This window comes from Camelus bactrianus, chromosome 4 (assembly GCF_048773025.1).
Source record: "Camelus bactrianus isolate YW-2024 breed Bactrian camel chromosome 4, ASM4877302v1, whole genome shotgun sequence".
NCBI classification, from domain to species: domain Eukaryota; kingdom Metazoa; phylum Chordata; class Mammalia; order Artiodactyla; family Camelidae; genus Camelus; species Camelus bactrianus.
In genome coordinates, this window is record NC_133542.1 from 58,241,654 (window position 1) to 58,313,742 (window position 72,089).

The following is a 72,089-nucleotide window of genomic DNA, read 5'->3' on the forward strand; positions in this document are numbered from 1 at the left end:
AGTAAAAACAGTAAAGGAAGAAATGGAGAAAATAAAAGTTGGTGATCTACATGAAATCAGAATGAATGAATGCTCTCTACTAAGGAGTAGTAAACGTTCATAGAATTTACATGTGCCTGCAAGTGTTCTAAATAATTTATGTATGTTAACTTTAGTCCTCACAGCACAGGTCATAAAGTTAGTAAATGGTAGAACTGGAATTCAAACCCAGCCAGTTTGACATTCACAGTGTACGTGCTTAACCAGTAGTCTACACTGTCTCCTCAAACAAAGCATTCTTCAGATAGAAGAGATCAACAAAGGCTGTTGAGATAACCTAGCTCTTTTGAGTTGATCTCTGCAAGATCCTCAACTCAAAAGAGCTAGGTTATCTCAACAGCCTTTGTTCCTTAGTAAAAGTTAAACTCACACTTTAATGATATTGTTGTTAATACTATGAAATAATACAATGAGAAACAGATTTTTTTAAATTAAGAAACAGATTTTATTGGCATTTTCCTGTTCTTTTTAATTCTTCTACTTGTTGTTTATTGCCTTAGATGAATTGTTTTGAAATGACAGTGTATTTCATGAAACTCCTCTTAACTGAAGTAAAAGATATGGTAAAAAGAAAGAATAAGATGTTTAAATCTCCAGTGCATCTTAGTGTAAAATACATGATCTATTCTTAATAAACTTTCCTACGTGTCAGATGTCAAAATTGACTTTTACAGAACGTTGGTTACCAAACTAAATGCTAAGCCAAAATCTACTTTTCAGTCTGAACTTTGAGGATTGATGGTTTACTACACATCATTTAAATTAACTTAATATCGTACTTGTTTATGTAAAGAACGTTGGCTTTGGAGTCTGACAGACCCAGGTCTGAACTCCAGCTCCCTCACCTAAAAGATGTGTCACCTCACTAGTTCACTTTATCTTCTTGGCTTCCAGTTATGCATTTCATGACATTTGTGAAAATCAAGTTATTTGCCTGGCACATAACTTACGTTCTTAAGTTTAGTAAATACAGTCGGACCTCTGTATCTACAGGTTCCAAATCCGTGGATTCAACCAACCACGGAGAGAAAATGTTTGAAAAAATTTTTGCACTAAGTCCCGAAAAGCAAAACTTGAATTTGCTCTTTGTGCTGGCAACTATTTACATAGCATTTGCGTTGTATGAGGTATTATATGTAATCTAGAGATGATTTAAAGTATGCAGGTTTATATGCTTATATAATGTACACCTATGGTGTTTAGGTTATATGCAGATACTTTGCCATTTTACATAAGGGACTTGAGCATTCATGGATTTTGGTATCTGAGGGGGTCCTGCAAATAATCACGCATAGATACCAAGGGAGGACTGTAATTCAGTCTCAGTCTCTGTCTCTGTCTCATTCTCCAATAATCCTACCAAGTTTATTTACACACATACACAGAGCCTAGGTGAAGGTTTTCACATTATAAACTTTAATAAATAAATGTAATTGAGTCATGAGTATCTATCTAAAAAGAAAGCAATTTCAAAAACATTTTGAAAAAGAAAAGAATTGACATTTACATGGGACACATTTGGAAATCTTTGGAATTTAGCTTCCTTTGGGAATGAACAGTTAGTGCTTCAATCTAGCACACTATGGATTAAAACAAAACCAAATATGAAATTTGAAAAGGAATGAGTATGAGGTAACACATTTTCATGAGTCATTTGGGTATGAGTTAGCAAAACAGCTGAGCATGAAATGAACTCTAGTAAACTCCAGGCACTCCTCTGGACCACACCCACGCATACAAATGCACTATACCAGTGGTTTATCAAGATCAGGCCCTGAACTAACAATTTGCCTGGAACCTTTGTACACTTGAAGACTATTCATAGTGATATAGTATCTTAGGATCTGAAGGCCTTTGCAAAGTTGCCATTTCATGGGTAACAAAACCACTGTAGGTCAAGCACTGGCGCTGACAAATAAAGAAGGCATTTTCCTACTAATTTCAAACATGCTTAGAGGGGGAAAAAGGACAAGTGTTAAATTGCTTCTTTTGGCATTAGCACCACAAATTTTGGATCAACTGATTCTAATTTTGTTTTTGAAACTTCAAATTTGCCCAGTTTCTGGAGGATCCTTTTCTTTTCTTTCTTTCTTTCTTTCTTCCTTCCTTCCTTTCTTCCATCCGTCCTTCCTTCCTTCCTTCCTTTTTTTAGTTTAAGAAAAGTTTTTATAGGCCTGAAAATTTACAATATACCTACCATTTAAAAAGACAACAATAACACACAGTAACACATTAATGTAGGGAACTGAATTGTGATCTTTAAAATATTTATATGAAAGATTCTTCATGATAATGGCAAAGTTGGAAAATACAGCTGACCCTTGAACAACTCTGGGTTTAAGGGCACTGACAGCCTCAGAGTAAAAAATCTGCATATAACTTTACAGGCAGCCCTCTGTATCTGAGGTTTCACATCCTTGGATTCAACCAACCTTGGATCATGTAGTTACTATAGTCAGTATTTACTGGGAAAAAAAATCTGCATATGAGTGGATCCTTGCAGTTCAAACTCCTGTTGCTGAAGGATCAACTATATGTCCAATATTGACATAAAAATTACACTGTTGACTCTGCCAAGTAGAGTACGGGTTTTGGAGCTGGTCTTCAGATTGTGATTAGGTAAACTAATATGTAGTTACTCCAACTCTGTGGTCTAATTTTGTAATATTAAAGAGGGGTATGGGTAGTTAATGTGTATTTTTTCCACAAAGAAAATATATATATATAAAGTATTTGCAAACAAAGGATAAAGTTGAGCAATTTTTCTAGTGACTTTTTCCAAAGTAGATTAGGTTAAGTAAACAAATTCACTTGTTCAACAAATATTTGAGTGCCAAGAAGGTAGAAAGCCCTGGGATTTGATGACAAACTAGTTTATCTCACTAATTCATATACTTATAATATTTACAATACTTTTTTTTTTAAGTGGAGCACTCACTAATTTTTTTTTTTAAAAAGACTATTTTTAGAGCAGTTTTAGGTTCACAGCAAAACTGAGCCAAAGTACAGAGTGTTTCCACATATCTGCCCAGCACATGCATAGCTTCCCCCACTATCAACACCATGCACCGACCCATATTTGTTACAGCTGATGAACCGACACTGACATAACACAATCACCCAAAGTCCATAGTTAATATTAGGGTTCACTCTTGATGTGCATTATATAGTTTTTGACAAATGTATAATACATGTGTCCACCTTTATAGTATCATACAGAATAGCTTCACTGCCCTAAAAATCTTCTGTGATCTCCTGATTCATCCTCCCCTTCCTCTCCTCCAGCAATCACTGATCTTTTTACTGTCTCCATAGTTTGGCTCTTCGAGAATGTCATATAGTTGGAATCATACAGGATATAGCCTTTTCAGATTGGCTACATGTATGCATTTAAACTTCTACTTAGTAGTATGCATTTAAACTTCCTCCATGTCTTTTCATGAGTTGATAACTCATTTCTTCTTAGCACTGAATAACAGTCCATTGCCTGAATGTACCAGACAATGGATTTATCCATTCATCTACAGAAGGACATCTTGGTTGCGCCCAAGTTTTGGCATTTGTGAATAAAGCTGCTACAAACAACCATGGGCAGGTTTTTGTATGGATATATTTACAATTTATTTGGCTAAATGCCAGGAGGTGCAATTGCTGGAGATTGTATGGTAAGAATATATTTAGTTTTTTAAGAGACTGCCAAATTATCTCCCAAAGTGACTGTAACAGTCATAATTAAAAAAAACATAAATGATGAAAATTTTCTATAGGGTCTTTCATCATTTATTAACTCATTTATAAATAGAAAAGTGGTTATTTTCCTTCATAGAAATAGTAATGCTCATTTTAGAAAATCAACAATGTAAAAAGGCAGGTTTTAAAAAATCAACACATTTCATTCCTCAAAGATCATAATCATCTGGTGTAATTTCTTTTAATCTTTTTTTCCGTACATAGCTTTTCAGTGTCACATTTTAAACTTGATTTTTTCTAGAAATCTCATCAAAGATGACGTTTTTCTTAGACACAACCCAAATCAAGAATCCTTATTATTGAAAATGTTACAACTTTTAAAAATGTAACACGAACTTTTAAATATAGGCATTTGGGGCACAATATAACAGAGTATCAACTTGCTAAAGTTTAATTGTTTTGTTTCTCTGAGGTAACCAATGTACCTGTGCTCTCCCAGTCTCTGCTCTTATCTTTTATGGGACGTGGTACTAGAAACAATAAAATTTCATTTCAGTTTCAGTTGGAATCAGCTACAGTTAAATTATTTTGGTTTGGATTTGGTTCAAATACTTGGTTTTAATTATTTGGTTTGAACCAGACATGTTGAATTCTTTTCTTGTTAAGGTTTTATAACTAAACTATCTAGGACCATTAAATGACAGTCAAATTTGGGTTTTATTTACCTCTAAAAACTTTAATCCTTAAAATATATGAATTCAAATACAATCCAGTAATAATAATATAAAATATTACTGGATTGCTACTGGAAAAAGTCAGAAGTCTTGAACTTGGTGGAATTTGTTTTCTAAAAGAGAGGAGGGCCTGTTAGACAAACAACCAAAACAATGTTAGCTGCCAAAGGTGAAAGCAGTGGACAGGGTCTCTGCTAGCCTCCTATGCTGCTGGGCTACATGGAAGAAATTTATACTTTTACCGTATCTATAGAATGTTAGGATTATACATTCTAAAGCTGCTGCTTTAAAATCATAAACCAAGTTTGGACAGACCACGTTTAACTAGGCTTAAGTCCAACATCGCTGATCTTTAATCTACTGATTATACTTGATTAGAGGAATTCTGTTAACTCTTAAGAATATGTGCATTCACCTTTTTTTGGCCTCATTTTCCATGTCATTGATCAGACTGTATAAAATCTTTTGTTGTAAGGTTCCCAAAAACATTTTGGAGAAATAGAGAATATGGCAAAATGCTTTAACTGACCAATTGAGGTAGTTCATCAAATCTAAGACTGCATTAATTGTAAGATGCACCATTATTTTATATACAACTAAGAAGAAAAAAAAAAAAAAACCTACCAATTGGTTGTAAGATGCCACTGACTGTGAAGTGCATTTCCATTTCAAAAACGTTAAAATGTGTTTAAATGTTTTTTTAAAGTATGTCCGTAACATTCAATTAAGTAAAACCACGCTGTACACTGAAGACAGCAATACGTGAGGTAAAGTATGTCCGAACGGATTAACTACAGTAGTGATATTTTGAATTTTCCACTTGTAGTGTTATTTCCATGCTAGTATACTATCCTCCTATAATTTTATCAAACAGTAACTTTCAACAATGAAAATTTGGTTTCTAAGCCCGGTTCTTTCTCACTGACTTACCCAGATAAAATTAAATGTACAGAGAATCCAGGATTGGTTCTCAAAGGACATTAAACTCTTTTCTAGTTGTAGTTTATCATTTAACTGTAGATTGAGGTAGCTCATTTGATTAATATTAACTGTAATAAATAGCACTAATAAAATCGAAAACTTCTTTTCAAAACTTCTGTTCAAAATTGAATTCAATTCTGAAATCTCCCAAGGGAGGTCATGGATTATTTAAAAGGAAATCACTTGAAATAATAAACATTGTCTAAACATAAAACAATGGAGAAACTATATAAACTCATCTAGACTAAAGAAACAAACAGAAACATTTAGTACTAGATTAAAACATCTCCCTGGACCGATTTAGAGACTAAGAAACTTTACTGCCACTTCTTTCCATTTTAGAGCAGTGCTATCTACCTGTGTAATTTTAAATTTTCTAGTAGCTAGTCAAATTTAAAAAGTAAAACAACAGTGAAATAATTTTAATAATTTAACTCAATATATCAAAATATCTTCTCAACACAACATAAAATTAATGAGTTGGTCTTAGATACCAGGTGCATGATTTACGCTCACAGTACATCTCAATTCCTACTAGTCACATTTCGAGGGCTCAGTAGTCACATATGGCGACTGTATTGGGCAGGAGTCTTAAGAGGACTTCAGTACTGGCTGATTTTTTACATTCTGAGTTTGAGAATTTCTTTTACGTTACACGCTGTCTCTGAGGTGCTTAGAGATCTATGAGGCACAGGCAGATTATTTTACTCTCGGTCCGCTGTGATCCAAGACTTCACCGTATTAAAAGCAGCGAGGGAGGAAGGCAATGGGACACCGTTGCGCCCAGGAACGTGGCCTGGAGGAGGGCCTGAGCCGCTGCGAGCAATGCCCGGCACAGAGGCTGCGGACATAGCGTTGGAAGTTGGACTGCGAGACAACTAGCGGGCTGCCTGGAACCCCGGGTCTTTTTCTGGGCGCACTGGAACACCAGCCGGACAGGAAATCAGCCTCCGAGCCACACACAGGTTACCGTGCCGCGGATGGAGGCCGGCCCAGGGCTACAGTGCTGGCCGCCCAGGGCGCCTCCACCGGACGCGGAGAGGTGGGCGGCGGCCGGAGCCCGCAGCTAGAGGAAAGCCCGGCCTGCGTCCGGGAGGAGAAGCCTCCCAGGGGCGCGCTCACGACAGTGACGCTGCCGGAGCGAGGGCGGCAGGGTGGGCGGAGAGGAGCGGCGCGCACCGCCCCTCGGAGGGGCAGGGCCGCGGTTCCGGAGGGCGGGGCGGGGCGCGCCAGGGAGTCGGGGCTGAAGCCGCCGGTTTCGATCAGTGCGCGGAGCTGCGGCGGCCGAGCAGGGCGCGGAGCTGCGCGGCCCAGAGCCCCGCGGTGAAGCGACTGGAGGGCGGCGGGGCAGCGGCGGCGCGGGCGCAGGCGCCTAGGGTCCAGCCGGCGGCCGCGAGGGGGTGGAGAGGCGAGCCGGAGCGCGGGGCCACCGCCGTCCTGACCACGGAGCCCGGCCACCGCAGCGCCTGCAGTCGCGAGCGCGCCTGGACCAGCGAGCGGGCGAGTGCGCGCCGGCGGGGGCGCGCAGGTCCTGCCCGCCCCTTCCGTCCCCACCCCCCTCCGCCCCTTCCTCTCCCCACCTTCCTCTCCCCTCCTGCGCCCCCGCGCCGGGCGCCCACCCTGTCCTCCTCCTGCGGGAGCGCTGTCCGCGGCGGCGGCCGGAGCGGGCCGGGCCGGGCCGGGGGATGGCGCTGCTGGACCTGGCCCTGGAGGGAATGGCCGTCTTCGGGTTCGTCCTCTTCTTGGTGCTGTGGCTGATGCATTTCATGGCCATCATCTACACGTGAGTGAGGGGCAGCTGGAGGATTCCGTGGCGGGGCCTCGGGGCCAGGCGAGGGTTGGAGGGATTTCTGTTTGGAGCTGATGAGGCTCGGATGGGGGTGGAGAAGGCTATTCTCAGACTCTTTCTCCCATCCCCTCTCCCCTTGGACCAGCTAGGGCGGGGGGTTCCCTGAGAGAGGAAAGTGGCGAGTGAAGGGTTTGCTGGGCTGCAGCCCACAGCTTGGGGGAAAGGAGATCCTGCTCTTCTTAGGTGTCTGGCGGAAGATTGCTTGCTTGGCTTGGTTGTGTTGGGGATTCGTGTGATTTTTCATCTGGGCCAAGATGTGTGGTGTATTGTTTTTTTTTTTTTTTTTCCCTCGACCTGGGCCACATTTCTATTATAGTGATGATCATTACCACTCTTCTGGGAGCTGCACACAGCCACCTGGAGACCTCCCTGTGGATTTTTTTCTTCCTGGAAGAACTCTGTGCCCTTAGATAGGTGTGAAGCACCTGTCCACCTTGAAAAATGTCCACCAAACCTCTGAACTGCCTTTATAGCCTTGAGTCATGTCCGCTTGTACATTTCAGTGTGGTTTTCTTTCCTTCTCCCTCCACCCCATTTCCTTATTTATTGTCTTGTTCAGATTCGTATCTTCCCCCTGCCACCCCCTTTCACCTTTTCATTAGATGCCGCTCACTGGGGACACAGTGGTGAGCACGACAGAATTCCTGTCCTCATAGAGCTTGCATTCCAGAAAGGAGAGGCAGATAATAAAAATCCGAATAAGGTTATTTCAGATAGTGGTAAAAAAAAAAAACTATAAATAAAAGAAAGTAGGATAATGGGATGAATAATGACATAGAGTGTGTAGCTAGTTTTGCTATTTCAATTGTTTAAATGTCTTTAAAATGAAAAAAAGTCTTCGTAAAGAAATGAAAGAATTGGCGTAGAGCATTGTACTCGTGGATTCACTGTATTTTTAGCCTGGAAAAAAGATGATGGTGCATAGTAATCTTTACCACCAACCAGAATAGGGTGTATATTAGTAGAGGAGAGGGGAGGACTTTAAGAAAATAGTTACTTATAGTTTTTTTCCCTTTTCACTACAGAAAAAGTGTGCTTTTCTTTTTGGAAATGCTGCATTAATTATTAGTATAGTGGGGGCATTTCCTGATATTGGAGACAGATGCTACATTGTACAAGGCATACTGATATTTCTTTAAAGAGGAAAGAAAAATGCTTCTTGGATACTGTTAATCTTAGGTTTTGGGAGTTTGTGAGCTGTAGTCACTGAACACATCCTGGAGTTCATTTAAAATATATATATGAGTTCTTAAAGAGACAGTTTTGTCACTTTTTCCAATCATAAAAATAAAGCATGCTTAGGGAATTTAGACATTACAGAGGAATAAAGAAGGAAGTTAAACCCACACGCCAGAACTCCATTACCTTGTCAACGTTTTGTGACTGTCCTTCTAATTATGTTTCTGTAGGGGGAGGGAGAAGAAGGGAGGTAAGGCACTGTTCTAGGTGCTGGAAAGATTGAAGAACAAGACATCCCGCGCCCCTGCTCACATGGAACTTCCATGTAAAATGTCATGAGTATTTTTTTCATGTCAATATATGTGTGATCTCTGCATCATTTTTAATAGATGCATGACATTTCTGTTTATGAGGTACTAATATGTATTCATTAGTAATTGTTTTCAATTTGTCAAGATTACAAACAACACTGATGAATGCATACACTTTAATCTTTGGGAGATGATTTCCTTAGTTAACGTTCTGAGAGAGGATTCATTGGACCTGAAGTGGTGCACATTTTAAACGTTGATACATATTGCTCTATAGGAAGCTTGTATCTGTTCATAGTCCTGGTAACATTGTATGGTGGTCCCTATTTCCCCTTACTAAGTATCAGGCTTTTTGCTACTTTCTGTTTTTTATTTTCATTCCTTTAATTACTAGTTCCATCGAATGTTTTTCGTGTATTTATATACTAGTTACATTTAACTATAAACTGCACATTCATAAACTTTTGCCTATGCCACAATCCATTGCTATGTTAATCTTTTTAATAGAAAGATTGTTCTTCTGTGATATGCTACAGTGTTTTTCCCAACTTGTTTTTGTGTCTTTCAGCTTTGTGTATATATTTAACATAGAGAAAAGTGTATGTACCTGTGTGTTTTAGATAGATAGTCAAATCTTTTTTTTTTTTTTTTCCTGACTCTGGTGAAATTTTTGTATCTTTCCTATTCCTCCCAACTATTATATAGTTAGTATCTCTCTCTCTCTGTCTCTCTCTTTTTTTTTTTTTTTGTATTTTAAGTTTTCATAGATTTCTTTTTTTTTTTCACACTTTACACTTATAAAATGCCCTAGTACCCACTGTTCTAATGAATGAAGTTTTATTATCCTTATTACCATATTATTGGTGAGGCCAGCTCCTCCTTATTCTTTTGCACACTTTTTTGGCTTTTTATACATTTTTGCTTAAAGATAAACTTTAGAACTTTTTTTTTCAGACTCTAAGTTATCTTGTATTTAAATTGGAATTTTTAAATTCACAACTCAATTTGGAGAAAGTAGACTTATTCAACATAGGACCGTGATACATATCCCCTTCCCTCTATTATATATACAAGGTCATAAAGTCATGCTTCTTTAATTAAAATTAACAGTAGTGATAGAGCTTAATATTTCAAATAAGCTTCCAGGAGTGTTTATACCCTTAGACTTGTAACAACTCCAGAATTGTTTTAAGTTATTTATTTTGTGCTTAATGATAAACTGCGAATTTTTCTTAAAATACTTTCATGTTTTTGAGAATGGTATAAACATTTAGCTTAATTAAGATACTGTAGTGGGTGAGGGGTATAGCTTAGTGGTAGAGCCCATGCTTGGCATGCATGAGATCCTGGGTTCAATCCCCAGTGCCTCCAGTAGGGGGAATGAATGAATGAATGAATGAATAAAGGAAGGAAGGAAGAAATATTTTTTGAAAGTTACTGTAGAGATTCTTTGTGTTTCTTTTCCAGTGCCCCACGAAGCTACCTTTTTTTTACTGACAGTAGCAGGATCCAGAAAAGTTATGTGAAAATAGAATAAAGTACAATTAGTTTGTAACAGATTAGAATGACTATCTAATTAGAGGAATCTTGTGAATATCTTTCTGAAGTGGATAACTAAACATAAAGTAAATAATATATATAAATTAAGTCTTACCCTTTTTAAATTAAGTTTCTTTTATCTCATCCCACCTTCAAAATTATTTATGTATTTGATTTGATTCCTTTCTTAATGAAGCAGAGATACTTCCCAATTTAATATGGGTTGTTTTCAAGCAGAGCAATAAAGTTTTTTTTCCTCTCCTTCTCCCTGCTGTATTTAGTAAGATTACAAATTTTATCATCTCAACATTTTGGCAAGCAAGGTTAAAGAACATTGGCAGTGATATTTCAGTTAAAATATTGTGCTGAGCATTCTGTGTTTTATTGAAGAATCAATTTCCTGAATACATTCTATGGCGTCTCAAATCCTTTTTGAAATAAGTTAAAGTATAAATTAATTAAGATAAGCAGATATCGATACTCTCAAACCTTGTGCTTGCAACTAGTAGAAATAGAGCCTGTTTTCAAAAACTTACATAGCTTCATATCTGGCTGTCAGATTAAGGAGCATAATCTGTGGGCTCCTAATTTTTAAAAATATTTAAGTAATGTGAATGTTGTAGTGAAATTGCTGAGAAAAGCTATGAAACTTTTCAGATACCAGTTAGTGATTTTTTTTAAAAAAATTAAATACAATGTGTAATGGTATCTAATTAATTTGGATTCAGTGTGCTGTTGTATTGTATCTTATTAAAATGAGATCAAGAGCTAAGTATTAGCCTGTATTTTTTTAAATGGAGCTGACTGTGATTAATACAGAGAACCATTGCTGTTCAGTGAAATTTTTTGTTCCGATTTCACAAATTTACAATGCAGTTTAAAAAACTGAGATAATTTATAAACTAGAAAACCCTTATTTTTTCTTCTCACTGGTATCTCTCCTTCCTGCTTTGCTCCTTTCCAGATTTCGTATTGATGGATGCGTAGTCACTTGCTAACACATTTTAGATGGCAGGCATTAGTGAGGTTCTGCTTATAGTGTTAAAGGTAACATTCAGACTGAGCATTTGAAATCCAAGGCTCTTATTTTGAAGATTTTTTTTTTTAATTTCCTAAAAAAGCCCTAATGATTATAGCCTCTGTAAGGCAGAGTTGGTTAAGTGATCTTTATGGTTTTTTTTTTTTTTTTTCTTTCCTTTTTTGAGAGCTAGTGTGGTTTGATAGCTTGAGGGCTGCAGTGAAATCATATGAAAGTCTGGAATCAATTGTTTTTTTTTCCCTTTTTAGTCCTTAGGAGTCTTATTGCAAGATAATAAGAGCATCTAAACAACACATCTTGCTTTTTTCTCCTCCATCTCTGTTCTTTTCCTTCTCTCACTTCCCCATCCCAGCTCCTTCTTGGATTTATCATTTTCCCCCCTCTATGCATAGGGTCCTAATGTTTAGTGTTAGGCCTTATCTTTTCTGTTAATTGGGTGGAGGCCAGGGTACGGTGGAAACACTTCTTGTATCCATAAATATTAACTGCCCTCTAGTAAAGCAGAGGTCCTTTTCCAAGATTTTTTCTCAAGTTAATTCTGCTTTTCATAATTTTTCTAGTGTAGCAGTTTTATACCTGCTGCACAGCAGCTTTTGCATGGAATTTAAATATTCGTTGTATCAAGATACTGCTAAACTGCCCACTGGAAAGTGATTGTGTTTTTATGATAAATTTTAGCATTTCAAATATTATTTTTATTAATATGATTTTTTTGTTTTTGCCTTAAATTAATTAATCCATTGGTGTCCTGAGCCCTGGTGGAATCTAATTCTGGGTTTAGTCCTGAGGGTGTACTTGGACTTTGGACAGATTTTGATCAGTCAGGGTCATTGCTGCCAGGGCCACTTTTGGTGCATGAATGAGGCAACTGAGCCCCTTTAACTTGAGCCTGAGGAAGATACATAATTGGACTATGTTGTGATAGTTTTAAAAAGCAAAGTGGAAACTATAAATCAGTTTTAATATCCGTGATGGTCCTCCTGATTCACCATCCCCCTTTTCCTACACCGTTAGTTCAGTGCATGTTATCTCGACCCTAGACTATTGAACTATCTCTGCTCTGGTATCCCTGCCTGCAGCTTTGGTCCTTGTCTACTTTATTTGTCTTTTTTTTTTTTTTTTTAATAGACTTTATTCTTTTAGAGCAGTTTCATGTTCACAACAGAATTGAGCAGAAAATACAGAGTTCCCACGTAGCCCTCCCCACCCACACATATATACTCCCCTACCCTCAACATCCCTCATCAGTGTGGCGTATTTGGTACAATCGATGAACCAACATGGACGCATTATTTATTATCAACCGAAGTCCATAGTTTACATTAGGGTTCACTTTTGATGTTGTACATTCTGTGGGTTTTGATAAATGCATAATGACATATAGCCACCACTGTAGTATCATACAGAATAATTTCATTGCCCTAAAAATCCCTTGTGCTCCATCTCTTCATTCCTCCCTCCCTCCCTCTCCCCAAACCCGTGGAAACCACGATCTTTTTATCGTTTCTGTAGCTGTGCCTTTTCCAGAATGTCATTTGGTTGGAATCATACAGTTTGTAGCCTTTTCAGATTGGTTTCTTTTATTTACTAATACGTCCTTTAAGTTTCTTACATGTCTTTCATGGCTTAATAGATCTTTTTTTTTTTTTTTAACTGCACATATTTTTTAAAATTTACATATATGTACTGTTCATTGTTTCTAAGAGCATGTAGAGCTTTAGCTTTTTAAACTTACATAGTTATCAAAGGAATAAAACCAACCACAAAATAAGAATTAACTTAAAAGATACATACACCCTGCTGTTAACAGCAACATTATTTATAATTGCCAAGATATGGAAGCATCCTAAGTGCACATCAATAGTTGAATACATAATGGAGATGCAGCATATAAATATATATGTAATGGAATACAACTCACCCATAAAAAAGAAGGCTATTTTGCCATTTGTGGCCCTTCATTCACCTTTTTTTTTTTTTTTTTTTACTTCAAAAACCAGAATTTTATAACTGGCAGAGGCATTTCCATTACATCAAAAACAACAAAATACCTAGAGACAACCCTAACCAAGGAGGTTACCTATATTCTGAAAACCAAAATGACACAAAAAAATGGAAAGATTTCTTGTGCTCTTGGATTGGAAGAATCAACACAATCAAAATGATCACACTGTCCAAAGCAGTCTACAGATCTAATGCAACCCCCATCAAAATACTTGGAACATTTCTCACAGAACTCGAACAAACAATTCCAAAGTTTATAAGGAACCACAAAAGACCCTGAACAGCCAAAGCAACCTTTTGTAGGTCTTTTTTTTTTTTTTTTCTCTTTCTTCTTTTTTTCTCTTTTTTTATGGTTTGATGACTGGAGAAGATCCTTTAACATTTGTTGTAAAGCTGGTTTGGTGGTGCTGAAATCTTTTAGCTTTTGTTTATCTGTGAAACTTTTGATTTCTCCATTGAGTCTGAACGAGAGCCTTGCTGGATAGAGTATTCTTGGTTGTAAGTTTCCCCCTTGCATCACTTTAAATATATGGTGCCACTCCCTTCTGGCCTGTAGAGTTTCTGCTGAAAAGTCAACTGATAACCTTATGGGAGTTCCCTTGTATGTTATTCATTGCTTTTCTCTTGCTAGTTTTAATATTTTCTCCTTTTCCTAATTGTCGTCAGTTTGATGACTATGTGCCTCGGTGTGTTCCTCTTTGGGTTGTTTCTGTTTGGTACTCTCTGCGCTTCCAGGACTTGGGTGACTGTTTCCTTTCCCAAGTTGGGGGAGTTTTCGGTTATTACCTCTCCAAAAATTTTCTCAGGTCCTTTCTCTCTCTCTTCTTTTTCTAGGACCCCTATAATGTGAATATTAGAGTGCTTTATGTTGTCCCAGAGTTCCCTTAAACTATCCTCATTCCTTTTTTTCTTTTTTCTGTTCTGAAGAAGTGATTTCCACTAATCTGTCTTCTAGCTCACTGATCCGTTCTTCTGCCTCCCTTGGTCTGTTCTTGGTTCCTTCTAGTGTATTGTTCATTTCAGTGATTTTATTCTTCAACTCTGTTTCAGTATTCTTCATATTTTCTAACTCTTAGCTAAAAACTTCACTCTGTGCATCTATACTCCTCTTGAGTTCTCTGAACATCTTGGCCATCATTACTTAAACTTTCTCAGATAAACTACGTATTTCCTCATCACTTGTGTCTTCTTCTGGGATTTTATCTTGTGCCTTGGCCTGGGAGATATTCCTTTGCTGCCTCATATCATCTATATTTTTGTGTTTGTGGATTCCTTCCACAGGCTTTGGGATTATTGTTTTCTTATTTCTAGTATCTGCCTCTGGTGGATGAGGCTGGACTAGATGCTTATGCAGGATTCCTGGCAGGAGGAGCAGGTGCCTGCCAAGTGCTGGGTAAAGCTTGGTCCTGGACCCCTTGTGGGTAGGGCTGTGTCTAGAGGCTTTGTGGCTTAGGAAGTCTCCTGATGGACGTGGCTGTGCTCCCACCCTGTATGTTGTTTAGCCTGAGGCTTCCCTATAGGCTGTTGGATGGGGTTAGGTCTTGGTGCTAACGATCCAATCAAGGTTTCAGCCTCCAGGAAAGCTCATGTAGAATAACACTCCTGGAATGTCTGCCACCAGCTTTTATGTCCCCTGAGTGAGCTACAGCCTTCCCCCACGCTCCCAGGAGACCCTCCAAATCCAGCAGGCTGGTTTGGCCCAGGTTCCTATGAATCACTGCCTCTGCCAGTGGTCCTGGCGCACACAGGTTTCCGTGTAGGCTTCTCAAGTGAATGGAGTCTCTGTTTCCCCCAGTCCCATGAGGCTCCCAAAGCCAAGACCCCCAGCCTCCAAAACCAGATGCCCTGGGGTCTCCTTTTCTTCCCAATGCCAGAACTCGAGCTGGGGAGCCTGATGTGGGGCTAAGAGCTCTCACTCCTGTGGGAGGGCTTCTGGGACTTAACAAACCTTCAGCTGTGGGTTGCCCACCCTGGGGGGGGGTATGGGGCCCAATCATGAGCATGCCCCTCCTACCGTCCTGCTGTGGTTCCCTCTTTATGTTTCCACTTACAGAAGATCTTTTTTGCTAGGTTCCAGTCTTTTTTTTTTTTTTTTTTTTTTATGGTTGTTTATCATTCATTCAGTTGTGGTTTCATTGTAGTCATGAGGAGAGGCAAGCTTGTGGTCCTACCACTTCGCCATCTTGACCGGAACTCTGTTTTACTGTGGCCTTATCCTTCTGGAGCAGTAATCTCAGATCATGTGCTTAAAATCCCCACTGTTCCCCAGTGTCTTCAGGTTAAAATTCCAACTCCTTAACAAGACGTGTTGCTCTCTAGGAGCGGAGGCCTGTGCTTGTACCTCTTCCTCCAGCAACACTGAATTACTGGCATTCCCCTGAACGTGCGATGGACTTTCTTTAGGATTCTCTTTCCTTCTTTTTTTCCCCCTTCTCTCCTTCCTTCCCTCCTGCCTTTTTTATGTTTGCTTCTTTAGTTAACTCTTAATCATTCAATCGTTGTTGACTTTAGCTCCCCACTGGGGTTAGGCGCCCTTCTTAAGTCCTTCAGGTAACACCTTGAATTTACCCACCTGAATTGTAAATGTGTGTTCAGTTGTCTCTTTCCCCACTTAAATTGCAAGCTTTTGACGGTAAGAAGGTGTCTTACTTACTGTTGTGTCTTCAGTGCTACTAGGCACTCAGTTGTTGCATGCCGAATGAGTGATCTTTGAATTTTTCCCAGTAGTACTCAGACTTTAACTCAGTGTCATTTGGCCATTGTGATTTGAGATAGATGGGCAGAATTTTGGATGCTTTCAGTGGCCTTGGTCTTTAATGAAATTAATTGAACCAAAAGGAATTTTTATCTCACTATTTCTAATTGTGGGTTGAAATAGAAGCAGGGTCATATCAATAACACGTTCACCTACAAATTCTTTGTTAGATCTGAATTCCACCCCCACCCCGCTAAGGATTTCCAAAGGGAATGCCTGTCTTTCCATCAGTAATCTTTACACTTACCTCTGTCCTTCAGGGAATACAGAGCTGTTAAGTTGCTCTTAGCCAATTATCTTGCTCAATCCATTTCCCATATACTAGGGCTAACTCTTGTCACCAAAGGGTTAGTGAGTTGGAGGGGTTTTTGGGGGGGGGGACAATATAATAAAGACCTCTGTTTTTTATGCTGATGGAATCTTTTATGTTCTGTAATATGTAAATCTGTTGTCCATTGGAAGTCGTTTGTGTTTTCCTCTAAAGCTAACTCCCCATTCATTATTTTGTGTTCTCTGGGGAACCCTGTGTCTGCAGAGTTCATGTTGCACCAGAAAGTGTGCTTTGTGTTGTGGGTGAAGCTCATTTCGATGCAGCACCATTTTTGAAAAGACAGGTGCTATGGGAAGTAACACTAGTCATGACACATGCTGGTCGTAAACACACTGTCGCAGCCTTCCAGGTACAGTCATAAGTAACAGCCACCACCACGGAAGCCTTTTATCATTGGAAATTGCTGGCATGGACTATAGAAATAGGGGACCTGCTGGCATACCAGTCAACCTAATTTTATGTGAAATATTAACAAGCTTGATGGCACGGAGCAGAGATTAATTCCCAGAGTCAGATAAATTGGTTCAACTGAATGGCACCACAGAACTATAAAAACAGCGCAGTTTGGGGCTATTAAGCAGGGTGAACTTTGCCCTCAGTATGGGGTCCATATTCTCCCATAGCAGCTTTGAATGAGATTCTTGTGTCTCACTTCTGGGAGGTGCAGCCGCATACTAAGGTCACGGCAAAGAGCTGCCGGAAGGGAAGGGCACCACCAGCCTTCTCTCCAAGGAGTTTCCCTCCGCGCCAGGCTTCCCTCCTGCTCAGGATTCAATTAGAATAAAACTGTAGAATAGAACTGTAAAATAAGCCATTTAAAAGTGGTACTAGTCAATAAATAAACTGTTGAGTAGGGGGAGAGAGGGGACTAAAAGATGAGAAGGTAAAGCAATAAGCTAAAATGGACGGAAAGGGCAGTAACAAGTTTAGAGACTGAGATGTTAGGGAATAAAAATCAACTAGGAAAAATAAGGCCATCCCATCAACTCAGAAGTCAAAAAACCATGTGCAGAGAGGCGGTGAAGATTCATCAAGCTAAAGCAGCTGTAAAGTCCAGCAGAATATTCCTTACCAGAATATTCCTTGGAGTCCTTTGCAATGTTCCCTGAATAGATGTCCTTCTAGCTCACAGTGGAAGCAGGACCCTGAGGGCCTTTCTCTCTTGCCTGTGATTCATCTCTCGTGACCTTTTAGACTTAAGTTACTCTGAGAAAGCAGCCCAGATGGTGCCTGCACTTCAGTTCCCCATTCTTCATGCCGGCAGGTACAGTCCTCCAGCAGCTTGCTCTGAGCACCTGCCCCTCCCTGTCCTTGAGGATGACATGCCTTCATTACATGAATTCGATTTTTTTTTTTTTACAGAAGAGTGGCTCCAGCTCTCGGTTTAAAATGGAATTTAGAAATAATTCCTTGGGAAAATGACATGTATTGACATTTTACCATGCTTTTTATCTCCCCCCAATCGCTCAGTTTCAAGATCATTTTATTCTTCAAAAATGAAGCAAGTCAAAATCATTGACTTAGCATACAAGAGATCCATTCCTTTTATACCTAATATTGTTCCTGAAAAATGTAATAAAATCAAATGGACATATATGTTAGGAGGGGAGATTCTGTTTCAAGAGAACTAAGGGTATTAAAATCCCAGATTGTGGCTCTGGTGGTCCTGATGCCTGGGACCTGCTGTCACTGACTGAGAGCTTCACAGGCATTAGGGACCGTGGGGAGGGGCTTTCTCCCCGCCACGGACCAGGTGGGAAGACTGCATTGTAGTCTTTGCTCTTGGGGACCATGAGAGGCGTGGTGATTTAATGGTCAACAAAACAGAAGGGAATCTCCTTTGGAATGCCTCAGAATATCTTCATGACAGAAGTTGATATTGATTGGATTGCACAGTAACCAGTAGTTGCTTTGTACATTGTCGCCACTGCATTGTGGAAATCATCTGGCCTTTGCCCCTCGACTCTGAGGGTGACAACCTCTCTCTGTAGCAGAGCCAACTGAAGGGGTCTCCTGGGGCTGTGGAGTCCAACATTTGAGTCAGGCTCTGAGGACAGAGGAGTGAGGAGAACCCAGGACTGCACAGTGCCTCTGCCCAACCAAGAAACCCTCTAATAGTTTTCAAGGAAGCTCACCTAAAAAAGCAGTCACAGGCCATATTTAGGGGATAATAATTTGTGATATTGAATGTTTCTCACTCTCCTACTTGCATTGTTTCTACACTTTCAGATATGTCTGTAGAACTTTAAATTGATTCCTAAATATGGGATGTAATTTTAACCTTGAATACAATTTTAGCTTAAATATTGGGTATAATTTAAACTCTGTGTTAAACGTGTTTTATCCCATGTTTTGACTTACTCTCTTTTAACCATGATTTGAGACTTCTGACGATTCCCTTTTCCCCCTTTACTCTTCCTAATACATAAGAGTTGAGTTTATGTTTTAAAAAAACCCATAATGTTCTAATCTTTAAATATATATGAAATAATCTTTAAAGATATGAATTTACGGTCTTTGTCTTTTGGTGCCTAAGTCTCATCAATGTTTGATGTCTCTAAATCTCTTATCAGAACTATGGTAATTCAGAGAAGTTACATTTAGTGGGAAATGTCCTTAAAATTAGCAGTTAAAAAAAATAGTAGCTATCATTGAATGTCTACTTTGCAGCTTACTTCCATCTATTTCTCACAACTACTTTATGAGGTAGGTACTATTATCCACACTTAAAAAAAAAACAAAACCCAAAGAACTTGAGATGAAGAAGTAACTTGCCCAAGGATACACAGCTAGTTAGCTATGAAGTCGGTACAGAAATCCAGGCAGTCTCCTTCCAGCCCGGGCTCTTAATCCAGTATGTGTATATACTGCCAGTGATAACCTAAAAATAACCCCGGACGTAATCCATGGGAATAGGGTATCTGTGTGAGAATTTCTCCAGTTGCTCTGAATCTTAAGTTTCTGATAATTGGCAGCATTTAGGTCACTATAGAGACAGCCGCTGCTTATTCTCTTCTCCGGTCCTTCCCTGGCCTCACAGCACGTGTACCTCTGCTTCACTGACTTCCTGGTTTCCATCCATCCCATCACTGCTCATCTTCCCCAGAGTTTCCACCTCAGCCCTCTTCTGTTCTGGCAGTAATCTAGTCTTCCTAGGTCCATGGGTCTCAACTTTGCACCTTGGAGTCACCAGGGAGGGTTTAAAAAAAAAAATATGTTGCTGCTCGAGTCTCAACCCAAGACATTCTGTTTTATTTGGTCTGGGTATCAAGATTTTTTAAAAAAAGAAAAAACTCCCCAGGAGATTTTCATGTACAATCAAGGCTGAGAACTGCCCCAGGCTGCTTATCCACAGGTGTGGCCTCCACCTGCTACCTCTGGGCTTCATTTATTTCTCTGTTACAATTCATCACTTCCTTAGCTTGCCCCTTGCCTTCCCTCATACCAGTCTACCCTGTTATCCTGAATCCATCTCATAAGGTATAGCCTCTCAGCTTTCAGGATCCTGCTGAGGTAATACACAGCCACGTGGGTTAGTACTACTGCACATTCATGGTCTCGGATCTCAGCTAAGCCTACACTGGTGTCTGGCAACACTTTGTTTCTGTTTTTAGCTCTGACACCCATGACTGGCAGCACCTCTTCTAAATCTTTACAAACAAAAGATTGTTCTACCCTCATCCTTGTCAGATTACCTTAATTCCTACTTTACCCTGTGGATCTTAACATGCCGCTAATTATTTTTTGTTTTCTCTCTCTTTATCCTTTGACTAGCTCTTTCCCTGACCATGTATACTCAAGCATTAAAAATCAAAAATAATTTAAAATTAAACTGGAAAACCCTTTTCCATCTAGTGACTCTTTGGCCTTTTTACTCACGGTCAGGTTTTTGGGGAAAGTAGTGTTTATTCACTGTTACCACAACTCACTTCCCATTCACTTGCTTCGTCGCCTGATTTTATCTCTCTGCCCCTGCGCAGAGTGCTCAGAGGTCACCAGTGTTCACACGTTCTAGTGGACATTTCAGTTCTGTGGACACTTCAGTCCAGCGGACATTTCACTTCTTATCTTGTTCTCTCAACAGCATTCAATGTTGTTCTTTCTTGAACCCTTTCAAAAAGAAAACAGCAGAGCCAGATAAACCCTTGTGTGACATTGCTTTCTTCCTGGCCATCTTTCTCCCTCCCTGGTCGCTCAGTCCTAGTCTCCTTCATGCATTACTGGTTCTGTAATATTACATTGATTCACCGCCACTTGCTAAGGGTATGTTCCACCTGGGAGAGCTTACGTATTTACCAAACTGTGGATGGCTCCCACCTTTTTATCTCTAGATCGGCCTTACCTTCTGGCTCTATGTAGCCAACTGTTTATTTACTCTTCAGTTACTCAACATTTTTTTTAAAAAATTGAGAACATGTGATACATCGTTGTTTTCCTGGACCTGAGAGACTTTACTGTAGTGCGTCTTCAAGTGTGGTTCACTGCTAGCCCACATCAGAATCATTGGGGATGCTTATAAAAATGCAGATTCCTAAGCTATGGAACTGGTCCAGTAAGTTGTGGTTTCTACCCATGGGCATGATATATACTAAACATTGAAAAACACTAGTCTTCTGGCCTAGAAATTGCCTCAAAGCAGTAAGCCGGGGCAGTTAGAGGACTCACCTCATTTCATGTTTCATGTCTCAGGAATCATTTCTTGACCTGATGTCCAGTATCTTGAGAACCACTTCCTATATTTTTGTCTGATTTTTAAAAAATTGTTTCAAGTGGGAAGAGTAAATCCAATCCCTGTTTCTTCATATTGTCCAAAAGTTGAAGTCCTGAGGCATGGGAGAGGAGAAGCCAGGGGGTTTTATACTTAACATAAGGTCAGAGAGGAAACTGCAGGCTATTTGTGATTACCCAAAGCTGGAAACAACCCAAAAGTCCATCAGTAGAAAGTAAAGTGTGATGTATTAATACAAGGAATACTATGCTGAAGTGAGAATGAATGAACTATAACTATACCAACAAGAATGACTCTCACAAATGTGGTGCGAAGTAAAAGAAGCCAGACACAAAAGAGTAAATCCCACAGGGTTCCTTCCATCTAGGTAAATTTTAAAACCAGCAGAATTAGTCTGTGGTGTTTGAAGTCAGGGTAGTGGTTACCTTGAGAGGGTAGTTAGTAGAAGGGGACATGCAGGGACGTCGGGGATTCTGGTAATACTCTGTTTCTTGATCTGGGTGCTGGTCACGTGGGTGTTTCACTTTGAGAAAATTCACTGAGCTGTGTACTTGTATGTGACTTTACTATGTGCTAATGTATTCAAGGAAAAGAGCTCCCCTGCTTTCCTAGAAAAAAGGTCAAGGCTGCAAACCAAATGCTTGATAGGAAGGTCGAACTGGATTCCCAGTATAGAACCTGAAACTGAAAAAGTGTTGTGCCCAGGATCCTGGAAGGAAGCACGTCACGTGGTCAGGTTAAGGGTGGACATGGGCCACCCGTGGGAAATCCTGTGCAAGGTGTGGGTGCAGTAAGCTCACATTCATGTGGTCCCGGGTAATGAGAACCCCCGACCTGAGATACTAATAAAAACTGCTTTGAAACCAGTAAACCTTGCAGGACCTGTCAGAGCCACTCATAAAACTGGCCCACGTGGGGGACTCCATTCAGGCCACTTAGAGAATTCCAGGCAAATGAGATGTTGGTCTTATTTTGAAAAAATACAGATTGGTTTACAACACACTGGCCATGGCCAAGGCACCCATCGGCATTATTTCTGTGTGTTAATACAAGCAGGGTTAATACTTTCTTGCTCCAGAGCATAGCTCTGTTGACGTCTGTGAGGGTTTAATAGGAAGAACTTCTTACGTGGCACCTCCCCTGGGAAACCACAGCTCGTTGACAGCGTGGAGTTCACTTGTTCATCACAGTGTCGTCAGGTCAGGGGATGATGCCTCGTGTACATTTGGGCTCAAAATAGGTTTGTTCAATAAGGGAATGCTAAGTAGTCATGAAAGCACCACTGTGCACTGAACACAGTGCTGTGTGATTGTGTGTGTGACTAAATGGATATTTTTGTATTGTTTTGATAAACATTTCAAGTAAATTATAACAAGGAGCTATGTCAGTTGTATTACTTAAGTCAAAACAGTACTCTTCAAAGTAGGGTTTTTTTTTTTAATTGAAGTATAGTCAGTTACAGTGTGTCAATTTCTGGTGTACCGCATAATGTCCCAGTCGTGCATATATATACATACATTTATTTTCATATTCTTTTTCATTAAAGGTTATTATAAGATATTGAATATAGTTCCCTGTGCTATACAGAAGAAAAAAAAATTTAATCTATTTTTATATATAGTGGTTAACATTTACAAATCTCAAACTCCCAAATTTATCCCTTCCTACCTCCTTTCCCTTGGTAACCATAAGATTGTTTACTATGTCTGCAAGTCTGTTTCTGTTTTGCAGATGAGTTCATTAGTGTCCTCTTTTTTCTTTTTTTAAGATTCGACATATGAGTGATATCATATGGTGTTTTCTTTCTTTTTCTGGCTTACTTCATTTAGAATGACGATCTCCAGGTCCATCCATGTTGCTGCAAATAACATTATTTTATTCTTTTTTTCCTCTCACTGAGTAGTATTCCATTGTATAAATATACCGCAGCTTCTTTATCCAGTCATCTGTCAGTGGACATTTAGGCTGTTTCTATGTCTTGGCTATTGTATATAGTGCTGCTATGAACATTGGGGTGCAGGTATCTTTTTGGATTAAGGTTCCCTCTGGGTATATGCCCAGGAGTGGGATTGCTGGATCATATGGTAAGTCTATTTTTAGTTTTTTGAGGACTCTCCAGACTGTTTTTCATAATGGCTGCACCAAACTACATTCCCACCAGCAGTGTAGGAGGGTTCCCTTTTCTCCACACCCTCTCCAGCATTTATCATTTGTGGACTTTTGAATGATGGCCATTCTGACTGGTGTGAGGTGATACCTCATTGTAGTTTTGATGTGCATTTCTTTGATAATTAGCACTATTGAGCATTTTTTCATGTGCCTATTGGCCATTTGTATATCTTCGTTGGAGAAGTGCTTGTTTGAAAGGTCTTCTGCCCATTTTTGGATTGGGTTGTTTGATTTTTTGTTATTAAGTTATATGAGCTGTTTATATATTCTGGAAATTAAACCTTTGTCAGTTGCATCATTTGCAAATATTTTCTGCCATTCTGGGTGTTGTCGGGTTTTTTTGTTTTTTTTTTTTACTTATGGTTCCTTTGCTGTGCAAAAACTTACAAGTTTAATTAGGTCCCATTTGTTTATTTTTGTTTTATTTCTATTGCCTGAGTAGACTGCCCTAGGAGAATATTGCTAAGATTTATGTCAGAAAATGCTTTGCTTATGTTTTCTTCTAGGAGGTTTATAGTGTCTTGTCTTATATTTAAGTCTTTAAGCCATTTTGAGTTTATTTTGTGTGTGGTGTGAGGGAGTGTTCTAACTTCATTGATTCATTGGACATGCTGCTGTCCAGTTTTACCAACACCATTTGCTGAAGAGACCATCTTTTCTCCATTGTATATTGTTGCCTCCTTTGTTGAAGATTAATTGACCGTAGGTCTGTGGGTTTGTTCCTGGGCAGAGTAGGATTCTTGTATCCTCACTACAAGATAAATCCATGGGGTATGAAGAGAAAATTTTGTGTGTGTAAGTGTGTGTGTTAGTAAGAGAGAAGGAAGGAGGGAGGGAGGAAGAGGAGAAGATAAATAGATAGATATTTGGGGGAGGCACAAATGAGAATTTTTTTTTTAAAGGTCCTCTGATTAGAGTTATGTTTGTAATCATTTTGAGTAGAAATTTCAGATATAGGACTTTCCATCAGTTCACTTCGCCGTAAACCTGGAGAGGGCTTCATTGTTGTCTGCCAGGTCAGCCTGTCTTTGATTAAATGCTTCATTCTTAGTATGAACTCATAAGGGGATATCTGTATTAGCATTTAAAGTAAAATGTCTTAATGAAGGGGGAGAAAGTTAAAATAGGATCAACACTAGCCTATTCAGCACAGTTTAAATTGTTGTTATTTTTAATCTAAATCCTTGCCAAATGCGGTGTGTTAGTGGGCTATGTTTCTCTGTGATTGGTCATCATGACCCATGTATGTTTTGTTACAGTTCACCAGCACTTAATGATCAGAGAGTGGGACCAATAGATTAAAAATTACTGGGATTTAGACTTCTTATTCTGCCCTCCATGTCTCAAGCTCTTTCATGATTTCAGTACCTTTGCCACTCATCCTCCCTGTGCTGCACTCTGGATAATTTCTTCCAATCTAGATTCCAGTTCTCCAGTTGTCCTCTGAACTGTGTGCACGCAGTCTTCTCTACCACCTGTCTGTTGAGTTTCTGATGTCAGTGATCACCGTTTTCATTTCTAGACATTGTGTGGTTCTTTTCATATATTCATGGTCAACATATGGTGGTCTCTCTCTTTCTATCTCTTGGATTTTGTTCAAGCAACACCCTTAGTTTGCATTCTGGGTACCAAACCCACGTGGTTAAGTGTTCTCCAAGGAGACTTTTTTTTTTGCTTTTATTCCATTTCACTTAGGACTGAATCCAAGAGAGGCAGCCTCCCCATCTTCCCTCTGTGGGCCAGGATTTTTCTGCTTTGCCTTTCAGGGATTCCATATTTATAGAAGATTCTCGGAACAGATTTTTTTTTTTATCATGCTTGTCTCAGGCTGATCACCATCTCTAGGTCACTGGAGACCAACAGATGATCCCAATGTAAGCGTCAGCTCCTACACTCACTGACTCAGAGGTTTCTCCTCCTCTCTGACCTGGAAGGCTTTCCTTTCTTTTCTAACAGTCCAGGCATACATTTGAAAACATGCTTTTAGTGTACTTGTATTTAAAAAATGAGAGGAGAAAATGATAAATATTGTATAAGAATTTTATGTGTGTGTGTGTTGGCTTGTATATGAATTTTTTAAAAATCTCTGCAAAGATAAGCAGGAAACAAATAATGCTGAGTAAGTAGTGTTGGGAATGAGACAGATGGGGGACGAAGGTGACCGGGAAGCTTCTTTATCTAAACCTCTTAATATTTTTAGTGATTTGAACCATTTGGATATATTACCATTTCAACGAATTAAATACAGAATATAAACTTTTTCCCACTGGCAATCTGGAGTTCTCTACTGGGTGAGTTTCTCCAGACAGCTAGTCTACTCTTCTGTTAGAAATGGAATAGTGGTCATTTTTGTGGTTATGTAAATTTCCGATCATGGTTTCACCTCTTCCCAGCCCTCCAGCTGAACTCTGTAGATCAATATTTTCCAAACTGTCTGTGGCAAAGGATCAGTTCTTTAAAATTTTCCAGTCTGTCAGGGACTGACACTTTGGTAAACTGCAGTGAAACTCAACTACTGATTACATGCTTGGATGGCATGGCACTGTCAAATCGCTATGAAAGTTTCTAAACACTTTCTCTCCATTTCTTCTCATTGCTGGCCAGTAAAAAGCAACTTGTGGACCGCCGCCACACTGAGCAGCACCACTATAGATGGGAGTCATTATTTTCTGGCATTTGGTGCTGTGGATCAGAAGTCGATACCACACTGTTCTTTAAATATTTTTCCACTGTAGGTGGTAACCCATTTTCTTTCTGTACGGATGTATTATGGCCTTATCTGAAACACTGGGTGTTTGCTGCAGCACACCCCTCCCTTAATTAGGGGAGCGAGCCTGTGGCTCACTGCTGGGGCTGATGGTACTGATGTACTGTCAGAAATCATTCATAGATTAGTAGTGTATTTCATCTAACTTAAGATGCATTGATACTGACATTTTCTTGATGGGTTCTAGCAGGGTTGTTTTTCATGCTACTGAGTCAGGACTGCCATCTGGCTGCCAGCAATTGTAAGATGCCATTGATTTCCAAGATGTTAAAATGTGGAAGAACACATGTCTTAAAATATCCTGCAGATGGCCCCATGATTGTTGCAGCCTCAAATTACTGTTTGAATGCGTGGAGACTTGCTTATGAGAAGGAGGGAAGTTGCCTTTCGTGACTTCCTTTAGAAACTTATGGCCCCTTCTCTCTATTGTGACATCCTGACATGAGCTGGGACCCATCCTCTCTTGTCTAATTGGTATGGCTTCCCTCATTAGGAGCCCTGTGCGGCAGCTGCCTTGGGATGGACCAGTCCTGAGAACCTTGGCCAACTTATCTGTGAATTGATGGCACTGGTATATCTTCCAGTGTCCTTAATAGATATTTTTCTCATCATGGAGGTTTTTTTTCCCCCCATACCTTCAACTTGCCCCTGGTCCATCCCTGCCATTCTGAGCTTGTGAATATTGGCAGTTCTGTGATTTATCCCATTTTCTTGCTTGCCATCCAAGCTGCTTGGTAGTTCTTTCAATCAGGTGTTGTGTGGACTGTTTGTTATAGAAATTTCTCACATTTTTCTGGTTACTCTTCAGTATTTTTCTGATGCAGATAGAGATTTTTTTCCCCTCCTGCTCTTTTTATAGTTCTTTGGCCACTTTGATGGCATTTTGGGATGAAGGGCAGTTAATGTGTGGGTTCATAACATTGTCCTTCATTTATTTCTCCACCACATACGTATTGAATGCCTGCTCCAGGCATAGTTCTAGGTACTGACTGCAGCCATAAACAACAGTCTAAGTTCCACTGGGACATTCACTCTGCTCAGTTCTGGTTTTCCTCAACTGGAAGCTTACCTGGTTCTACTCGCCTGCATTTTTAGATATCCCATTAGAATGTCAAAAAAAATTTTTTTTAACCTTAGAACTTAGTAATTTATTGGTAGCTTGGTACAGACTTTATATAGATTTGGCACTCGTGTATTCTCCAGAAATGAATGTTAATTTATGTATCATTTGTTTTTAGCCGATTACACCTCAACAAGAAGGCAACAGATAAACAGCCATATAGCAAGCTCCCAGGGGTGTCTCTTCTGAAACCACTGAAAGGAGTGGATCCTAACCTAATCAACAACTTGGAAACATTCTTTGAATTGGATTATCCCAAAGTAAGTACAGTGTTGTACTCATAGGAATGGGCTAGACCATATGTTTTTTTTCTTCCTCATAGTAAACACTTAAAGAGGAATTCTGACACTGTATCAAGTGAAGGTATTAAAAATTCATGATGGTGTTGGCCTCATAAAATGTATGCTTTATTAACAGCAGTAGTAATCACAGGACACACCCATTTATGATAAAAACTCTCACCAAAGTGGGTATAGAGGGAACATATCTCAACATAATAAAAGCTATATATGACAGACCTACAGCCAGCATGGTACTCAACGGTGAAAAACTCAAAAGCTTCCCACTAAAATCTGGGACAAGACAAGGATGCCCACTATCACCACTCCTAATTCAACATAGTCCTGGAAGTCCTAGCCACAGCAGTCAGGCAAGAGAAAGAAATAAAAGGGATCCAAATTGGAAAAGAAGAGGTAAAAGTGTCATTATATGCTGATGACATGTTACTATATATAGAAAACCCTAAAAGGTCCACACAAAAGCTACTAGAGCTGATTGAAGAATTCAGCAAGGTAGCAGGTTACAAAATTAACTTTCAAAAATCAGCTGCATTTCTTTACACTAACGATAAATCAACAGAAGAAGAAAGTAAAGAAACAATCCCCTTTAAAATAGCACCCAAAGTAATAAAATATCTGGGAATAAATCTAACCAAGGAGGTGAAAGAATTATACACAGAAAACTATAAACCATTGATGAAGGAAATTAAAGAAGACTTTAAAAAATGGAAAGATATTCCATGCTCTTGGATTGGAAGAATCAATATTGTTAAAATGGTCACACTGCCCAAGGCAATCTACAGATTTAATGCAGTCCCTATCCAATTACCCAGGACATATTTCACAGAACTAGAAAAAATCATAATAAAATTCATATGGAACCATCAAAGACCTAGAATTGCCAAAGCATTACTGAAGAGAAAGAAAGAGGCTGGAGGAATAACTCTCCCAGACTTCAGACAATACTATAGAGCTACAGTCATCAAGACAGCATGGTATTGGTACCAAAACAGACATATAGACCAATGGAACAGAATAGAGAGCCCAGAAATGAACCCACAAACTTTTGGTCAACTCATCTTTGACAAAGGAGGCAAGAACATACATTGGAATAAAGACAGTCTCTTCAGCAAATGGTGTTGGGAAAACTGGACAGCAGCATGTAAAACAATGAAGCTAGAACACTCCCTTACACCATATACAAAAATCAACTCAAAATGGATTAAAGACTTAAACATAAGACAAGATACAATAAACCTCCTAGAGGAAAACATAGGCAAAACATTATCTGACATACATTTCAAAAATTTTCTCCTAGAAGAAATAAAAGCAAGAATAAACAAATGGGACCTAGTGAAACTTACAAGCTTCTGCACAGCAAAGGAAACCAGAAGTAAAACAAGAAGAAAACCTACGGAATGGGAGAAAATTTTTGCAAGTGAAACCGACAAAGGCTTGATCTAAAGAATATATAAGCAGCTCATACGACTCAATAAGAAAAAAATAAACAACCCAATCCAAAAATGGGCAGAAGACCTAAACAAGCAATTCTCCAAGGAAGACATACAAATGATCAAAAAGCACATGAAAAAATGCTCAATATCACTAATTATCAGAGAAATGCAAATCAAAACTACAATGAGGTATCATCTCACACCAGTCAGAATGGCCGTCATTCAAAAATCCACAAATGACAAATGCTGGAGAGGCTGTGGAGAAAGGGGAACCCTCCTACAGTGCTGGTGGGAATGCAGTTTGGTGCAGCCACTATGGAAAACAGCGTGGAGATTCCTCAAAAGACTAGGAATAGACTTACCATATGACCCAGGAATCCCACTCCTGGGCTTGTATCCAGAAGGAAATCTACTTCAGGATGACACCTGCACCCCAGTGTTCATAGCAGCACTATTTACAATAGCCAAAACATGGAAACAGCCTAAATGTCCATCAACAGGTGACTGGATAAAGAAGAAGTGGTATATTTATACAATGGAATACTACTCAGCCATAAAAACCGACAACATAATGCCATTTGCAGCAACATGGATGCTCCTGGAGAATGTCATTCTAAGTGAAGTAAGCCAGAAAGAGAAAGAAAAATACCATATGAGATCGCTCATATGTGGAATCTAAAAAACAAAAACAAAAACAAAAACAAGCAAACAAAAACAAAGCGTAAATAAAGGACAGAAATAGACTCACAGACAGAGAATACAGACTTGTGGTTACCAGGGGGGTGGAGGGTGGGAAGGGATAGACTGGGATTTCAAAATTGTAGAATAGACTACACTGTAAAAAAAAAAAAAAAAAAAAAAAAAAAGTAATCACAGGACAGAAATGGGGTTGAGAAAGGGGTATAAATTCCTTTTCTAACTGCCTGTAGGTTGATCTGAGTTAGAAATCCCTGAGTAGAGCTCCTGGAACTCAGGCATTAAGTGCCTGGTAGTTTGAGTGTAGAGATTTTTATCCCATAAGAGTCATAGTGATAGGGAAGAGCAGTGTTCAGTGGTCTGACGTCAGAGGCAGGGCAGACAGAACTAATGGTAAATCCCATTGAAAATCTGGCCTTTGAGGTTAAAATCAGTGATAATACCTAATTTTTACTTTTTCTGGGTTTTAATACCCAATTGGATTGCTTTTCTCATTTATCTATATAATCTGTTCATCTCTAAACTCCGTTTATTCCGTTTCTTGGAGACTTCAGTTTTCTTGAGATGGGAGTATTCTTTTTATTTCTTCCTTTTAGTTTCTTAGGAAAGCTTAACAGGCCTTCGTTTTTATATTTAGCTCTAGGGCAGCTTTTTAAATTGCCTACTGGAGACACTGCTTTTGAAGAGGCGTTCTGGTGGTGGTGGATTACCTGTGAAAATACACCTGTAAATTTCTACCTGCTTGATTTTCAGTCCAGTTTAATTTCTCCTCTGTGGTCTCCATCCACTTGCCTCAGTTTTCCCCCTTATTGCCTCAGTTTTTCGACAGTTTTTGCCACTTGGAGACTCTCCCTCCTGTTTCTTTAGGACAGTGTAGCCCAAGTCGTGAGTAGGAAGAGGGTATGTGCACACCACGCTTCTTGTGGTGACTGGTTTTCATGCTGTTATTTCTTTTCTTTTAACCAGTGAGAAAAATAGAGGAGACATAGAAGCAATAGCCTTCATGTCGCTCTTATTAAGTATGTAGACATGAGTATCATTCAGTTACTTTTTAGTGTTGCCATATTATCACTTTTGGAGTTTTGGAGTCTAGATGTTTGAAGCTAATTTGAAGCAGAAAATTATATATTCCTTCTGGTTTGTGTGTGTCTGTGTAATAATTTTAGAGATCTGAATCATGCCTGGATTATCTAGTTAATAAATTAAATATATAATTTTTTTAAATAAGAAGCTATATGTATTTGACTTTTTTTTTTCAAACTAAAAATGCACACAGTGGCCTTTTTATTAGAGAGACTGGTAACTCAGGAAGGTAAATGAATTGAGATAAATTCAAATAAAATAAATAGAGATAAATAAAAGTAATTGTAAAATAAGCTTTGTAATAAGAAAAATGGAAGTTTTTCAAGCGTCACATTATAAAAGTAAGTGCAAAGGAGAATTTATTTTTATGACTGGAAGAATATTTTCCTTTATTATGAATAAATCTCAGAGCATAATGTGGAATCATATGCAGTTATCCTTGTGAGACTTAACCTCACATTTCAGTTTTTTTAACCATCAACCGACCCTATCCCCTTTCTCCATTCAACCACTCTTAAAACTTAGTTATGGAATTTTTATATTGCAGCTCTAGTGGGGTGACACTCATGGAACTTAAATGGTTTTGGAAGTTAGTGTGGGTTTAAAGTTTCTTAAAATAACTGCAGGAACATATGTATCCATTAATTAGGGACATTTGGAATGAGTCAACAATTGATTTCTTCTTCTGAATGAAAAAAAATTTTTTTTAATTACAACTTGGAATTATTTCTAGAGTTCTAGTTTTCACTTGGTTCTTTTTCCTTGAAGCTGTGTCATTAAGGCATTTGAATTTGTTGAGGAGAAAGTCATTCTGATGCTTACTATAAAATAAGTAACATTATATGCAAAGATTTTTTTTTTTTGGGTCACAATTTTATTTTCTAATTATAAAAGTATTGTTAGCTGTGCAGATGGAGAGTTTAGAAAGCAGAGCAGAAGTGGAAAATACCTACAATCTAAAGGAAAATTCTGATCTCGTGGCGTTTTATTTGTTTTTTAAAATACCAAACGCCATGGCAAAGTTTCCTCAAGTGACTGAAATTAAACCACTGAAATCACACAGATCTGAGTGTGAACATGAGTTGTTTGTCACCAACAAGGCAGGTAGTCATGAAATGAACATTTGTGCGACTGCCAAGCCCAGCACACTTAAATATTTGCTTTTTGTCAAGTATGAACATTGTTTTATAAAAGTATGGAGATGTTTTCATTCTGGATGTAACTTGTAACTTTTTCCTCCATTATTTGATTTGGAACATTATAGACTGGAAAAATATATATGTAACATGTTGAAATTCCAAAGTGTTATTTAATTTTGGACATGTATAAGGTTTACCACTGGTACTTGTTCTGAATTTCTAGGTTTAAATTTTGGTGAGACTATTGTTATATTAATTGCCCTGAAAGTACTTTAAATATCTTATAAATTCACCTTATGTTGCTACTGATTCTTGGGAAAAAGTTCTTCTTGGAAAACACATGAGAATGAAAAAGTGATATAATTCATTTTTCACAAAATTGAATACCCATTTGGCATCAGCATGGAGGGCATTTATGGAGAATTTCAGACATAGCAGGAAGATCCAGTACTCTGCATCTGAAGTTGCTTGATGGCTTTGTAATTTCTGGCCATATGAAGAATTTTAAAATGAATGGTCAGTGTTATTAACAGAGTGAGGCTATGGCAATTGTGATTTTCTTTTCTTTTTGTGCAAATATAAAATTGGTTAAAAATCTTCTAAGTCCACTGCCGTATTTAGATTCTTCATTGTCAGTGGTATAGCTGTCCTTAAGAGAAAATTAAGAGAATAGGGGTCTTCTAAGAAAGAGTTAAGTGTTGAAAACAGGATCAGTTATCAAAAGAGCAACACAATACAATGTCATAAAACTACTAAGTCTGAAAGATTAGGAATTTACCAAATTAATTTGAAAAACTATAAACTAGTTCTTGAAAGTAGGTAAGTTTTTAATGTAACTCATCAAACCTTTGAATTCAGAGCAGTTTTCTTACAAAATATCTTTTTCCTGGCGTCTATCTTTCACTCAAAAGTTACCGCAGTACAAATGTATTAACTTAACAAAATTTTCTGTAAACATGATGTGTAGTTATTATAAATAATTCATGATATTCCTGCTTGATGTGCAATATAATATATATGTTAAAATATTTCTCTAAGAGGATATTTTCTGTTATTTACTATAGGAAAGAGTTTACATTCCTAATGTCTACAGGGCTGAATCAATGAGGAGATTTAAAAAATATTTATATACATAAATCTAGTATTATTTAAGGATCTAAATTTACTCATAAAAGCAAAAAAAAAAGTAGCATTCATGATTATGGCAATTTCACATATTTAGTTCTTAAATATCAAAGGGCCAGATCCCAATTTGGATTTTCTGTACCTCTTCTTGTACTTAGTCATTTTACTGTTTGAAAAGAAAAAAGGAAAATCAGTCAGTCTACCTATTTGTATAGCAGCCTTACTAAAGATTTAACGAAGGTTTATCTCATCTAAAATACTCTGGGATTTATCTCTAGATTTTAGTACTCATACTGCGTCCATTTATAGTGGAATTTATTATACCTTATATCCCCTTCAGATTAATAAAGTAAGTATTTTTCTTAAAATATTTTAAAATGTAGTATTTTAAATAAACATTGTATATTTGAACATATATATATATTTATACCTATTTCTTTAGGTAGTATAAAAATACCTGAAAAATTATTTAAAAAAAAAATTTTTTTTCAGTGGAGATACTGGGAACTGAACCTAGGACCGCGTGCATGCTAAGCACACGCTCTACCACTGAGCTATACCCTCCCCCTCAAAAATTATTTTTTGCTAGCTAAGGAATCCTTTAACCAATTTAATATCTTGTGTTTTGCCAGTTGCAGTGTGGTTGGAGTGACTTAACTGTTGAAATACAGAGATTCCTAGCAAATAAAATGTTCGATCAAACTGTGATGCCCCAGAGGTGATTATCCTAGCTGAAAAATGAAAATTCCTGGCTAAAATCTAGTACTTTAGAAAGACAGCTGGAATGCTACTTCCAGTTTGGTATAATTTTCATTGTCAGAAACCAATAAGCGATGTGTTTAAATAAGAGTCTGAACACTTCAGTTGATGTGAACTGAGTTTCATTTGCACTCTGGCTGAAATCAGGAGGTGTTTGCTTTTCATTTGAAATTAAGTTTAAGAGGTATAATCCATAACACCAAAAACTAAACCTTGCATTTGAATAAAGGTAAACTGTACTTCCCTTACTTATACTAACAGCATATATTTCTCAAAAATTTTTGCTGCAACCTAGTATAACTTCTTTCTTCCCATGGAGTAGATTTCTAGTACTATATGAAGCTTCCTCTTGCTGGGGAAAAAAGCTAAGACTAGCTTTTTAATAATATTTTATGGAACTATATTGCTTATAAACATTTTCTTCCCTTACGTTCATGCATACCTGTAAAACAGCACAAATTATAAAAGCATTAAAGAAACTGTGCTGTGTTTGGAAAAACAAGGAACTCTTTAGAGCAAGCCCAGCTGAGCAGCTCACTGTCGTAGGAAAACTAGTTGTTACTTTTACCCTTTGGAAAGTCACTTAACCTTTCTAATCTTCATTATTAAGGTCACTGCCTTTTGGCAGCTCAGCTGAACATTGTTTTGGTTGGAAGGATGGTTGACGCTTTATGGGACTCAGAGTCAACTCTTGAAGAAATTTCAGGGTGTGGCAGGAATGGGTACCTATCCCATTCTCAGATTTTCATCTGATCTCTGAAGACCAGTGGCTGCAAAGTTGCTTAATTATTTCAGTACCTCTCAGGTGGCAATTTTGGTCAGTCATCATGAAAGGTGGATATTGGATAGAATGTGCAATAATAGTAGGTAGAAAGAATGAGGAAAGTATACATTCCTTTCCCCTCTACTTAATTATTGAGAAAACATTTTCTTCCTCTTAAAAAAAAAATCTTACCTTGTTTGCTAAACCTCCTTCATTGATCTTAGTCCTGGTCCTTATGTGCTCAACCACTAAATTCTATTGTTGCCACTTTTTGCTGGGATAATATATATTAGGCAAACAGTAATTAATTATTGTGTCCAAGGGTGCTGTAAAGGTTTTATTTCCACTTTTTACTTGTGTATGCTTATCAATGGAAGTAAATAAAACAAGCCCTCCCATTACCTGAGATAGTCCCTGTATGTTAGACAGTTAAAAAAAATAATGTCCTTAGCTTTGTTTTTTAGAATACATAGCTTTGTTAATTTTTTGTGGACCTAGTTAATCTCCCTCCTTTGCTGAAAAATGTTCAGTCTGTTTTAGAAAGAGGGTTTGGTAGGAAATTTGCCCTTGAGTCAGCATGAATTTATCACTACTTTTGAAAAAAAAAATTACTGCTTAGAATACATATCCCACAAAATAATACAGTAGCATCCTTATATGTGAAAGCAAACATTTCAAAATTTCAGTAGTTCATTAAACTGTCAAGTAGAGGTTTAGTTCAAGATTTTATAAACCTTCTTACAAGTCAGAATTACCTCAGAGATTCTGATTCGAAAGTTTTTAAGAATGGGGCCCAGTATTCTCTTTTTCAAATAACTATTCCAGGATAATTTTGACACAGCCAGTCACGTGCTAAGAAACGACTTCCTTAATTTACTGTCAGCAGTAAACATAGCTCTGGGCAAAATAAAAGTCCTAGGTGTTTTCATAGTTAAAAGGCTAAGCATGCCTTTCAGGCTGGTACATTTTTAATCAAATCAGATTCTATTTTGCTCCAAAAAATGATTATACAACAAAAAAATCTAATATCATTTTGTCCTTTTCATGTGAAGAGTTTGGGAGCCCCTTAAATTTATCATAATGGTATTTAATAGGTAATTTTTAGCACCTTGAGGAAATAGTATTAAGTTCAGAGACCAGTCTTCAAGAGAATGGAGGGTGTGTTCCTTCTGTTTGCTTACTATGTTGCTTTTACACTGCTAGGCACCCTGTGAGCATCTGGTTAATCTTCAGTGACGAAGGCCACGGAGAAGCTTGGGATCCAGTTTAACTGCTAGGGTCATGCCTATCTGGGAATGGCAGGGCTTGGCTGTGGGCCCCACCAATCTCTTCACCCTCTGTTCAGCTTGCAAACAGGCCCGCTCTGGAGAAGCTGCTGTCCATTCAAGTAGCACTTGATAGTCACTGAAGTGTTCTCATCCGTTATGAATACTCTCTTAACTTTTCAACTTTGTGTGGACAATTGCTTGTTTTTCTTACTGCTTTTTGATCCGTTAGTACATGCTAATAATAAGTGCTTGTTTTTGCAAAAGAGGTTAATTTACATAAAATATGTTTTTTGACTAGTATGAAGTACTCCTCTGTGTTCAAGATCATGATGATCCAGCCATTGATGTATGTAAGAAGCTTCTTGGGAAATATCCAAATGTTGATGCTAGATTATTCATAGGTAAGTAACAAATTCTGCGATAACCTTTTTGCTTGAATACATTAAGGACCAGTAATCTTCTTTGCATTAAACCGTAGATTAGGGTGTTAGCCACCCACCGAAGTTATTAGCACGTTTGCTTTATGCATGTTTGTTAGATGTAGTGAAAGGGGTTTATAGAACCTTTTGAGAAAACTTAAGTTATAAAAACAAAGGTTTTTTTTTTTCATACCTAGGATTAACAGAATTACCCCCCAAATTATGCCTTACTTATTGATTAGACGTAAGAGTCAGTTATTTTTGTTTCTTTAGTATTTTCAACCTGTAGCCTTTTCTATATCTCATTGACTGTAATCGGGAGTGGGTGATAGAATTCACTTTTGTTAATATTGCAAAAAGAATCTTTTTCCAAAGGCCTACAGGCTTATTTTAAAGATAAATGATATAATTTCCTTTTTGAGAGTGAACAATTTTTTCTAAATATATTATTGTGAATAATAAGGAACATGAAACAAAATGTTAAAGTATGTTTCAATTATTAAATATGCAAGTGCTTTTCATTCTCTCTGCTATTCATTTGTGTAATAGAAAATATTTTCAAGGGGGAGTGCTTGCTTAGCATGCACAAGGTCCCAGTTTCAATCCCTGGTACCTCCATTAAAAAAGAAAAAAAAAAGGTAAATAAATAATAAATCTAATAAATCTAATCCCCCCGAAAACAAACAAGCCAAAAAAAAAAAAAAAAAAAAGGCTACTTTAAAAAAAAAAGAATACTAAAAGAAAAGAAGGTATTTTCAATGTTGCATGAATCTCTCACTGCTGTACTTTTAAATTTTTAGGTGGCAAAAAGGTTGGCATTAATCCCAAAATTAATAATTTAATGCCAGGATATGAAGTTGCAAAGTATGATCTTATTTGGATTTGTGATAGTGGAATAAGAGGTGAGGTTTTTCTTCTTTATTTTATAAAACTTCTCACTCAGTGACAAAAATGCCAAAAGCAGTCTGGAAATACACTTGTCAATCCTATTTGTTTACCTAATAAAGTCATTCATTTCATCATTATTTCATGGTACTATGTCAAGTCATACTAAAATTTTGATTTTTTTTATGCTAACTGGAATGTTACATGTGTAAAAAATGTTTTCATTTTGAAGAGAAAATTCCAGCTATTAAACAAAAATGGTTGTGAGTCCATTATATTATCTACTAGCTTTTCCACAGGTGTAAATTTTCCCTTGTTCATGTGACACTTCCCTTTTATTTTAATCTGTTTGTGACATGTGCAACATACTATCTCAGGGATGGAAATTAATAGGTGCATATTTCACTAGACATGTATACATTTATTAGGATATATTCATGGCTTCTTACTTAGCTGATTTTAGCAGGAAGCCATTTATATATTGAAATTACAATTTTCACTTTTGCATTTTTAAACATACCTATAATAGTTTCAGTGTTCTGTAATATTAGGCTATATTCTAATTACCTCAAGTTTCTCAACCTCAACCCTTTTGGGCTGGGTAATTCATTGTTAGGGCCATCCTGCAGGATGTCCAGCAGCAGCCCTGGCCTCTACCCACTCGATGAAGTTGCACCCCCTCTCTTATTTGTGACAGCCAGAACTGTCTCTAGACATGGCTAGATGTCTTCTGCAGAGCAACAGTTGACTATGTGTATTTAAGGATTTATACAATAGATTTAGCTCCTTAAATACTTGAAGGAAATAGAGTGAAGTCATATAAAATGATACGAGATTTTTGCTATTTGAAAATGAGGCTATGATTTAAATTTTATCAGCTTAATATGTGCAAATTTGAAAAATCAAGTGTGGCACTCCTAATTAATTAGGATCATTACAGATGTATCAATTCACGGGCAGAGATTATGTTCATTTTTCACATTTGCTATCTTATATTATTTACTATCACGTATTTGTTTGTTTTCAATGTACAAATCTCTATCAGGTACATTCTCATTCAGTTCCCATTAGCAGTTTTATGAGGTAGAGTATCTCATACCCTCCAAGAAAGTGGAGGTTCTTTTCCTATGGTTGGAATAGAGGAGCCAGAAAGACAATTGAGGTCCTTTGACTTTTGCTCCTGTACCTTTTCCACTAAGACACAGTGTCCATTATTCTAGTTTGAAGGTTCTGAAACAGAGGCTGTTAACGTTTTCAAGGTATATCCTGCCTCTGGCACATATGAGGTATACACCAGCCTGCGAATGTCCAGAATAAGTTGGCTGTCATAATTCAGCCTTTTTGAAATTTTGTATTATACTCAGGTGATGGAGATTGATTTTATTACATCCAAATATAAAGAAAGAATTTATTAAGAATTTAATAACTCACAAAATGTCTGTTGCATTGGTGGGTATTTTACTAAAAGGAAAGTGTTTTCCTCTCTCCCTCTGCACCTTTTCTTTTCTTTCGTATCATAGTGGTTCCAGACACACTCACTGACATGGTGAACCAAATGACAGAGAAAGTAGGCCTGGTTCATGGGCTGCCCTATGTAGCAGACAGACAGGGCTTTGCTGCCACGTTAGAACAGGTAAGTGCAGTGGTCATAAATAATATTCTTGTCTCGGGGAGGGTATAGCGCAAGTGGTGGAGCGCATGCGTAGCACGCACAAGGTCCGGAGTTCAATCCCCAGTACCTCCATTACAAAAAAATAAATAAATCTAATTACCTCCCCCCACTAAATAAATTAATTTTTAAAATAATAACAATATTCTTGTTACCAGACCCTTAATCGCCCAGAAGTCAATGCTGAGTGTTGGGATGAGCTCCCTGAAGTGAACTGTATGAGGTCTGTTTTAACCTACTGACTACTGGAATCCTAAATTGAAAGTAGCTGTTTTCCTTAGTGAAGAAATGCTTGGCCCCTGGGATCACTCACAGTGAACTTGCTGTGCCCTGGCAGTGAATGACGTGCCCAGGAAACGTCTTGTGTTCTCATACACTGAGGACAATATATTCTTTCTCCTCGTGGTCCTTGCTTTTCAGTCCTAGCGTTCAGTTCCACACTGTTGACGTACATAAAAGTACGTGTTACTTAGTTCTTTCAAAGATCCAGTCTGAGAAGAATCTGTTTTAAGTATCACAAAGTATTTCAAATATACAAAAAAAGGGGAAATTGTTCATATAATTACCAAACCCATTTGAATCCCTTCTAAAACAAATTTCTAAAAATTATCTGAGCAAACTATTTTGTGTTTCCCATTTTTTAATCCTCACCTTATAACAGAAATATAAACTTAGTGTGTAGCAAACTATAAATTATGGGGAAATACAAGTAGTAAAAAAATTTTTAAAAATCTACTCCCAGAACCCTACCAATTAGAGGAAGTTTCTGTTTTTCAAAACTAAGGTGGTTCTTGTTTTAGCCTTTTAGCATCCGCATATTTAGCACATTTTTTTTTTCCTATGTATCTTCTGAAAAACAAAGTTGAGGTAGTACTCAGAACAATTTGTCTCTTACTTTTGTCACCTCATAAGCTTTTCCCCATATCATTAATAACTTTTTATAAATGTAATTTTTATTGTTTCTACCAGAGTCTATTATATGTGTATCATGTACTTGACTTAACCATTCCTGTGCCATTAAACATTTAGGAGGAAAACTTATCTTAATGTTGTAAGGGAAAAATACATGGTTTCAGTCTCTAAGTATATCAGTTTGCTTTTAAGCATATCTGCATTTATGTTCTTTTGAGTTATAATCATCTGAGCAGATAAAGGTACACTTAACCTTTGACAATTTGAACCATGATTTTTTTTTTAAATTGTAGTTGATTTACAATGTTGTGTTAGTTTCTGGTGTATAGCATAGAGATTCAGTTATACATAGATGTATTCTTTTTCATATTCTTTTTCATTATAGGTTATTACAAGATATTGAATGTAATTCCCCATGCTTAATATTGCCTATGAATATACTTGTCCTGCTGCAGGAAATCATTAGTCTTAAATACCAGAGTTTTTCTTTAGTAAGAGAAACTCTGGGTGGTTACTTTAAAATAAAATACTTTTTTTTTTATGTGCCACATTGTGTTTTTGTTTTGGAAATATCCAGCTGATTTATATGTCAGTAATAAACATCTCCTACATTACACTCACTTCCTTAGTTTAGGTTTAATCCCTAAAGGTCACTCTGCCATCCTCAGAGTGAATGGAGATCGCCCAGAGGAGTTGCTCCAGTCTGTAAAGAAATCCTAGGAACCTGCAACACAGTATCTAGTCCCACCTCATTCCTCAAACCTCAGTTAATAACTGCTTAGGGAATTAAGATGTGTGCTTCTGGTTTTAGAAGTTTGGTTCAGTTCAGCCCCACAAACATTAGGACTTCATTCCAGTCTGGACTTCGGTAGCAAGAATCAAATTCTTAACCACCTCTGATAATTCTCTTATTCTGCATTGTGTATGTGACTTCTGCCATTGAGAGAGATTAACTGCTCTCTGTTTCAAGCTGCAGTTGCCCTCCATATCTTTGGGTTCTACTTTCATGGATTCAACTAACCACAGACTGAAAATACTTGGGGGAAAAAAATTCCAGAAAGTTACAAGAAAGCAGAATGTGAATTTGCCATGAGCCTGCAACCTATTTATATAGCGTTTACGTTGTACTTAGAACTCTTTACACAGCATTTACGTTGTGTTAGGTAGTGTAAGTAGTCCAGAGGTGATTTAAAGTACACCAGGGCGGGTGTGTGTAGATAATATGCAAATACTGTGCCATTTTTATACAAGGGACCTGAGCATCTATGGATTTTGGCATGGGCTCCTGGAACCAATCCCCGCTGGGTGCAGAGAGATGACTAATTAGAAAAGACACCATATCTAAGATGTAAATAATAAGTAGGGTTTATGTCTAATATGTTCAGTAATGAGCATCTTATTCTACCAGTAATTTAGCAGCTTGCATTTCTCCTGACTTCAAGGCATATCTAGGAAAAGGGCAGTAAAATGGGAGGCAGAATTTTAGTGTCCACCCTGTTTATGAAAAATACATTGAAAAACGGGGGAATTGGTAAGAAGCTCAGTGACTCAGGGGCAGGAAGCAGCTAGCTATAAAAGGAATTAGGAAATAGGATTATTCTATAGGTTGATATACCCATAGGTGTTGTGTGTTTGCGTGTATACATATGCATACATACACCTATGTATGTAGATGTGTGTGTATTTACATGAACATTCTGAAAACAGAACATACTGAATTTTAATGTTTTATGTATCAATGAGCGATATTTCTAACCATCTCATTTCAATTCAGATTAAGTTTTAATTTGATACATCTTTGAGTCTTGCAGTTTTAGAGAAACACACATTCATTTGAGAATGGAACATACTTTTCCCTCCTACAAGTAATAAATATTTCTTCCTAACAGTGATAACAACAAGAATAGTCAGTCAAATAAGAAATTACTAACTGCTTGCTATATGTAAACATTTTGTACAACTTTTTACCCAGGTAATTTATGTATCAGTAATAGAATATTCACCCAATCATACTTAAATTCATTAGGAGAGAGAATTTATAAACACCATACTTTACCATAAAATTCTAATCGTATACGTATGTTTTTGTTTTGGCAGGTGTATTTTGGAACCTCTCATCCAAGGTCCTATATCTCTGCCAATGTAACTGGTTTCAAGTGTGTGACAGGAATGTCTTGTTTAATGAGAAAAGATGTGTTGGATCAAGCAGGAGGGCTTATAGCTTTTGCTCAGTACATTGCTGAAGATTACTTTATGGCCAAAGCAATAGCTGACCGGTAAGAAAAAGAAATTAAATTAGGTCGTTGTATTTGGGGTTCCTAACTTCTGTTGATTGATTCTACTTGTTAAACCTATGGGTTAAGAGCTAGTTTACTTTTTTTTTTATTTTTTGCTAGTGAATATAGAATAGTTTAACATTTTTAGAAGATAATTCCTATCAATTATTCATAGATACATACCAAAGAAGCAAATAAATGTTCTGATTTTTCTACATTCTTCAAATTAATGTGGTTTAAAGTGATTAAAATGAAGCTTCTCTGTGATTGTGAATTTTCATTGTTATGGATATACATTTTTATGTGTTCTAGAAGAATTAAAAATATCAGTGCAGTCATAAACCAGTAGGTGAAAATTTAAAGAATGATTTCAGGTTTTGAAAATTTTCCATAAATTATTTGATGTTTTGCTAAAGAGCCACCTAATGAGTCACATGATTGACTTAATAACATTTCTCTATCACAAAATGACATTCTTTTGCTTTTTTAAAGGGGGTTGCTTCGTTGTATGATAACTTGCTAAAGGTGCAATTTTAAAAACTCAAGTATGTTTTTAAAATTCTCTACTCGCAGTGTTCATGTGGTTCATGATTCCAGGAGATACATAATACCACTTTTGTTCACATTCCTTCTTGAATATCCACACATGCATTCCCCCCACTTTTTTTTTTTTTTTTTGGTTAATAGTGTTCAGGGACACTATGAAATACAGAACTCACTCCGCTTAGTGCTTTCAGAATTCCTGTACTTTAAGCTTATTAAACTGTAAACTGAGGGATTATAGTCCCTTCCAGTTCCTAGATGGGACTGTCAAGAATCTCCATAATGACTAAAACATGTGCAAGTGTGATGTACCCTAAGTAGTGTGCTATCCTGAGGACGAGGCTCACCTGAACACTGGCAATTGCTTACTCTTTTTTTTTTTTTAATTAAAGTATAGTTGATTTACAGTACTATACTAGTTTTAGGTATACAGCATAATGATTCAATATTTTTATAGATTATATTTCATTTAAATTTATAACAAAATACTGGCTATATTTCTCTGTGCTGTGCAATATACCTTTGTTGCCTATTTATTCTATACATTGTAATTTGTATCTCTTCATCCCTTACCCCTATCTTGCCTCTCCCTCCTTCCTTCTCCCCGCTGGTAACCACTAGTTCTCTGTATCTGTGAGTCTGTTTTTTGTTTAGTCATTCATTTGTTTCATTTTTTAGATTCCACATATAAGTAATCACATAGAGTATTTGTCTTTCTGTGTCTTATTTATTTTACTGAGCATAATGCCCTCTAGGACCATCCATGTTGTTGCAAATGGCAGGATTTCATTCTTTCTCACGGCTGAGTAATATTCCATTGTGTCTATGTGGTGTATATATATGTATATATCTTATCTTCTTTATCCATTCATCTGTTGATGGACACTTAGGTTGCTTCCCTATCTTGATAATTGTAAACAGTGCTGCCTACTCTTTAGAGTGATGAATACATAACCAGTCATTCTTGCACATTTTCATCACCATAGCTCATTTTGTAATTGTCTTCATTTTCAGAGGTTGGAGGTTTGCAATGTCCACTCAAGTTGCAATGCAAAACTCTGGCTCATACTCAATTTCTCAATTTCAATCCAGAATGATCAGGTAAATCAACTGGCTTTCTTCTTTTCATTCTTGTTAAAAGGGGAGGGGAGAGTGGTTTCTATATGATCTTAACTAGGTTTGAAAAAAAAAAAAAACCAACTAAAAGTCAGATTTTCGTTTACTTCCAGAATAGAGAGATTAACTTCTTTATTAAAATAAATTTAATGTCTAAATATATTTTCTTTTCTTTGTAACACTGAAAGCTTTCAAAAAAGGGATATTGAGACTACATTTTTTTATATGCTGATCTCTATTTTCTGACTTTCTACCCTTTGAGTTTTATGATATTTATTATCGAAGTGTAGGCCATACAAATGAATTAGTAGACTTTTTTTTCTTTGAGATGCTAAATAAAAAAGAGGAAAAAAAGATTCGTTCAATACTCTTTAAAGAGGAAGGCCTTTATATAACAGGGTAAAAATGCTGGTCATTTTGAGAAAAAATTGGTTAGTCTTGTACCTAGACTGTTGTTTAAAGAAAATCCTTTTTTTTTTTTAAGGTGGACCAAATTGCGAATTAACATGCTGCCTGCTACAATAATTTGTGAGCCAATTTCAGAATGCTTTGTTGCCAGCTTAATTATTGGATGGGCAGCCCACCATGTTTTCAGATGGGATATTATGGTATTTTTCATGTGTCATTGCCTGGCGTGGTTTATATTTGACTACATTCAACTCAGGGGTGTCCAGGTATGTGGATAGGCGTGAGAAGGTTGGCAGTCACTTGGTGGAACTAAAACACTTTTAATTTAGAAAAGGTTGGAGAAATCTATCTGAGCCATTCTTCAGCTTCCCAGCAAAGGTTAAAATCAGGTTGAAGCATTACTTTCCTTAGTGGAATGTGGACACAAAGCGGAACTTGATTTTCAACTTTCAGTTGGTTATACAGTCACTCTTATTAAAGCTCCCCAAGAAACAAAGGAATACAAATAAATTGGCAAATCTTCAAACTAAAAATATGTTAGGATAGCAGTTATTTTAATGCTGCTTCTAATCTTCATTGACATTTTCTTAACCAATATAGCATGTCAGTTAAATGATCTAAAGAGGCAGACTTGATTTTATAGTGTGTATTTAAAAGAGCCAAATCAGGAAGGGAGGGTGTAGCTCAGTGGTAGAGTACATGCTTAGCATGCATGAGGTCCTGGGTTCAATCCCTAGTACCGCCATTAAAAAATAAACAAATAAAACTATTAAACCTAATTACCTCCCCTCTCCCCCCTCAAATAAAGAAAAAAGAGTGGAATCAAAGAATTCCGTTTTTTAACTATGTCTTGAGTCTGACAGTAAATAATGTTTAATTTTTTTAATTCCTAGGGTGGCGCACTGTGTTTTTCAAAACTTGATTACGCGGTAGCTTGGTTCATCCGTGAATCCATGACAATATACATTTTTTTGTCGGCATTATGGGACCCTACGATAAGCTGGAGAACTGGCCGCTACAGACTGCGCTGCGGAGGTACAGCCGAGGAAATTCTGGACGTATAACTACAGCACCGTGACTGTACATAAAGGAAAAAAGAGAAGTATTATAAGTTATGTTTATATAAATGCTTTTAAAAATCTACCTTCAGTAGTTTTATCACATGTATGTTTTGGTATCTGTTCTTTAATTTATTTTGCATGGCACTTGCATCTGTGGGGGGAGGGTGGGGAAGAACACATCTGTAGTCTTGGCCAAAATGATTATACTTTATTTTGTGGAAGTGGAGAATCAAGAGAATTGGTTCCAGGAACCTGGGTTTGGTTGTTGTTGTTCGTTTGTTTTTTAAAAATACATAAATGAATATATATATATATATATATATATATATATATATATACATATATATATATATATGTGTATATATATATGTATATATATATGAATGTTCTGCAACAAACACTATGACAGTATCCTTCAGTAGAGGAAGTTTCTTACTAGTGAGTACACTCTTTTAGAGCATTGATGGGATGGCAGCCGCTTTGTTTTGGGGGTAAGAAAAGACTAGAAGGTACTCCCTTTTCACGTGTAGAGTGAACGGTGTGACGCAGTGACCAGCCGACAGTGAGGCACTGACTGAGAAACTTTCTCATGCTTTATGCCTACCTCTTGTAGTCGTTGCAGAGCAAATGTAAATTGTAATAAACAGTAGCTAGGCCTTGCAAAAACAAACGGAAAAAAAAAACTTTAAAAAATAATAATAAAAATAAAAGAGCTGGAGTCTAGTTATTTATATGAATCTGTGAGAAATATTTTTTTGGTCTCACCGCAATGAACCAAAAGTGGTTGAGTTTGGTTTTTAATTGTAGCCATGTCTTGAAGGCATCTTTTTGACCAACTCTCGTTGGTTCTGTCTTGAACCATTGTTAATCACTGTGCTGGTAAATCTTTCCTTCCCTGTTCCTCACCTGACCCACCCTATCTTTCCTTAACTTTTTTCGGGGCGGGGTGGGGGAGGGAATTGGGGGGGAGTTGTTTTAGTGTGAGTGGATGTTTTGATAGTTGTGAGGAAAAATGCATTTCAGACACATTTCACACATGAGCTATTTTCTTACACAGTATGTCTTATTGTTAAAAAGAATGTAATTTCATGATACAGGTATTTAATATCTTTTTTAAGTAAATCAATATTCTAGCCATCCATCAATCAATTGCAGTAGAGTATTAAGAGGGGACAGGATGAGTTTTAATTTTAAAATTAATCAGTATCCAACTAAGTCTACTGTGTATGTGTTTTTTTTTTTTTTTAATTTACTATTACAGTTAGTCTAGTCTTATTTAAATTGGATTTTTGTATTCCAGTTTGTATGACATAGTAGACTAGACCAGTGCTGGTTGTAAATGCATGCTCTGTTTTGTGCTTCTCTCCCCATCAAGCCGCTAAGCTTGCTTGTCAGGTTGTGCTTCACTTGTGGTGAACTGGACTTGTTTTTGTTAAAAAATACATATATATAATAATAATAATAATAGGCAAAAATGTAAGGGACAGTGCATAAGCCTGCCTACCTTTTCTTTCTCTCTCTCTTTCTTTTCTTTTCTTTCTTTCTTTTGTTCTTTCTTTCTTTTCTTTCTTTCTTCCTTTCTTTGTGGAACTTTCTTCCTTCGGGATTGGATGGCATGTTGTCCACATGAATGCCTGCTGCAGGGCTGATACTGGCAATATGGCAGCTTTAAACCCTAAGTTACTGCAGTTTCCATGTCAAAGCATAATGTGTCACATGTTAGCAATAACTACATATTCATAAAAAATGAACACTTTTCCACTTCACTGAGCCAGTTTCATTTCATTGTCCAATGAGTCTATATACATGGTTTCAATGGCAGTATATCTCTAAATGGGCATATACAATGTGTACACATTACAGACGAGCTTTTTCTCTGGGCCAAACTACTTCATGCAATTTTTTTTTTTCCTTTTTTCTTTTTTGCCTTATGATGAATTTGTTTGAAGGGCATTTTCTTCACGAACAAAGGCTTTGATGCATCTTCCTTTCTGTGTGAAACGGGGGTAGTGTTGTTCCCTGAGGAAAGTTGCACAGTGAAAACCAGTCTAGTTGTGACCCACTCTTGTATTTATTTTTTTTTTAAATCACTGTATCACACAAACTGAATTTTGCTGACCATGTTTGTAATTTGTTGGTTTGTTTAATGAAGTTTGGTTGATGCCATCCTTTGCACTGCTGAGGTGAAATCTTGCTTCTTACTTAGCTTTCTGCTGAGCTCAGTATGGGCAGTGTAACAACAAAACCAAAATGGCTGGACAGACTTCTTGTGTTTGTAAATATGAAAAGTGACTTGTTCTGTACGTGTGTTTTTTATGTGGTAGTGGAGTATTTCCTTTAAGTGAAGCTTCACTTAAGCAGACAGAGTGACTCTTTGTTTAGCAAGTTTAGAGTGATGATAAAATCGTAAGAAATAATATAAATGTTGAAGAAAGCATCACAACAGAACTGTTGGAGTCCAAATTTAATAAATTGTTTAAAAAAAAAAACCAAGTGTCTAGAATATATCATGTTTATTATTTAAAATCATTGTCTTAAGTTTTTTGTTCAAAAAATAAAAATTTGAATACAGTCAAAACATTAGCAATCATGTGTTTTTGTTTCCTGTCTTTCCTTTTATTTTTATATTTTTATAAATAATTTAACTTGTTCCACCATTCACATCAGAACTATTTGAAGAATTCTGTAGTGTTAATTTTGACATCTTCCCTTTACCTGTTCTGCAGGTAAGACTTATGACTTAAAGTCAGGCTTTTCTGTGTTGATTGCATGTTAAAATCACTTGGAGAATGGGGAGGGTATAACTCAAGTGGCAGAGCACATGCCTGGCATGCACAAGGCCCTGGGTTCAACCCCAGTACCTCCATCAAAAAAATATTTAAATAGATAAACCTGATAACCTCCACCCCCACCCCCAAAATAGCTGGAAGTATCACCTGAAGAACTTGTTAAAAAAAAAATACAGATGCCTGGGCCCTGCCCACGGACAGTCTGGTTTAATTATTCTGGGCAGGGTCTGAGCACTCTTTTTGGTCTGGCGCGGGCAGACTTGAGAAGCGCTGGCCCATTATAACAGTTAGAAAAGACACCGTGGTCCTTTAGTCCCCTCTCACCTGTGCTTACAACCTGAACTCAGCCTTTTAGCTCTTACCATCCTGAAGGCTAGGAAAGGTAGGTCCAAGGGGAAAAGAATGGAATGGCTTTGCTACTGGAGACCTAAAAGGGAAACAGAGTAAGCATCACTCCACACACTGTCTAGGGTCAGGCTCCTCCCAAGCTTAGAGGCAGCCCCAGGCGTGTTTTACCACCAGCCTGGAGAGCCAATCCCAGGGGAGAAAGACTCTAACAAGGGGTTTGGTGATGGCCTGTCAGAGGCACCACTCCTAGCACCTTGACCCAGTAAGCAAGCTCATTCCTCCTGGTCAGTAAAGTATGCTTCCAACCCTAACATTTAAGAAATCATCGACAGAAACTTGTGTGTAAGTCAGAGTTTTATAGCTAGGCAAACTTTGAAGAGCTCTTGCCCTAATTGTAGAGTGGAAAGCGGAGACGCCCGGTGTTGAGAAAGTTGTGAACACAAGGGATAGGTACACAGTTGTCAGCAGAGCTGGGAGGGGCCCGCGAATGTATCAGGTCCCAGTGTGGTAGGTGACTCCGCTCGGTCATGTTTAAAGCTCTGCCTACAACAGCTTTAAAACATTATATAAGCCTTGAGTTTTTGGTTTTTTTTTTTTAAGAATCCATAATTTTAGTAACCATCTATAGTCCAGCTTTTAAAAATTGTTCTAGAGAACCAGATTCAAGCCTGCCAAACAAGAGTGTAATTATAAAGCTGGTGTAAGATAAACGCTTTGCATATATTATATGATAGATAAGATTAGTACATACCACAAGCCTATGTTCACATGGGTGAAAATAGCTCAAACATTTCCTTCTGAAGTTTAGTAGGATATAGTGTTTGGATTATTTATGCAATTCAAGTCATAGTTTATGACCACATCAAGTTCCTTTTGTTGGAAAGAAAACAAGCATTGCAAATTGGTGGGCAGTTATCCCTGCAGAGCTGCAAGGAATGCATTTAATTTAGTTTCAAATCACTGTCTCCACATTTTCTAAAAACAAAAACACATAACTTTAGCAGTTTCTTAAGCAGCTAGTGGCCTAGGAACCAAAATGTGCTAAACACTTTGCATGAGCCCCTCCCCTGTCCTGGGAGAGACTGGTAGAGACTGGGTGGTGGTTTCATGTGCTTTGGTGTTTAGTCTATTAGCTGTTAAGACACCTGTGCTAACAGCATGGACTTGAATTATCTAAACCATTTAAGGGTATTTCTTTCTACCCAGGACTGGAAGCATCTGTTCTGCTCTCCCCTACTGCCTCCACGCCTCCTAGCCTCACTTTGTTTTTACTTTGTTCCCTTACCCTTGGCATCAGCCCCAGAACTGTCACCTTTCCTATGACTGAGCAACAATAGGCCAGTGGAAAGAACATACTGCTTTTTGAATCATAAAAATAGTACACATTTACTATAGAAGAACTTAAATGTAAGTAAATAAAACCACTCTTAGGTAGGCACCCAAGAGAATTGGAAATAGGGGATAGTGTCCCCACAAAAACTTGAATGTGAATGTTCATAGCAGCACTATTCATAATAGCCAAAAAGCAGAACCAACCTAAATGTCCATCACCTGACAAACGGATAAAGGAAATTTGGCATATACACACAACGGAATAGTATTCAGCCCCCAAAAAGGATGAAATACTGATACATGTCACAACACAACCTTGGAAACATTCTGCTCAGTAAAAGAAGCCAGATACAAAAAGTTGCATAGTCTATGATTCCTTTTGTATGAAATACGGAGAACAGGCAAATCCATGGCAGCAGGAAGTAGATTAGTGGGTGCCAGGGGCTGGAGATTGGGAGGAATGAGGAGTGACTCCTAACAGACACAGGGTTTCTTTCTGTAGTGATGAAAATGTTTTGCAATTAGCGGTGATCTTTGCACAACCTCGTGAATCTACTTTAAAAAACTCTGAATTGTATTCTTTAAGAGGGAAATTTTATGGTATGTGAATTATACCTCAATTTGTTTTATAAAGAAAAAGTCAAAATCACTGTTAATGTATTATTTCCTCCCAGTGTTCTGACATGTGTTCCTGCAATGGTTTCAAGAAGGGGATGTGTAACTGCTCATTAGTTGGCATCCTTGTGAGAACTCAGAATTGCCATTTTCTCTTTCTAAATTTGACAGGAGAAAATATTGTACCTCATTGTTTAAATACATAGTTTTTATTGACTTGTAAGATTGAGTATTTTTGTATGTCTGCCTTTTAGCCATTAGCATCTCTTCCATGCCTTAATCGTACTTAAATGTGTCTTAATGCTTTCTTATTTCTTATTACACATCTCTTTTCTTCTGAACCATATAAAACAATTTACATTGCCAACCAGAATACTCTGCTAAAATCTTTGCATTGAGGATAATGTTTCCCCAAGGCAAGATGGGTAGGCATGGAAATCATTGATTAGCATTTGTGCAACTCAATGGCCCCGGCAAATGTCCAGATCAAAGATCAATTTTCCCAAATGTTATTTCCCTCCCTCTTTTAGCACAAAACAACTTTTTAACTTTAAAGTAACATTATTTTCAGAGTCTATATATATTTACATTTCTGAAATAAAGCTTACTTTGGGTATTGTTTTTCCAACACATTTTTAAATTTTATTTGCTAGTATTTTATGAAATATTTTCTAGGCTGTAGAGTGAGGTTAATGCTAACTGCAAAGTCAATGGGCTTTTTTTTTTTTAATCTATGCTCTAGAAAAATATTTATTTAGCTAGGAATTATCTGTTCCTTGAAAGTTTAAAAGAATTTATCCAGAAAACTTCAGGGGCCTGGGCATTCAATAACATTTTCAGTGTATTTCATTGATAATCATTAGTTCCTATTTTCTACATTTTTTTATGAGTCGGTTTCAGTCATTTACACCATAGAGATGCACATAGCGTTTTCATAATTCTTTACAAACTCATTCTGGCCGCATATGCTGTTGGCCCGGAGAAGTGCAGCCCCTGTGCCAACTGAACTTGGGCCTCTGTGATCTGAGAGCGGAGTGGCAGGCGAGCCCTCTCTCCTGCGACACCAGTGTCCTCTTAAAAGAAGAGCTGACCCTGTTCCTCTTTCTCTCACAACACTTTAATGACTTGATGTCATACCTGCAGGATGAAACCCGAGTTTTTCTCGTGCAGCGGCCATTCTAAGTTAGGTCCCTGCCAACCCCTCCAGCCTCATCTCTTGCCACTAAACCCCTCACGTGAACTCTCCTCGTAGGAAAATTCCTGCAGTTTCCCTGACACCTGCCCTTTCCTGCTCTGAGCCTTTGTGCTGCTCTGCTTCCTCAGCTGGGTCCCCCAGTTCTCCTAACCAACCCCTTCACTGCCTTGGGGACTCTGCTAAGCTCCTCCGTGACTTATCCGGCCATGAGGTTTGTACCCTTTCCCGCGTCTGTACCTCACAGCCCCACCCCGCACATCCGCCCTAGGACTTCACACTCACTGTTTTAATTGCCCTTTTAATGGTTTGTGCTTGTCATTAGATTGGGACTATCAAGGGCAGGGAGGCTCAGTAACACTCGACTTTGCATCCCAAGGCCCTAGCTTAGGACCCGACACAAAGTCCATTATATTGAATGATTTAATGAACAAATAAAGATAAGTATGACTTTATCACTAATTTTATGCCTGTAGCTAATCACACAATAGTTAAGAACGTAGACTGAGGAGTTCAGTTGCCAGCATCACCAGTTGCTCCCTGTACCTCTCTGTGCCTCAGTGGACACCAGTGTCACCTCCTTCTCGGGCTGGTGTGAGACTTCAAGACGAAAATGCACGTGCAAAGCCACGTTCTCAGTAAAAGCTTTGTGTTGATAAGGATCTTGAGTCCTAGTCTGTAGTCCCTACGTGAAAATGGAAGCTTGGTTACCCAGTCGACAAAGTAGGTCTTCTTTTCTTCAAGGTTTGAGTCAAAGAATAGTTCACAGAGGTGCAATCTTTTCTAGGACAACTGACCCTCCACCCTAGGTGGTCCAGAGTAAATATTCTAGTGTCCAGGGACAAAATCAATCTGGTTAATTGGAATTATTATAAACAGTGCTATTGCAGCGTACAGAACACTGTCTAGGACGTTAGCGCCAGTGACTGAGCTGCAAGGCATGGTGGGCAGTTGCAAGACTTCAGGATACGGGTCTGCTTTCCTGTGAGAAAGCCCACAGAGTCCCAAGGCTCTTGAGAACCTGGCGTTTACAGAGGGCATTACCCGTGCTCTGTGGAATGACTTGCACCCATGATGCGGGCGACACTCAAGGAGTTACACCCGGCTGGAATGTTCCCAGCTATCACTTTTAATGGACAACTGGTTGTGTGTAATTCAAAGATCGTTTCCCAGGTCTGACTCTGGGCACTGAGAGCAGTGAGAGTGGGGGGCTGAGGTCCCTTTCTAGAACTGGCCAGCTGAAAGGGAATTTTCTTCTGCAAGGCTTTATAGCCTCCCTGGTTCTTGGACTGTAGTATGAGTAAGAATTATTTCAAATGCCAACGGCAGTGCCCACTCCCATGAATGAAGCCGAGATCTCTCAACCTTTATGAGCGCTCCTGAGGTTCTGATGCAGGCACTTTTCTGTATACTTTGAGGGACGTCTCAGTGGAGACAGATCCCGAGGGGATGCACTTGACGCAAGTCATGGACAGTGGAGCGGAGGTGGTGGCCTTGGGTGCAGGAGGGTTGAGACTCAGCTCTTAGGGCATCATTCTGTTGATCTCTGGGTAAAGTGGCTGTGATATTGTGATTTTCGATTTAAAAAAAACCATATATTCGGTCTTCATCCCAGTCCCTGGCACAGAGCTCCTAAAACATTTAGTGTTCCCTAAGGGATGAGTGCAGCGGAAATGTCTTTTGTTATGTTAATGTGGTGACTTTTGGGCCACACCTAAGATGGGGACTGGTTGCCAGGAGAACCATCCAGGTGATTAGAGGGCTGGAATTTTCATTCCCACTTCCTCGAGTTCCAGGGAGGGGAGAGGGGCTGAGGGCTGGTGATCAAATCAATTGGCAACAGACAATAATTTAATCAGTTGTATCTTGGTATTGAAGCCTCTATAAAAAACCAAAAGGACAGGGTTCAAAAACCTTCCAGGTTGATGAACAAGCAGAGATTTGGGGAGAGTGGTGTCCTCAGAGAGGGCAGGGAAGCTCCGCAACCTTTCTCCACACCTTGCCCTCTGCATCTTCCATCTGGCTGTTCCTGATTTATATCCTTCTTCTGATAAGCTGTTACTCTGGTAAGTAAAATATTTCTCTGAGTTCTGTGAGCCACTCTAGCAAATTAGTTGAACCTAAGGGGAGGGTCATGGGAGCCTCTGATCTACAGCCAGTGGGTCAGAAGCACAGATGACAACCTGGACTTGCAGTTGGTGTCTGAAGAGGAGGGAAGGGGCAGTCTGGTAGGACTGAGCCCTTAACCTGTGGAATTGGATCTTATCTCTGGGTAGCGTCAGAACTGAGTTGAACCTCAGACACCCAGCTGGTGTCCAGAGCATTGTCAGGTGGTGAGGGAGGAAGCCAGCCCCTCCGCACGAGGGAACTGTGATCTGGAACCAAACTGTGACCCAGCAGAAGTGTAATCCCCAGGGCTTCCTACGACACCCGGGAGTCTGCAAGGTGGGCCATACAAAACAGCGAACGTTGATTGGCAAACTAGAGGTATGGTAACGAAAGAACTAGAAACAGAGGAAAACTTAACAAAGTTTTCTATTCAAATATCTTTTCCTTACAAACTGCACTTTTGAACTTTGTCACCAGGGTAACTGGAACTTTAAATTTTCACATCGTCTTCATGGACTACCCAAGGGGGGAATAAATGTGTGTGGGAGTACCATTGCTGTATCCAATGAGACTGACCCAGAGCTGCCAAGTTGAGTGCAGGAATCCATCTCTGTCCTTCTGAATCCCACTGATTTGGACCAGCAGTGCTGCCCTTGGTCATCCTTAGGGAATTCTGGGAATATGACAACCTGTGTAATCACTCCTCGTCTCAGTCCCTTCCAGCTGGGACTACGCAGACACCCAGGGAAGAGTCAACACAGCTAAGAGCTCATTGTTTGACATCTAGGGACGAGGATCTAGACACAACTGCCTACATCTACTTCTTTGCTGTAACCCAGGAAGTTTAGCTTCTTGCATCTGAGACCAGCCCTTCCCTCTTCTCCCCCTCCGCCCCCCACCCCCCAACCAAATCCTCAGTTGAAAAGTCCTGGCTTCCTGTCCCAGTTACTGCTGGCCCATATTACAGTTGCAATCCCTATGCTTGAGGGATTCCAACAGCTGAGTTGCCAAATTATCAGGCAAAAGAGGTTACGAACAAAGGGAACATGTCATTTTTTAGGAAAGAGCTCAAACTGAATGACCAGAAGATGAGGGCAAGCAGAGGCAGAATTAATGGGAGAGACACAGAAGTGAAATTCAAATAAAATATAATGAGGGAAAAATCACAATGAGAACTTTTAAGAAGATAGAATTAGAGCATAAATAATGAAATTATGGGAACTAAAGAGCATGATTTCTAAATTTAGATACTCGATGTAGTAATTAAAGAGAATGATTACTTCCGAAAACCAAATTAGTGTTTGGGGTGGAGGGTTGTTCCAATAACCCCAAAAGAAAACAAAATATACTAGTAAGAAAAAATGCACAGATTCAAGACACAGAGGACCAGTGAGGTGGAGACTTAACAGTTGAATAATAGGATAGTTGAACAGTAGGAGTTCCAGAAGGAGAAAGGAGAAGACAGAAGAAAACTAAGAGAGACTTGATTGCTTTGATTCCAAGGACTCCTCTGGTCCCAGGGGGTTTCACCAGGACACTCATACAAACAAGTGTCCTGGTGAAACTTCTCAGCTTCAAGGATTAGTTTAACCCTCATCAGCCAGAAAGAACAAGTTAATGACAAAGGGAAGAGAGGCTATCATTGGACTATCAGCAAAACTGGAGGCTTTGGAGAGACAAAGAGATGGTATTCATAGGCTATGGGGGGAAATGGACGATGATCTGAAAGTCTTACATCCAGTCAAAATATTATTACATGCTGGTAAAAAGAAGGTATTTTTGGACACATAGGGCCCCAGAAAGTATACTACCCACGTACCGCATCTGAGGAAATCAGTCTAGGATGTACTCCAGAGAATAACTCCAAACAAAAACTGCATGGAAGATGACAAAGAATTTTAAGGAAAAAAAGAAAGAAGGAAAGAAAAGAAAAAGAAAAAGAAAAAAAGAAAACCAGCAGTAGTGATTAATGGACCTTGTATTAGTCATAATCTAAATGGATGATGCTAGCGTGGCATGGAATAATAATTTTTGAATCAGATAAGGCTTACCATAGAGGAAATCTCAATAGCCTTGGCTAAAATTCTAAGTTACCTCAAAACCTAGGAGTAGGGACATGAAAGAAGAAAACGGGGAAGCAAAAATTGTTATGAGCTGTGAGGGAGGGGCACAACAAGTGAAAATTGCCCTTTGGACGTGTAAAGTCCTTTGTTTTTCCACGGAGGACTTCCTTCTGGCAGCAGTCTCTCTCTCTCTCTCTTTTTCTCTCTCTAAACTGTCTCCTTTCTTTACCTTCTCAGCTCCTTTTTTCTCTCCCTCCCCGTATTTGCCTCACTCTTTACCCAGGCCAAATTAACTACAGACTCCAAACCTAGCTTCAGCCTCACCTGTGCACATCCAAAACCCAACAAGATTTGCTCAGCTGAACAAAAGGAACAATTTCTCTTATTCATAATAAAAAGGATTAGCAGAAAACTTGTGATTATGGTCTTTCCTTTTGCAGCATCCACCCTCATTAGAGGGCTGTGAGTTTTTAAAGAACGTTTTCCCCCTCCGCTACAGAGTCCTGTAAGAAATTCCGTGTGAGCTTCCAGTGGAAAGCAGTAGGGCTGAGACTAGGAAGAGGGATGGAGGTGGGGACAATGAGGTGAGGATGGAGAGGTGGGCGGGGCTGGCACGTGCTGAGCCCTGAGATCTTAGTTAAAGGGTTTGGGCCTTACCCAAAAAGCAGTGGGGAGCCATTAAAGGTTTTGTGTGTGTGTGTGTCAGAAAGATCCCTGGCTGCTCTGTGGAGAGAGAATGAACTTGAAGGCAGAGAGACCAGCAGGAAAGTTTTTACTCTAATCCCAGTGAGGAATTCTATTCATGTACAGAAGCCATATCCACCCCTATGATTTCAGTGTGGCTAGAAACTTCTCTCCTTTCCTTTTGTACAGCTCAGATGGAAGTGTGCCACTTACAAACTGCTTACTTTCTGCAATGGGAATCCTTCTTTGTTTTATACCAACCTGAAGTCTGCCTTTATGAAGGTCTGATCTCCCAAAGTCCTAGGACGCTGACACCCAGGATCACAGCCCACTTCATTTGACTTCCTATCTTCTCCAGGACACCACGCTCCCATTTGTTCTTGCATAAGTCTGGCTCTCAGGGCTACTGACTGTATCTCCCTGTCCTGTCTTCTCATCACTCTTGATGTGATGACCAGCTTTCCCTGCTGCTTCCTAATATTCAAAGTTTGATTCTGCAGCATGTTAAATTAAAACCTTATTTAAATCCATAGTTTCATCAAGTCTATTGCAAAATTTATGGCATTGGCCAGAAAAAAGTCGATCTCAAAGACCTGACTTGGGGGAATTTTTGTGACTCATAGTATCCCAAATCCCCACTGAGCCTCTCTTGGCAGCCATGCAGCTCTTCCTTCCCTCTGAATCCCTCCTCCTTCCCTCCCCTCCCCTCCCCCTTCTCCTAGGAACCCACAATGATCTTGAAGTGGGGATTCACCTCGCCAAATTTGTCTAAGCCCCATACTTACCGTCTCTGATTATCTCCAGACTTATAACCAGAAGTGTAGCCTAGCCTGTCCCCAGGGACCCAGAACCAGGAATAAGGCTAAGATATAAAAAGACTTTAAGTCTTTCCTAGTTTATCAGCAAAGCCCTGGAGAATGTATGCGAGATTAAGGGCTTGGCCAAGGAAAGAGAGACATAAATAAAGATTAGGCTACATTTTTCAGTATGGTATTCTTTCCAGAGATTTTGAATGAAAATGATAGCTCCAGCAACTGGAGTGAAAATCATTGTTATTCTCAGTTGGCTGCAATCTGACTCAAAGACAGACCACACCAAATAAAACCAAGAAGTCAAATTCCTGGGTATAGTAGAAAGGGAGGAACAGAAAGACATAGGAAGGCAGGGATTTGGGAGTGGACTTATGTGATATGTGTTTCAGCCCCTCTCCCAATAAAGATAAAAGTATACACACTCATCACTCAGTATCCGAGAGGATTTATTCCCCCACCCCTCAACCCCTGAGGATACCAAAATCTAAGGATGCTCAAAAACCTCATAGTACAGTCCGCCTTCTGTATCCGTGGATGTGGAACCCATACATGGGGCCAACTGTACTTGCATTACCAGACCAATGAAAAATACATTAGTTCAGGAGAGCTAGAAATTTTGTAAAGCACATGTAGGTCAGAGATGCAGATGGGAGGAACTAGCCGTGCTGAAAGTTTCCTTGATTCCAACCACGGTAATGAGCGTGGGGTAGGGCACTTACGCAGAACCAAGCATCACACCAGCACTCTCAGGCATGGTGTCTATAATCACCATAATTGGAAAAGATGCTACAGTGGTGATCTGAATGGTCTCATTCTTCGATGGTATCCAATTAACTAATCAGAAGATCCAGAAGTGAAAGAGATGGGACGGATGGGCAGCTCACCACAACGTTTTACTTGGTTTTTGAACCCACCCTCACCCTCTGGCAGAAACAAACAAACAAACAAAAAACAGCCTGGTAGAAAGAGACCTTACTTGGGCCACTTCTTCACTCAATTCCTTGACCTGATTTATCTCAGAAGCTCTGAGTCCCTTAAATGAAAGGGAAGTTGCGCACCCCAGACAAAAGACCATGTGATAACATGCCTCTTCCTCTTCTCCAAAGAGACAGCTATTTATCAGGGTAAATGTACACCTCGGAAAAGAAAATATCCCAGCCTTTGACTTTGAAATAATGGGAAACTAGAATGCACTCTGGATTACAGTCAGTGGCAGTCTTACGGTGACCAGATTATAAATGCTTTGATTTTTAATCAGCCTCACAACGGGCCCAATGAGACCCCAGACCCATCTTGTGGTTGAGGGTGGTGTAGCTGGAATAGATAGATTTGGCCATTGGCATAATTTCCAAATTTGTTTCCTAACCTCTGTCATGAGGGCTATTACGGTAAGAAAAGCAAATTAAAGCCTTCAAGCAGTACTGCCCCACAAATCTGATTTTAAATTTTCTAGTGGCCATATTTTTAAAAGATAAGAAGAAACAGGTGAAATGAATTTTATTAGTACCTTTTATTTAACCCAATATACCCCAAACAGTATCATTTCAACGTGCAATCAGCACATAACCTATTAATATACTTAATTTTGTACTAAGTCTTCCAAATATGGTGCATATCTTACACTGACAGAACATCTCATCATAGGTCAAGCACATTTCAGGCGCCCAGGCACCTCATGTGGCCGTGGCTCTGGCATTGGACAGCAGAGCTCTAGAGATGCCCCTCCCCACCATGAGAGTAAGTCCAAAAACAATGCTCGTTCCTGGAAGAGTCTCAGACATGCATGTGCAATCAAAAAAAGAGTTTAAGTTGCAGGGGTCATGGTTCCTTTCGTATCCTTTTTTAACATACCTGTTTCGTCTATGCAGCTGTCAGATTTCAAAGAAACACCGAAGAGTCATATAAGTTTAATTGGGTAGTGACTCAAATTGTATCTGCTGTTCCAGATGTGGTCTCTTTGCTGGACTAAATCGGCACAGCTCCTAACATCTGGTATGCAACTATGGATGTTGGTAACTGCTCTATCCATTCAAATAAGAAGAAAGAATTAGTTGCAGTTTGCCTTCGCCTGGCAGGTGTCTTGCTTTGGGATTATGTCAACTCTGCACTTGTGCTACAATTCTTGACTTTCTCCCTTTTTCACAGGACAGGATGTTGGCTCATTATGTTGATGGCATCAAACTAATATGACTTGGAGGCCAGGATGTAGCAGGTGCTTTCGATACCATGGGTAAGATACATATGTGCCTAAAGTGAGAGACGTAGCCCATGAAAATATAGGAGGCTGCTGCCTCTTTAATGTAGGAATCCCTCATAAAGTCCAGGAATCGGGGTATCACTCTCAAAGGAAGAGATGGGTGTACCTTGTAACTTCTACCATTAAGAAAGAAACACATTAATTCTTTAGATTTTAGAGGTGCTATATACCACGTTTAAGCATGTTGTTGACTGCGTGACCTAGAAGGCTTTTGGGATGGAGCAGGACCCAGAGCAAGGAAACTATTTCCCAGCTGTTTTTAACACTTAGCACTTAGGATTTCTGCAGATCCAGCGGTGTCTGATGTATACGTGTAGGTACAGGATGCTGTATGCACCCGTGACAAGCCTCAACAGGAGAACCATGAGTCCTCTGGGTTTGGGAGAAAAGCCATGTACTCTTTGGCAAGTAACTATATGCCTTTTGAGAAGCAGTCTTGGCTTCTTATTGATACACCGTGGTTGGATTCCTGTCAGTGAATACCAAGGATTCATGCCATATGAACTGTCTGTTGTGGACTAGATATTATTTCAACCACCAAGCCATAAAGCCAAGCATACTTTAACAACATCCCATCAAAACGTCCTGAAGGCACAAACAAGTTAGGAACGTAGATAACTCACATTCTTAGTGTGCCTCTACTTGTCATACCACCACCACTTCCCTGACACATACCTATGATCTCATGCACAGTTCCTTATAACTAGCTGGCCTAATGTAGAGACCCTGTGATGTGCTCAGCCTTTTAGGCCCCCTTAAGGATGGCCCTGAAAGACAGTGAAACAGGAAAGTTCTCGAATCGGCAGAACTTCACCTGTAACGTAAGACGGCCTCAGCATGGATCAACAGTGTAGCTTCCTGGGGAATGTGCAATGTAGATTCATAGGAAGTGGCTAATGGTTTGGTCTGTGGTTCAAGAGGTTGGAATGACCAAAGCATATCAGTGGCAAAAAGTTAATGGAAGAAATTTGTTGAAGGACCTAACAAAATAGGTGAGAGTGTGAGGCTGTGTCCCACGCGAATACTCACCAAAAACCTCCACTGCAGAGGAGGTCATGGTGGCGAGAAAGAAGGTTTTGCACACCTCAGTAACATGGATTCCCCTCATCAAGGCTGGCCTGGCTACTGCCATTACTGAATGCTCACTTACTAACAGTACCACCAAACCAAAGCCTCTGATATGATGACAGGAGGACCAGTTGACTACCTGGTGGCAGGTTAATTCCATTGGGCTCCTTCCATTGCAAAGATTAGTCCTCCCTTGAGAGACATGCCTTCTGTCTTTAATTTGTCTTCCCTGCTCTCCATCTTGTTCCATAGGAATCACAGACTCCATTGGTTCTGATCATTTAACCATTTATGAAGAAATTGGGCTGGTGTTCATGGGTTTCAGGTGTCTTACCATGTATCCTGGTCACCAAGTGAAACTGTTTATTGAAGACTCAGTTATGGCAAGGGCTAAGAGACAAGACCTTGAGAGTTTGGGCTGAAGTGTATGCTCCAAACCAGTGGAGCTGTTTCTTCTATAGCCCAAATATGTAGGTTCTGTTAGCCAAGAGTTAGAAATGATGGGTGGAGCATGTTTCACTGTTACATCTAAACCCACTCAGAAAAAAAATCTGATGCTCATTTTCACAACTATGAACTCTTCCAGTTTAAAAGTCTTAGTGACCAATCAAGGAATCTGTCCACCAGGGACACAAAAATGATGACACTGAAGTGAAAGCTGAAACAGTGAATTGGCCACTCGGGGCTCCTTATATCACTTGAAGAACACGGGGTTATGGTGTTGCTGAGAGTGATTTATCCTGTTGATCCAGGAGAAGTGGAGGTGCTGTCGCACAATCGAGGCATGGGGGACGATGTCTGAAACCCAGGCTATACCTTATAGTTCCCAGGACTCCTTTGTGCAGTTAAGTTTACGTGAAAACCACACAGACCAAATATAGGCAAATACAAGTTTAGATCAACATAGTACGTATAGAAGCAACCAGCCAACATGGTAACTGAGGACAAAGGAACATGGAATAGATGGTGGAGGAAAGAAAACAGACAAATACCGACTCTGATCGTTTAACCAATTGTGGCAGGTGGAGGCTATAATGCGTACTTGCATTTTTCCCTAGATGTATTAAATTAGTTGTCCTTTGCCTTCTTTTCTGTTCCCCTACTACTAATTTATACGGAGTGTTGTGGTGGTGATGGTGGCTATCTTTACAATGTAATCCATAGGTTACGGGATATAAAGACAGAATCCAGATAGAACTAGAGAAAAATGTACATCACCCTTAGATCCTAGGCTTGAAGCCAGATGCCCTCACTGATGCGAACTTGGCTTGTCTCCTTTTTAGACAGAGGATAAATCTGTTTGCCCTTGAGAGATAGTTGCATTACCTCAGTTGTTCTTGGTAAGCTTAAGAATGCGCGAATAGTAGATGCTAACGCTGAGCAAACAAAGCGCTGACTATACTGTAGATGTCCATCACATTTTTCTAGCTGCCCAGTAAACTTTTGAACAGCCTTGGTATATTTTGGAAATTACCACCTTGTAAATCACACTCCCCATCTCCAAGGTAAAAGCCTAAAAGACTCTCTTTCCCAGTATTTCTGGCAACTGTGGCATAAACATGCAGCCCAGACTTTACCAATAAGGCTTTTCCATGGAGACACTGATTTCAGAGTGAGCAGTATCAGGAAGCAGTATGGCACGTTTCTTTCTGTCAATAAATTATCTGACTTTCAGAACCTTCAAGACTGAGTTCTTGGTGAAGAGTTGCCACAGAGACTGGCAGCAGGAGCGGCTGCAATAAAATCAAAGTTCTGACGCAGAAGTGGCCCCAGAGAAACCACAGCACTCGGTTAGTGCTCAGGAGAAACAACTGAGGTGATTTTCCGATAAAAGCAGTTGCGTGGTGTGGTTTCCGGTCCCTGGAAATACGGAGCTGTGGCTGACTCTCTGGTCTTGTCAATTAGTCTGCAAACTGCCCAACAGCCAGAGACAGTTTGCAGCCGGTGACTCTGACTGATCCATGTGGGTACCAGCTCCACTGAAAGGGCTAAAGGATACATGAGAAGAAGGAACGGAAGGCAAGTCTGGAAAGCATGGTTGTGGAGCTGGTTCAGCTTTCTGAGCAGGAAGCTGATATAATCTGATTGAGAGAATTAAACTGACAACAGTAGGGAGGATTTATTAAGGAAGGACTTGATACAAGTTCAGTTAAGGCCAAGACAAGGCCAATAAAGAGACCATCATACTTGTCTAGGTGGGGACACTGAGGTTCGGACTAGATCGAGGACAGCAGGGGTGGTTAGCAGCCTCAGTCCGGGCTGGACTGTGGGCAAAGAACTCACAGGACTTTCTAATCACAATTTTTAATGCATTAAAAGTCACTGCTAATCATTTTGTCTGGTATTTGGCTGAAAGAACGATCAGATTCAAATCTGTCTAGATGCCACAGGAGAGTATCTTCTCAGTGTGGATTCAAGTTCTCCAGCTTCCTTTGTTGTGAAGTCCTCAAAAATGGTGCTTGGGCCCAGCAAGTTACTTCTATAGGAAACATTTCTGAGGAGTAACGTCTTACTCAGGATTTAGCAGAAAGATGAAAACTAACATTTGACTATCTAATTATGTGCCGGATCCATGAGCCTATTTATTCCCTCCCAGAACCTTATGAGGTTGGAATGACTCTGTTCATTTTACAGATGATAAGAGTCACAAGTGAATTCCCCACTGTTTTCAGAATTCCCACCTGTCAGACTAATTTAACCCCGGTTGGCCTGGCTGAGGCCCCAGTTCTCTTTTTGCCCTATATCAAGGGGCTCATGGAAAATTTAGCAACACTGCAGTCGTGAAGAGAAATACTGCATCTTTTTCACCTCCAGCCTGGGACCCCAGGAGAAGCAGACGGAGGAGGTGGGGAAGGAGAGGTGCTCATCCTCAAGACTGAGGGTAACCACTCCCAGCCGTCAAGTGTACAAACGTGGTTCCCACTGGTTTTCTCCTTGAATGAAACCTTCTCAAGGACTCTCTGAGATAGGTACCATGAGGTCCACATTAAAAATGGAGAAAATGGGACTCAGAATTGGACTCACATATAACCTCACAAACTAGTAACCAGCAGAGCTGAGGTTTGTGTTCAAATCCTCTGACTCCAAAACCAGTGCATCTTTTTTTTTCCCCAATGCATTGAACCACAGAGGAAGATGAGGGGTGGAGCATTATTCTGGATTGAGTCATGGACCCGGGACTCCCCAGCAGGAGGCCAGTGTTCCTGAAAGATGTCCTTCTTTCCCCAGGTTGCTTTGGGACCCTTAAGACACGTCATCCTATTCTGTACTCAGAGCTGGTGTGGCCTGTGTTCTCAAGCATCCATGCCCAGGGATGGCAGTGTACTGGGAAACGAGGCAGTGCTCTTTAACTGTATTCCTCCCTCCTAAGCCAGCTCCCAAAACGACCGAGATATAATCATAGGAGTCATGCAGACCAAGATCAAAATACTAGCTTTATGGATGATAAAGGAGACGATGGTTTCACCTCCCCAGACTCCCTACTATTTATACCCCCCAGTTATGGTCCGCCCTCTCTGAGGGGCAGAACACTGGTAGCTTCACTGCATCAAGGAGCAGACGACCTGAGTTTGCTGAGAGCAGGCTGCTCTAAAGAGAATTTTCCTGTTCACACTATTCTCGTTAGTCACTCTTCCTCGGGGAGCACTGCGTGAAGGACAGAGGAAATGGACATGTCTGCCCATACTTTCTCCTCTTCTCCACGACAGTGTCAGGAAAGGCAGCAAGCATTCCTCCCTCTTAAGGCTGTGCCTCCCAATTGCAACATTCTGAGTCAGGGACCATCAGCTAATGCAATAATGTAATCTTGTCTGATGAGGAAAGACATAGACAATGGTCTTTGTCTCACTGAGAATAGTAGGTAAATGTGGCAATCATATAGGAGGGAGAACCATCAGCCTGGAAGAGTAGATGTGTTATTTGGGGACTGATGGAATCACCAAATTAGATTGTCAAGGCTGTAAAGAGCCTTAGAGATAATGTGCAATAAATACCTTCATACTTGACAGGCTTGTTTTTCAAGGGCGTATGGGAAGGCGTGGAGCTGGGATGTGAACTCAGATGTTCTGTTTGTCCTATAGAAGCCTAATGACCTCAGCCCCATCCTCATGACCCACTTCTAAGGTTTTCTCCTTTTATGTCCTCCAGCCTGGCCATAACTGAATGGGCGTCCGAGGCAAGGATAGCCAGACTATACGCTGGTCCAAAAATTAAGTAGGGACTCCAGCGACAGATGGAATCAATCAGATTCTGTCCCTTGAGGATTTTTGAATATGAGACATTGGGAGTTGAACAATTGACAGGAGGGGCAAAAGACACAGAGAATAGGCAGTGAGAAGGCATGAGCTGAAACTGTGATGAGCAGAGAGTGTGGGGCCAGGTGGAGAGTAAAGGGTACTCTTTAGGCTCAGATGTGGATGGTAGAAGGAGAGATGGTGGAGCTGGATCCAAGTGACAGTGAAGCTCTAGGGTAGCGATCAGATCCCTTTCCTGCAGCTAAGGGAGGGGTAGACATCACCCAGTCACCAGACCCACTTGGGATCCTACACTACCTTCAAATTACCAAGCTCTGTTCTAGGCCCCGGAAGGGTAGCTATTGGGCTGTTTATAGGTTCACCAGAGGTCTGCTTGTATAGTCAAGACATCACTCTTCTTTAAAACACGTAGCTTCATAAACCACCACCAACACTCATGGCAATCGGGATAAGCCCCTTTGTGCCTTACAACCCACGGAGGCTAACCCGCTAGCTTTTTTACTGGCAACTGCACCTGTACAAACCGTATAAATTAGTATTAGAATTTTTGAACCAATAAGTTTATCCCTTCTGAGATCTTTTGATTTAACCCAGAACTCACTGTGGTCATTTCTTTCCCCCCAAATAATCAGTGACACGGCTTTAGAAACCTCTCTGTGTAGCCTCATCAGCTCCTTCTTTTCCTGACACTCTAAGCAGGGACTTTTGGAGCAGTCAGTGCATCCACGTGTGTATCTGTCCTGAGGTCCTAGAGTGGCACGAGCAGTCAAGATGATTAAGTGGCCAGAGCATAACTCCCTGTTCACACAAAGTGGAGCCTCTGGCTGGAAATGTGTGTGTTGGATGGAGGGAGGTAATTTGAATGGGGGAGAGAAAAAGAATGCCCTTCATTAGCTAAGAAACAGACCCTCCAGCTTCACTCTGATTTGCCCCAAATTTCCTCACCCTCCTCACCCCTTTTTTGCCCTCTGCCACTCTTCTCTCCTCTCCCCTTTCTCCACCCTCTCTCCCATCCCCTTCTCTCTACAGGACCCTGGGATGGGATGAGTTAACCCCTAGGACGCATCTGCAAAATCCAGGTCTCCTTCCAAAGACTCTCTGGTGACAAAAGCATGGATTTTTTTCACCATTAGGTGCAAACGTTACTTTATTTTCTCACCTACAAAACTGGCAAGTTTTAAAAGCCTGTTTTATTCACAAAGGTATAGGAAAACAAGCAGTCTCATACAGTGCTGGTGGAAGTAAAAACTGGTACAATTTTTCATATGAAAATTACAAATCACGTGCCTTTTGACCTAATAGTTCCACTTCCAGGAATTTACTCTATAGATATACACGCAGCAAAGTTTGTGTTTAATCTCTCTCTTTCAGGGAAGATCCATTAAGGGAGGCTCTAATGAGGAAGAAGCAGTCTTTGGAATTCTGTGCAGCCTATGATATGAGATGGCCAGTGTTGTAGCCAACAGCCTGTCTGGACTGAGAATGGGTATAGGCTGGTGACATCTCCCTCTGTCAAAACTTCCTCTGATTTCTCCAATAGAACCCCATAGATAGCATCTCGCTTACCTCCCTTACAGGTTGCAGTGGAAGAACTCAAACTATTCACCAACTGTGCTGCCCTTCTGATGAATGACAGAGGACAAGAGGATCATGACCATGTAATAAGAGATACTGGGCAAAAAAGAAGTGACTAAAAAGAAACATCTCAAGTTACTACCGTGGAAGAGACATATAGTAACAGTTGCACAGGAAATGCCAGAGAAGTCATTGTGCAAATGGAGGAGCTTCATTTTCAGTTCTGACCTCAAGCAGGAAGGATCTCCTGTAGCCGGAGAGCCTTTAAAACCCCTTGTCATCACCAGCATCTGTAACAAACACAGCCACTAGAAGAGGCGGGTCCCAGCGGAGCGCACACTGCGAGCCCGTGGGTTAGCGATTCAGAGCGCAAGCCTCGCTCAGCTGTTACCAGACTCAGCATCCAGATGCGGTACCTTCAGCCTCCGCAGAAAGATGACGTGTAGCAAATGGATTCTGCAGAAAGAGGCAGACCTCCCCGTGCAGGGCACACTGAGTGAGATGGGGAAACCGGGGCTGCCTACAAAGAATTAGACTCGGACTGTCCCTCTGCTGTAGCGTCATCCCTGGAATCATCTAAAGAGGAGCCGGTGCTGGGGATCGGAACCCTCTATGGGTCGCTACCAGTGTATGCTCCAGCACCCCCCTTCAGTCGTTCTCATGGCTTCATTTAGCCATATTCATAAAATTGTGGGCTTGGTGAATTCCAAGGCATTATTAGAGTCTTCTAGGAAAAAAAAAAAAGAAAGACACGCGCTGCCTTTTTACCAATTTCTTTCCCATCGTACCAGCCACGCTTGACGGCAGCCCTTCACTTCAGGGGGCATGGCGATTGGGGGTCAAGAGCACGTCACACGCTGTTTTATGTAGGACGAGCCTTCCTGCGTTTTGTTTCCTCACCTGCGGTGCCAAGTTTTTACGGCTCTGTGGTGAATTTATCGACGCAGGAAGAATTAGGGAGGGGGTTGGGAGGTAGAACAGAATAATTGGGGGGGGGGGGGTCAAGTGCCAGGATGGCAGGGAGATAATTCAGACAGAAAAACAGCAAGGCCCAGAATAAATTGTGCCTTTGAGAGCCTAAAAGAGAAGGAGAGATGAGTCCGTGAATTGCAACTGTGGCCGTGTGCCTTGTGAGGACAGGTGTTTGCCCTCAGATAACAAGTAGACTTTACTCCTAGGTGTGAGTACGAGTCGTGTCAACAGGGGTGGCTCCAGAGAAATTCAAAGCGATTGCACAAAACACAGCATCAGCCCACAACCAAGTCCTCACAGTGCAGGCGTAGTAACAGGGAGGAACGGCAGTCTTGATAGAGCTCATTAGGTAATGGAAAAGGCACTGAGTCTTCCAGCTCAACAAACATCTCCGGATGCTTCTGGAGCCAGCCAGGCCAGCTACTCCAGCAAGGGAGAGGTGTGGCTCTTGCGAGTGGTGACACACGGGGAGCACCCAAGCTCTGTAGTGCTGACTGGCTGTGTAATGGATGGATGAGTCAAAGATCACGCTCCCTAGTTTATCAGCTACGTGGGAGTTCCCGGCCACTTGCTTGAGTCTGTCAGTGGCTCCAGGCAAGCAATCCTGGGTTGGACTAGAAGCCCACACAGTCACCATCCAGACCCGAGTTTCAGTGTCTCACCTACAAGACATGGCCGCCACTGGCCAGTCAGTAGCACCCACAGCTACGAGTCCATGTCCTTTCTGGTGAACTTTCTCCCACAAGTCCCCTGACTGTAATAACTGTAGTATTGATATCTACACTGGTCACCCTGCAACCCAATTAGTACTGGGGACGGTGAAGTGGTTAGCTTTCCTCCCAAACCCCAGTGGTCCAGGAAGAAACAAGAAATCATAAATCCCAGGTTTAAAAACTGGCTAAGCTGCTTAATAATTGGATGACCCTGGACAAATAATTAACCCGAGTCTCAACTTTTTCATCTGTAAATTAAGGATAAGAGTATCCACTTTGTAGGGTGGTTTTGAGGATTAAATTAAATCAGGACTACAGAGCACCAAACACAGTGCCTAGTACAAAGAGAAGCTCCAAAAATGATAGTTTGCATCTCTGGGATTAGTGAATCTCAGAACTGGAAAAAAGTTCAACATCATCCAATAAAAATCTTCCTGCTTTTCTGTTGCCAGAATCCCCTATTGGACCTCCAAGACATGTGGCCATTCAGCTTCCGTGCAGAATCGATCCAAGGAGGTATGAGGAGCTTGCTGAAATTGAGCTGAAATACAACGTCAAGAGCTTCCACTATTTGGAATAGAGCCCCCTTGCCCACGTGCAGGAGTGGCACTCTGGTTGTAGAGACATGCTCCCCAAGCTCTGGGTATCGCTGTGCACGTAGACTACAATGTAAATGGTGCCCCCTGGAGTTGAGCGGTGTGGCGGCTCTGTCTATGTAATAGTCATCCAAATATTTGACGTCAATCTCGTATTCCTTTGAGCCTTTTCTTCTCCAACGAAAGCTTCAAAATTCCTTCTATCATGCATCACATGTCAAGTTTTATATCTCCCATCACTCTGCTCACCCTCCTCTGAATGCTCAACAATGTGGTGCCTGGATCTGGGGACAATGTTTCAGTCATTATCTGACCAGTTTGGAGAAGTGAGACTCACTTTTCACATCTCATGCTGCTAAGCTGTGTTCTCCCAGTGCTACCCCATCCTGTGCCTGCATGATTTGTTTTATTATTTTAGTTTTCACTTAATCCAAGAACAGGACTTTACCTCTGAAATTTCATCTTGCTAAGTCCAGCTCATCATTCTAGATGGCGAAGGCTTCTTTGTATCATGCAACATACTCATTCTCTTATGTTGGTGCACAGATTGTTTAAGACTCACAGGACAAAAGACAGAGCTCTTTATTCCACTCTTAGAAAACTCTCTCCACTTGGCGCAGATTCCTTCTTTCTCCCTCCCTCCCTCCCTCCCTCCCTCTCTCTCTCTCTCTTTCTCTTTCTTTCTTTCTTTCTTTCTTTCTTTCTTTCTTTCTTTCTTTCTTTCTTTCTTTCTTTCTTTCCTTCTTTCTTTCCTTCTTTCCTTCTTTCTCTCTTTCCTTCTTTCTTTCTTTCCTTCTTTCTCTCTTTCTCTCTTTCCTTCTTTCCTTCTCTTTCTCTCTCTCTTTCTTTTTTTCCTTTTGATGTTTGTTGCTCTGGCATCCAGTTAAGATGTCTCTCTCTTGACCACGATCATATTATGGGAGACTGTGCTGAGTTTCTTGTTCAAGTGGCTTATTCCTTCAGCCAACAGTTGTGGAGCACAAGCCTTGTCTTGGCACTGTGCTAGGCGCTCACAGCACAAGCAGTGCTGTGCTCGTAAATGTTAAACAACCAACTACCCAGGGAAAAACCCCGTCGTTTGTCGTGTTTGCTGATTTCCGTCCTCCAACATGGCGGATTCCAAACCACCAGTGTGATGCCACGTGTTATTGGGAAGAAATGTGCACAAGCAGCTCTTGGGACCAGCGTGAGCCAACTCCAGCGTACTGCTGGTAAGGTACAGATGAACCATGTATGGTCTCTGCCTTACAAAAGCTCCATGAGGTACTTATGTTCAGCTGATGCTCAATGTCTATCTCCCCTCTAGACCTATCATGGAGAAATCATGTCAGTGGAGGAAATAAGATTTGTCTGATACGATTTATTCTCAATGAACCCATGTTGTTTCATAATTGCAATGAACTCTTTTAGGTGCTTTTGAAACATTCTTTTCCATGTTTTATTCAGAATTATTTCCAGAAGCAATGTTGAACTCATTCACCTATAGTGTAGAGAATCTATTTTCTTCCTTTTAAAAATCAGTACGCTGTTTTACCCATTTTTAGTGTTCTAATATTTTACTATTCTCCATGAATCCTCAAAACTCTCCATGAGCAATTTGGAAATCTCATTCCTAAATTCTCTCAATGTCTTTGGACAAATTCCATTCCAATCCCACTGAAGAAAGTGCTTTGGCTACCAAGACATGCCCCATCATCTTAGCCAGGTGGTAGTTTATCCAGAGGCGGAGGGGAAGACAATGCTTCCTCTCTACAGTGTAAAACTCAGCTGTTGTCACATCCGATGTGGAAGCTCTCCAGCTACACAGCTCTACTGTAGATGACACACACACACATAGATCCCCTTTCCCCCAGGTGTCTTCATAGCGCTGGATGCTCCATCCAGACAAGTTTCCAAACTTGACCATCCTGTCCACTGGGAAGCACCTTTCCCTGCAATCTCGGTGTCCCAGCTCCTGAGACCTGCAGTCTCACCTCATCCCAGTCCCAAGACTCACTGCATTTTCTCGCTCAAAATGAGTGTTATTTCTTTCAGAGGGGAGAAAGAAAGAGAAAGAAAGAAAGAATTTCTACCTTACGACAGTAAAGGTGCATTTTTGCTTACCCCATTAGTGTCTAGCCTCCTGATTCTCATGACTCTTGTAAATTTAACTTGACTTTTTGATCATGTTGCCTCCCCACCCCCATGAGCAAAGCAAGGACTTTGCCACATACTCGGGTCTGACATGAAGGAGAATTTCAGGAGGGGGTGGAGAGTTTGTATCCTGCCATATCTTGCCCTTTCCTTCCCTTCAGCCGGGTGGGCAGCCTGCAATTCTTCCCCCCAACCATAGTCCTTATTTCTTTCTCCCTTTTTGTTCTTAGCTGCATGCCCTCCGTTTAGTCTCTAGCCTAAGGAATTGGTTTCCACCCCTTGAGCAGGTCTGCTGTCTTCCGTGTCTGTGCTCCATCCCCAGGTGTCATGGCTCAGAGTCTCTGAAGCTCGGCTCACTCAGTTGACGACTCATGCTCTGTACTCAAGCTCATTACTCATTGATAGGTTCTCGGTGAGGTGCTGTGGACAATCAGAGATGCCTCATGTGATCTGAACACTGCCTCAGAGGCCACAGTTCAGTGGGAGATTACCCAATGACTGTGCTGTGAGGTTGGAGGGGGCAGGTGCTTTAATAAAAGAGTCGATAAGATACAATGGGAGCTCAGACGTGGGCAAAGAGTTTCCTCCCGATTTGAAGGGAGGCCTCAAAGGAGAGGGACTTTAAAGCTAGGTCTTGGAAAGTCTGAGCAATTTAGAGATGTGGCCTTTGAGGTAGAGGAAGCTATCATGTGAGCAGAGTTCCAAGGTATAGGGCGTATCCACGGGAAAATAATGAAGTTCAGCTTGGACAAAGAGTGGTGGGCGGCAGAGTGGGAGATAAGAAACAGAGGTGGGGCCAGATCCTGGACGGTTGTTAAGTCAGTAAACAGGACCTGCCTTTCAGCTGTAATCAGTGGGTGTCTTGAAAGTCTGGTGAGCAAGAAGGAAAGTCGTGTACTTTTAAAAAATCTATGATAAACGCTAAATTTAAAAAAGAATGAGAAAGCTGGTGTTCAGTAATTTGACTAAGTTGCAGAGGTTGCCACCTAACCTCTGATAGCTCTGAAAAGATGTTTTTTTTTTTTTTTCAGCAACAGTTCTGAATTAAAAGGAGTGAGTGAAGAAAGAGCAACTTGAGTTCTAAAAGGCCCTGCCTGTGTGTAGCCCAGAGATCAGGGCGGGAGACACAGCGTTACCCAGATCCACAGGCACTGGCCTTTTTTAAGCCGTGCAGGGGGGCAGCGATGACGAGGAAGATGCAGGTTTCACCTGCGATGAGGGCGGCAGTGGAAATGACCTTGAAATGCCACAAGTCCCTTCTCTTCTCCTGGGTCTCAGTTTCCCATCTGAACCCTGAGGGAATCCATCAAGGTGGCTCCCTGGGCCTGAGAATTCAGCGACCTCTGCCCTGCTAGCTCCCACAGTGTCTCAGTCCCTCCGCCACTGCCCCCAGGATGGGCTTGAGATAAATACACTCCACTCCTCTTCCTTAACCATGGGACTCCTCTCATCCTCAGATGTGACACACAGATCTCTGCATTGAGGGAC

General features: G+C 39.9%; 1 protein-coding gene across 1 annotated transcript; it reads left to right on the forward strand.

The window, feature by feature from the left end:
* The first annotated feature begins 6,198 nt into the window (after positions 1-6,198).
* On the forward strand, positions 6,199-47,673 carry UGCG (UDP-glucose ceramide glucosyltransferase). Its single transcript, XM_010970077.3, has 9 exons — positions 6,199-7,227; positions 27,355-27,496; positions 36,100-36,202; positions 37,021-37,122; positions 38,626-38,738; positions 41,784-41,962; positions 43,520-43,606; positions 44,106-44,295; positions 44,923-47,673. Exons 1-9 carry the CDS (start codon positions 7,130-7,132, stop codon positions 45,091-45,093), a joined length of 1,185 nt encoding a protein of 394 aa, XP_010968379.1. The 5' UTR covers positions 6,199-7,129; the 3' UTR covers positions 45,094-47,673.
* Positions 47,674-72,089: the final 24,416 nt, after the last annotated feature.

Excerpts from the sequence above, each read along its gene's own strand:
- UGCG (XM_010970077.3), top strand. The coding sequence starts at position 7,130 with ATGGCGCTGCTGGACCTGGCCCTGGAGGGAATGGCCGTCTTCGGGTTC. Across the intron at positions 7,228-27,354 it reads TTCATGGCCATCATCTACAC|CCGATTACACCTCAACAAGA; the intron begins GTGAGTGAGGGG and ends ATTTGTTTTTAG. Across the intron at positions 41,963-43,519 it reads GCCAAAGCAATAGCTGACCG|AGGTTGGAGGTTTGCAATGT; the intron begins GTAAGAAAAAGA and ends CTTCATTTTCAG.